Source organism: Bactrocera latifrons, unplaced genomic scaffold (genome assembly GCF_001853355.1).
Source record: "Bactrocera latifrons isolate USDA-ARS-PBARC rearing strain unplaced genomic scaffold, ASM185335v1 scaffold_52, whole genome shotgun sequence".
NCBI lineage: Eukaryota > Metazoa > Arthropoda > Insecta > Diptera > Tephritidae > Bactrocera > Bactrocera latifrons.
The window spans coordinates 1,086,728-1,158,816 of NW_017537179.1; the positions used below are offsets into that span (position 1 = coordinate 1,086,728).

Consider the following 72,089-nt stretch of genomic DNA (forward strand, 5'->3'; position numbering starts at 1 on the left):
TTTTCGGCTTCCGTCATTTTGTGGGCGTGGCAGAGGGCCGATTTTGCCCATCTTCCAACTTAACCTTCTTGTGGAGCCAAGAAATACGTGTACCAAGTTTCATCATGATATCTCAATTTTTACTCAAGTTACAGCTTGCACGGACGGACGGACAGACGGACAGACGGACATTCGGATTTCAACTCCACTCGTCACCCTGATCACTTTGGTATATAACCCTGACTCTTTTAGTTTTAGGACTTACAAACAACCGTTATGTGGACAAAACTATAATACTCTCCTTAGCAACTTTGTTGCGAGAGTATAAAAAAGAAGAAAAAGAGATTCTACGAAAAGATGAATGATGAAAAGAATGAATGAAATGAAATGTTAATATTATAAAATTATACTGTGGAACATATAGGAACTTTCTTGAGGTGCATTTGGTATTTGCTTTATAGTCGTCGTCTGTATTGTGTTTATCAAAGAATTTTTATAAAAATCTGCCAGCCGTTGTCTTAAAGGTAGCTGCGCGGTACTTTACTTCACCACCCGATGGCGGTACGATTGCAAACAAACTATGTGCAGATTTGTTTTGACAACATTTAATAACGGTTTATAGAACTGCCCAAAAACATCAGTCGAAAAGAGGATTTCCACGGTTTTCAAAGATTCACAAGGTGAAATCTTTTTCGACTACCTAAAGAAAGGCAAAAAGTGGGCCGAATTGTCCGTTTGGTAAAGGAAAAAGTGCTGTTCCACAATAAAAACGCATCGACTTGCTAAGCCATCGTCACGACCAAACTTTTTGGATTAAATTATAAAAAAACTGCCCCATCCATCGTATTTTTCAGATTTGGTATCGTGCGACCTTGTTGTGAATTAATTCAAAATTGTCGGTTTTCTTATGTTGGCTAAGTATAAATAAAAGCTAACCAATGTTCTAAAAAATATTTTTCATATTTTTTCTCTATTTTCATACCCCGGGTCAGTTGTGTGAAGTTTGCTACGATGTTTGTAACACCCAGAAGGAAACGTCGAAAACTATACTATATACGAGTATACATATAAGGTGTGTTCCAAAGTAAACAGGACTTTTTGAATCTAACGCCCCCCGGTGCCACCATCTATATGGTTCTTTAGAATTTGCTATCTTTATTGATTGTTCAGTGAGAATTTCATGATATTTCATTGATTGGAAGTGAAGTTATTTCGTTTTAAGTGTCTGTATGTTTGTGTTCTCGGTGCGAAAATGAGCTTCGAACATAGAGCCAACATTAAATTTTGTTTTAAAGTTGGTAAACATTTTACCGAAACGTTTCAATTGATGAAACAAGTTTATGGCGATTATGGCCTATCCCGTAGCAGAGTGCACGTGTTTCAAAGTGGTCATGAGGATAAATCAAAATCCGTGATCACCGGAAATTCCATCGAAACTGTGCGTGAATTCATCAAAAATCAGCCGAAATCATCATTGAAATTCAGGGAAATGGAATTAAACATCTCCAAATAATCGATTTATCGCCGAATATTTGGTCTTACGAAAGGGGTGTGTACGGTTTGATTATTTGACCAAAAGTCACATTTTAAAAATTAACCAATCCAGGTATTCACCTGATATGGCACCGAGAAAATGCATTTGCCCATGAATGCAAAGCGTTATGCAGACGTAGATGCCATTCAAAAGGCTTGTACTGGCATACTGGCGGCCATACCGGCCAACGAACTRAAACACTSGTTCGACATGCTTTTGGACCGTGGAAAAAGCTGTATTGAAGCAGAACGAGACTATTTTGAATAGAATAAATTGATTTTGCCGAAAAAACCATTTGTTTTTTATATACATACGCACCTTGTATGTATATAAATGATCTGCGTGACGTGCTGAGTAGATTTAGCCATATCGTTCTGTCTAAATATAGTACGGATTCACACGAACTTGTCCCTAAGCTTACACCGTTTTTCTCTCCAAGAAACCGCTCATTTGTCTGAACAGCAGCACTATGAGATGTTGCCGCCATGCAAATCTATCACCAAAATGAGGTCTTTGTATTTGAAAGTTTTTTTTTTATAGGGCAACGGTGCACCTCAGATCGGGTCACTATAGCATATATATATGTATGTAGCTGCCATACAAATTAATCGATCAAAGTTCTATTACAGAATTTTATGTATTTGTGAAGGGTGTAATAGCTTCGGTGCAGCAATCCAATTATTATAAGCTGTTAAACTTGAAACTTATGACCGATTGAGCTACTCACCGACCAATCAAACGTAATTAATCACATATTTGAAAAAACCTTGCGAAAAGTTGCACTCAATTTGTCGAGTAATTGCCACTTTCTCTCCCATGGTTCTTTTTTGAGACAACATCTAATTAAGTTCACAAAATCCCGTAAAAATTATCATAAATCACCGCAAACGCCGGTGTCCAGCGGAGAAACCGAGCTGGCAACAAATAGCTCCACGCAGAGCGCACAGTAGCCTCCGACCATATTATGGCTAATTACTAATTAAACATAATAAATTAATTGGGCTGCGTTTAACACCTGACAATGCTGCTGGCATACTGGCACATAAATGAGCGCGAATCAACAAACAAAAAATACGAAAAAATAAAAAATAGCCAGCTATCATACAAACAAATAAAAAAGCGAAGCCGCAAAAATCGGTAAGCATAACAAATTAATATTCAGTTAATTGTTTTCGTTGTTAACACAGCGGCCATAATACTATCAATTGTTGTGGTCACATCGGCTTGTATGTCTACCTTCATAAAATTCATTTGCATGTACATACTTATGTATATGTGTGTGTGTATTTCATTGTCGAAATTCATACGCTTAATTACGACCCATTGATGACCACTTGCCTCAACGCTCGCAAAGTGAAACACACTCGAATGTACATGTACATATATTTATATAAGCTCCCACAATTAGTTGCGCATAAACTCGACAACTGTAAAAAATATCAGATTTGTTTATTTGCTTGTGGCCACTTAACGGCCACTCGTCGTCCACGACGACTTGTCGACGACACGTCGCCCGTCGCCAAATTAATGGCCTCATTATGCTTGTCACTAAACACACACGCCCACCGCTCCGCACAAGCCATTAAACACATCTATCAAATCGGACAATCGGTTGGCTTATATACTCAAATATATATTTATAAAAATATATATGTTTATAATTAAGAAATCAATCACAATAAGTCAGCACTTAAAACTAATCATCTATAGTGTAAAAATAAAATACAACAAATGAGTTATAGTTTTTCTGCAGAGTGTCGCATAAAATAGAAGTGCTCACAGTTTGGCTGCTTTTCTGAACACGCTAATCGCGTAGAATTCCGGTAGCCGATACAATTTGAGACGCTGATGACTAAACTGGCCATTGGTCAGCGCTTTCACATAGAATATATCCTTCATGGTGAGCTCACGTGGGCCGCTGCTCCCATCTTTTACTTCGTTGGGACGCTGCTTCGCTGGGCGGTAGGCTTTGCGCTTCAATAGTTTCACATAAATTATTTCGTTGTCGTCGTCGTCAAGTTCACGTCCCTGGAGCTGCAAATTTCTTGGCATCGGATAGAGTAGCAGCGGCTGGATGGGTAACACTTCATTGGGTTGTTGCGCATAGTCCAATGCCGCTATTGGTCCTAATGTTTCGATTGTGGGTAACGGTGTGCTTAAGGTCACGAGCGTTTGTGCCATGAGATAAATGATAAAACTGATTATTCGGTGATTGTTGTGCTGTTTGAAAGTGGGTGAAAACATAGAGTTTATATAAAGGGTGATCAATTAGTATTGAATATAGGCTCATATGGTAATATGCATGTATCGACTTCGATTTTAATGCATTTTTTTTTTTACTACCTGGACCCTTTTCAGATATATATAAGTCCTTATGCCTTTAACTTTTTTTATCAGTACAATTTAATTATATTACTTTACAAGGTTCTTTCCAAAGTAAGCAGGACTTTTTGAATCTAGCGCCCCCTGGTGGCGCCATCTATATTTCGACTAATGCGTTAGAATCTCCTATTTTTATCGATTGTCCAGTGAGAATTTCATGACATTTCATTGATTTTAAGTGAAGTTATTTCGTTTTAAGTGTCAGTATGTGTGTGTTGTGACCAATTATTTGATCAAAAATCACAATTTCACCATTAACCACTCTCCGATATGGAACCGTGCGACTTCTCCCTTTCGGAAAAATGCATTTGCCCATGAAAGGAAAGCGTTATGCAGACGCAAATGCCAATCCAAAGGATGGCACCGGCATACTGGCGGCCATACTGGCCAACGAACTAAAACACTCGTTCGACATGCTTTTAGAAAATGCAAAAAGCTGTGTTGAAGCGGAAGGAGAGTATCAACCTTGTACTTCATGTACAATCTGTTGGAAGACTGGTTGAAATCTTTATTGAGTGCGTTAAAACATTGAAACACGATAATTTTACATTAAATGAGGGCAATGAAAAAGTAGTGGAAGTAAAATATTTAAGAAGAACTCTACTACTTTCGCAGGAAACTGTTTACGTCTCGCTATACAAATCGATCATTTGCAACGAAATAGAGGTCGTATGGTTCCGACACGCCACCATAGTGGCTCCGAAAAAATTCATTTGTCCAAATCGTCGATGTCTAAATACTAAAACATATAGTTGCTATTCAAACGATACAACTTAAATTTTCAAGGTATTTTTAAAAAATTTAGCAAGGATTATTTTTCACGGCAACTCACACGTAATTATCAAACTTAAGTCTTTGAAAAGATTACACTAGTTTATAGTAATTTTGCGTAAAAAATTTTTCAGTAAAAATTCATTTTTATTGTAGTGTAGGGGTCAAACTACCACCGTTTGTTAAAATGACAAAATTAGCTGCCATACCTCAAATAACCATATAATTTCTCTTTTATATAGAGGGTAATCAATTTCGAGGTTCCCTTCTCAAAACAATATCGTGAAGATTATCTATTTCAAATGCTGGCCGCAGCTACATATTAGGTTGTCAAAAAAGTCTTGCGGTATTCCTTGCGGTGTTTTTATTGGATTTTCAATTGTTCACAACATTTTTTTTTGATGACTCATGCCCAGCTCTTGACCGATGCTACGGCTGCTACTAGTCGGTCTCTTTCGACCAATTCAGTGATTTTATCGCAATTTTCGACGACAGGCCTTGCGGAGCGCGGCGCATCTTCGACCACCTCTACACTAGAACGAAAACTTTGAAACCATCGTTGTGCGGTGGAAATGGAAACTGTGTCGGGTCCATAAACTGCACAAATTTTATTGGCGGCTTGAGATGCAGTTTTGCCTTTATCGTAGTGGTACTGTAAAATATGCCGTATTTTCTCTTTATTTTGCTCCATGTTTGCGACGCTATAACTCACGAACGACTTAAAAGAAACGACAATCAATCAAACACGTTTTAGCGCGTGAAATGAGCTTTCCAAAAAGGTATAGCATGACGCCAACTAGCGAAAATATCGCAAGACTTTTTTGACAACCATATACATCTCAGATGGTACAGCCGCTGGGTTATGTAAATTTATAAGAAAATGTATTGGCAACTCTTGGCAAATATGGTACATAATTTTATTAATTATATATAATTTCATTTTTTTATTATGTGAACAAAAATAATTGAACAAAAGTTAAATATTGAATAAAATTAATAAAAATTGCTCTTTAGTAGTTAATTATTGTTTAGTGCAGTGCTCATCAAAATAAACCCAAATTTTTTCTGTATCGTATATATGTATATGACTCAAAAATGCCTCCTAAAAAAATCACTCAGCCGCAGCTTACTTGTGCCATTCGTAAAATTGTCGCTAATTCAGCAAGTGTGATGTGCGCAAATTGCCGCACATGGACTCATTCCAAATGTGCGAAACTTAATAGAGCGGAATTTACCGAGCTAGCAAATAAAATAAAACATCAAGGTTATCAATGAAAATGTTGAACAAGCCGTTTGGAGGTTACCTTGACACGACTCACGCGTGATCTGTGATGAAAATGCTATTGAAATATACTTGGATCACCCGTTACCTATATAGTACCATTTGTTTAAAAAAAATTGATTTTATCCTCCCTTAGAAATCCAGAAGTAAGTACACGACTGAACTTTTTTAAAAATCATTCATGTAACTTGCACGCCGTTTAAAATATTGAAATACCTGCGCTGAACAATTTCATAACAGTGTTCAATTACTGCAAGCTTAATTGTGTTTAATACATTGTCAACAAATAATTTTACGGGAAAAAAGTTTATTATTTACAATAGTTTGTGCTCTTCACACCTATCATTATAATTACAAGCGGGTAATATTGTGGCATTGGTGAGATTGTGTGCTTAACACGTTCAGTGCCATTTAAAATTAAAGTCATATAGGAATTATATGTTGTTAGGCGAAAAATAATTCATAGAAAAAAATTTTAATGAGATTCAATATTTTAGAAAAAAGTCAATTTTCATAGTAATCATTTCTAGTTCAATTTTCATTAGTATTCATTTCTATTGAGTATTAAAAGAAGAAATCATACATATTTCAAAAAAACATAGATATTTCAAAAATCGAATGTTTTACTTTATATTTTTGATGTACATATATTTAAGAATACACACAGAAAATTTCATATGGTTTCGGTAAATATTTTCGAAGTTACACATAAATTCGAAAAAGCGTTTCAGAGTGTTTGGAAGTACATACAAGTTGATGACCAACAATATACGAAACGGCTAAACCGATTAGTTTCAAATTTTAACAGGATCGTTTCAAACATATTTTTTAGTAATTACACGAAAACTTTTTTCACCAATAAATAGTTTTATTTTTATACCCTGAACAGGGTACATTAATTTTGTCACGAAGTTTGTAACACCCAGAAGAAAGCGTCGGAGACCCTATAAAGTATATATATAAATGATCAGTATGTTGAGCTGATTCGATTTAGCCATGTCCGTCTGTCTGTCTGTCTGTCCGTCTGTCCGTCTGTCCGTCTGTCTGTATATATACGAAGTAGTCCCTCAGTTTTTAAGATACCGTTTTGAAATTTGCAAACACCATTTTCTCTTCAAGAAGCTACTCATTTGTCGGAACTGCCGACATCGGACCACTATAACATATAGCTGCCATATAAACTGAACGATCGGAATCAWGTTCTTGTATGGAAAACTTTCACATTTGACAATGTATCTTCACTAAAGTTGGCACAAGTTATTTTCTATGGCAACAATATAATCTCCGAAGAAATTGTTCAGATCGGTTAACTATAACATATACATAGCTGCCATATAAACTGAACAATCGGAATCAAGTTCATGTATRGAAAACTTTCACATTTGACGTGGTATCTTCACGAAATTTGACTTGGATTACTGCTTAAGGTAATAATATAATCTCCGAAAAAAATTTTCAGATCGGATTACTATAGCATATAGCTTCCATATAAACTGAACACATAATTACTAACAGAAATGCACCTGTGAAGGGTATTTAGCTTCGGTGCAACTGAAGTTAACGTTTTTTCTTGTTTTATAAACAATTTAAGGCCGAAATTTTGGTCAAAAATCGATTTTTTTTTGGAAAACCACCATTTTGTCAAATTTTGCTTTTGCTTATTATTTCTTTGATTAATTACTCGATTTATCATTACTTTAAGAAATTTTGTTTGCCTTTTTAATTTTAGAAGATCCAGTTCTATATCTTGGTCAATGCAAAACGTTTTTCATGGGGAGCTCCCAGAGATCAGCTGTAAGTTCTTTCCAAATAAATATTTTTATATATAATATTTAAAAGTTTTCTCAAAAAAAGAATCCGGAAAATCCAATTTTTTCATCCTTCTAACTGTATATAACCCCTTAAAAGAAAAAACGATCATGATCTGTTTGTCTAATTGTCCTTTAAAATGAGTTATCAGTCAGAAATTTTGCGCACTCCTTTTCATCCCATGAAGTTGCCCATTTGTCGGAACTGTAAGATATAAACTAATCATAAAAACTATTCGAACAAACTGAAGTCCTTGTATGCAATTTTTTTTTGAATTATATAATCTTAGAAGAAATTTTCAGTTAGGACGTTGGGGCTACTATAGCATATAGCGCGATTTAAACTGATCGATCAACCATAGTTAAGGATATTCTTATAAATATGTTCATATACTATAAAATATGCACTTTTGTAGATATTACATAGAAAGTATCGTGTTCACTTATTTTCGATCCTTTCGTCTATGACGTCGCAGTGTATTCTTCTGTCAAGTGCTTTCCAAATAAGTAATGGCACGAAACTCTCGTAATGTGTTTCCCATTATTCTTAATTTTTTTTTTTACAGTTACCTACACTCAATATACAACTTATTCAAATACATTTTCTGGGTTTTCTGTACACGAAGCGGTAATTTTTAGTACTTTTCTCAAATTTGATTTTGTACTTGTTTGCTCTTAAGGATTTCGTCCAGTAATATAACAAAATAACATTCTTAGAAGTTTTATGTGCGCGTACCATTTTGTAGTGTAAACCGGTGGATCTATTTCGTATTTCGTATTTTTTATTTATTTTATTTAAAAAAAATAAAATTATTTTCTATTATCTAAAATCACTTTAAATTAACTGAGCGTCCTTCCTTATTAAATTTATTAACAACTTAACGCCGCCGTTGCGAAAGCTTGCGTGAGCTGCGCGCCAAAGTCAAACGTTAACTGGCACTCCGGCAAGGCCGTTGTAACTTCATTTACTGCAAAGCGCCTGCGCAGCGTCTCGCAGAAGTCAACGCATCGCCAAACAAACAATTTTGCACGCACCTATACATACAGGCACTCACACATTGAAACATACACGTTCTCATGCCGTCAAATATATATGCTTGTATGTAGGTGATAAATATTTGCGACAAAGCAAATGAAAAATCGTTGGAATTATAAAAACAACAACACAACAGCAGAAACCATCGGGCAGATCAAGTGTTTGCAAATCGGTGATGCTAAGCATCATAACTGTTGACTATTTGTAGTTGCATACGGTTGTATACATTGTGTGTATATGACATTTACACATTTCGTACTTTAGTCCATGTGCTTAATTTGGCTCAATAGCAAAGAGTAATAATAGAATATGAACAAAAGAGACTGCCATTAGGAAAAGACGGACCACACACTTCTTATATAATATTTGTGCTGTGATTTCGACCTTTTTCTATTTGTTTATCCAAGCATACACAGGTGTAGACGTTTAATCTCGAATATGAATGACCAAAAGCTATTTGGATTTCGGTAAAAAATGGAAGTGCTTATTAAAGCAAAAAATGTCTATGTAGGTATGTACTGCCAATTCGCGTAACTATGGATGCATAAACAAGGAAATTGCCAATTAAAAGGTTCTATTGCAGAAGAAGAGCTCGAGTGTGATCATCGCACTATCCGAATTGCAATAGGCTGAACTCCTACATAGTTATGCATACATGGCCCCGGTATATCCAACATATGTTTTCTGTTGAGAAAGTTCCCGCTTGACCACCTAAACTGTTTCGAGGCGTTCGACCGTCGGAAAGAGTGTGTGATGAGGAGGTATAAATGATAACAAACTTACATACACAACAAAGGCCAATATATTGCGACTAATATAATTATTTTAAAATGTCCCAGATCTAATAACCCTTTGGAGAAGTATGAAATTCTTACATTGGCTGACCGACAAAAGAAAGTATAATTATAAGTATATTACGAACGTGTGACATTTTTATGGAGAAACAAACTCGATCGGTAACCCTCGTATTTACATATACATGTTTTAGAATAAATCAAGTATGTGTAAATAATAGCCAAACGCTTAGAAAATACGAATATTGGCAAGAACATTACCTACTCACACGCATTATGGTAGTCGTTAGATGATTGCTTATGCAAATTTTCACATCTTTAAATTTTAAAAAGCATAAAATCTGTCATGTTGATATATACATATTGAAAACTGCCTAATTGTCGGCGCGTCTAATGTCCTACCCTCCATGTAGTGCGCAAGTATAAATTTGTCTCTTTCCGCGTACTTCTGATATTAACTGACCATAAAATGTTTATTCTCTAAATTAACAACAAATAATTGGCTTTTAGACAACCAAACTTCATACATAAAATTAAGTCATATATGCATTTGGTTGATGCTTTTAGCGGCTTGATTTATCAATCAAAATTGTTTTGAATATAAACTTTTGAATATTTTATCGTTAAAGTTCCCCTATAGTTGTGTTGAGCCAGACGTGGTATGTTTCGAAGCATAAGAGATGTCGAGGGCTTCTCATATTTTTATAATGCTGGCAAGACTCTTTATTATTTCACGAACTTTTCGAACATTTGCGTATTTTATAATCTGGACATCTCAAAATTATAAATTTTCAATCGAACCTTTTGCTTCGTAAAGAACTGGTAACAAATTCTTTCATCTTTGACAATTCATACTTGATGAAAAAATGACACATATTATCTGATATTTTATAGTATTTACATACCTACAGACTTTTCACATCCTTTTTACTTAAATAACTTTATATTAAATACACGCTAATTCGTTTATGGGAAAATTTTCCGAAAATTCATATTTTAAAATTTATCATCCACATATCATTTAACGGTCTATTATTGATCTTTCTTTCCTTTCTCTGCCCGGTTGAATGGACCGAGAAATTGAGCCTCAATGACTCAATTATTCCAGATTTCGAGGAGGAAGCATAATCCGTAGCCAGAAATGAGTAGTTAAATACAAATTTATAAGCGATATCTGCAGTATAAATGTCTTAGTATCATTCAGAAGAATAAACATCTTCAGCAAAGTGCATTTTGAACGAATTATGTCTAGAAAGATTTTTCCGTGACCGTAATACAATATGTACTCTGCTTAAAAAAATATCTTTTCTCATTTGTAATTATTTATTTAAATTTTTTTTGACAATTCGTTTAGTTTTTTCCATAAGAAACCTTTTGAAGCAGTTTTTCTAATGAAGTATCCTGAAGGCCACAAGTAGACTAATAATGCGCTGCAAAGTATTTAAATACGCGATCTACATTTATGTAGAGGTGGTCTGACCATAATGGAGAAACTTCAAAAGTAGATGGTAGCCACGAAGAGGGAGGAGTCACAGCCTATCTAAAAGTGAGGATAAAGCTATTGTTACAACTGCTCAGTCAAGGGAGGCTGAAAAATTTGAGGCCAAACCACGTAAAGTGGATCCTGAAAATTTTGATCACCGATTTTGAAAATAAGCACTAAATTAGGCGAGGGGTCAGACTCATACCCCGTGAATTAAAAATTTCGTCAAAAATAATTTTTTCTTTCATAATGTTATTGAAGTTTAGAGCACGACAAATTTTTAAATTATTTTCTCATGAACTACTGCAGAGAAATCGATGAAATTTTGTGTACTCAAAGAAAAATGATCATAATATGTTATACAAGTAGATGTCAATTCAGTAGATTGCTTGGGATATATTGAAAGCAAAAATATGAAAACAACTTTTAACGCCAACAAAAGATTTCATTCTACCCCAACATACCAGAAGGTCGCTTCCTGTGAAATAGGCGGCATTTTTTAGTTGTAATGGCAACTTACATATGTCAGGCTAGGATAGATAAGGCGGAAAATTGGAACAAGTATTGAATAAATGTCAGCTATAACAAAAATAAAATTTACTGAATAAACACTACCTATACTTTGGAAAACGAAAACGTAATTTTTTGAACATTCTATGTGAAAATATTATGATTCAGAGGAGTTCGAATTCGCAACATAAGACCGAATAGCACATGGAGTGTACTTTCAACAATTAAAATAGCAGATAATTTTTTTTATAAAAAAAGTGTAACTTAGCGTACACTATTAATGCTAACTATGCCTAGGTTCATGTTTTGAAGAAAAGAGAAATTTATCAATGTAAATGGGAAGCAATCTCACTACTTGTTGTGCCCTCCATCTACTACAGCGATTCGAAAAACAAGTGTGTTTTGTTTTCTTCTTCAACGCTGCTACGTACTTAAAATTCTGCCCAATTCTGCAATATGTTAAATACCCAAAATTTGTTTACATGTATTTATAATGCGCCAATAGCAGACGTCGAGCAATTCACGTTTTTGTAGAGCCAGACTGGCCAGCAGCAATGAGCGAACGTTGCTTTGAATAACAAGCAAACTCAAATTGTCACCAATGCTCCAAAAATAGATAAAATCAGTGTGTAGTGAAAGTGAATTTCTGCGACAAATAGTTAAGAATTGGGAGCTGCTTTCTCTTGCAATGAAAAGGGAAAACACCAAACGATTTCTGAGGGGAGCATCTGGCGACACGAAATGCGAATTGGAAATGAATTAATCGCCTACAATTTGCAGCTTTTGGTAGATTTCTTGCAAAAACAAATAAACTTATCCGCAGATTTTGCATAATTTGAAAATCACTTATCATTGGACGGCTATGCTTGAGCGCTCCAGCAAGTGCCTTAAAGATCGTTTGTACTTCAGAAGCTAAGAGTATCAAGTATATTTAAATTTCGTGGTGTTAGAAAAGTGAAAACGGCGGAGATTGCGCGTGCGCGGTGTAAGACAATCACTTCTTTCAGTTTCCTCTTCTCAACGTTTTCTAAGTCCATTTTTATCTTTCTAATCTTTTCGCTTGGAAATTGATTTGAAGTATTTTTGAGATATGCGCAAAATTAAATAATAAATGCATAAATCGAAAAAAGGTCGTGAGTAGCAGATATTTACCGACTTTTGTTTTTTCTATGCTACGTGATACTTCAACTCAGAAGAGACCAATATTTGCATATGTAATTGATTTCATCAATTGCGTTCGATGGTTGAAGTAAGTGGCCCCACTTGAGTGATAAGTAATGAAAGACGAATGTTTTCTGGAATGGAATGTATGTAGCATAGGAATATGAGGGTACTCAAATGAAATATACAAAGTGCGTTCCAAAGTAAACAGGACTTTTTGAATTTAGCGCCACCTATATGTCGAAGATGAAAGTTGGCGTTTGTTGCACGATAATGCGCCGTCTCATCGATCGACGCTTGTGGCCGCTGTTTTAAATAAAATAAATTGATTTTGCTGAAGAAATCATTTGTTATGTTTTTTTAAGTCCTGTTTACTTTGGATCGCGCCTAGTAGTAAAAAGTTAAAAGTGTGTTAGAAATACATAAGCTGTGTTCGTTAAAGGTTATAGCATTATCTAACCATTTAATCATTATATCAGCTATTTAAAGAGATTGCTAGTACTGAAAAATAATGGCCGAGTACCACATATTTATATTCGGTAGCATTGAATCAATTGTTCGGAAACAGTGAGCAATTTGAAAGTTAAGAAAAATCCTGTTTTATGAAAAAGCAGCAATGGAGAAGAAATACTTCTCAACGCGAGAAATCACATTTTAAAAACCGCTAACGGTTGTATGTATCACTTAAAACTAACCGAAAAAGTTTAACTTTATGAATCAATTCATTATTGATAAGGCCCATTTCTAACTCAATGGGTATGAAAACAAGCGAAATTGCCACATTTGGGATGAAGAGATTCAAGAGCTGCCACTTCATTCAGAGAAAAACCACGGTTCGGTGTGGTTTGTAGGTCGGTGGAATCATCGTTCGGTATTTCTTTAAAAATGATGCTGGTAGGAATGTAACCGTCAATGACGATCGTTAGGGTCTATTTGATGCCTCGGCGACATTTGTTTTTAAGAAAACGGCCCAACTTTCCTAACATCGCGTCAGTCAATGGATTTATTCAGAAAACACTTCGGTGAACAGATAATTTCACGTTTTGGCCCGGTCGATTGGCCACCAAGATCGTGCGACCGTTACACTTTTTCCAGTAGGGAAAGTCTATGCGGGTAATCCAATTTCGATTGAGGGCAGTTACCAGTCGAAATACTTGAATGAGTCATCGAAAATTCGATTTGAAGTTTTTTGAGTTTTTACTTTAAAAATTAAATAAATGTATCACCCTTTACCAATCCTCGGAACTATCTATATAACTAAAAATATTAGTAAAAATCGGAAATTAAACGTTCATTCATTATAGGGTCCTCAGACCTGGACACGATTTGTTTTAGCCAATATATATCTTATTTCTTAGTATTTATTGATATCCTAATTATGAAGTCTCAAATAATTCTATTTTGTTTTGGTCGTACTTATCCCTCAAATGTGACTGTTCTGATTGGCCCAATCTATCCCAATGTAGCGTACGGTTTCGATGAGAGAGTCCTTAACACTTCTGGTGTTAAATTGGTTGCATGTAGAGGATATTTTTAAAGAGGCTTTGGGACATGTGAAGTGGTGCAAACTAGTCAGACGTTGGGAGGCAGTAGTCGATCACATAAGGAGTTTAATCTAATAAATCAGAAGTGGTCTCACTTCTCAAGGATCAGTTCGTTTATTGTCGCCATCTGGCGAACAGATTAGTTGTATTTCAATAAAACTTTCGTGTTGCAGAACAAATGTGAATTAATGTATTTAAAAGTGAGATATATCGCGGGAAAAATATTTTGTTATATAATAAATTTTAAAGCTTTTAAAATCCAGTTTAACTGGGTCTAGCACTTCATGCTTAATACGATTTGGACAAGAAAAGAAAGTAAAATAAATATGTAAAATCTGTGTATTTGTGTGTTGGCATGCATAAATCCGTAAGTTTTTGTGTGTTACACAAACAAATCGAAACAGATTCATTTTGCTTTAGAAAATCAAACACGAAACGATTTTCTTATAAGCTGCTTAAATATCTTTTGATATGAGCGTTTATTCTGTCCTTTTGCTTTTGGGTTCTTAAAAATGCGCCTCGGCTTTATTTCTCTTCTTCCGTTGCTTGCTTTTGTTTCGAACTGCCGTACGACAAAAGAGAGTGACCGGCAAATCGAAAACAAAAATAATAAAAAAATAAATGATGACAAATTGAATGTTCGATTTGCACCAGTTGCATAAAAGACAAAATCATTAAAGTTATATAAGACGCTGTGAGACACTTTGTTAGCATTTATACAAAGAGTTTACTTAGAAAATGTTTAAATCTGCGAAATAAATACGAATGCAAACATATTGGAAGTATTTAACTTTTCTTTCTGTTTACTGAAGTATTGTCCTTGACTTTGCCATAATTTTAATTAACTTTTTTTTTGTGAAAACGGAATTGTTTCTGTTTTGTATTTTTGCTTTTGATGAACAACAGAAAGAAGAGATGAATGAAGATAGAAAATGCCCACGGCGGAAGGAAGTGCCGCCGGTCGATTTGCTTCATAAATCATAGCCGACGCAGTAAATTATACGTCGCCTACAAATAATAAATTAATTCATTTGAATAAATTAATTGTAGTTCAGTTAATGCATGAAGGCTGCCATTATTCCTCATTTATTACTCATAATAAAGCATTTTACTAGCATAACATACAATGAGATAATGACAGACAGCGTCGTGTCTTCGTGTGAATTTCAACGGTGATAAGACATAACGTATTTGTGAAGTGATACTTGTTTGGAATAAAAATGTTTTTCTCAGAATGAGGTTTTTCAACGGTTTCCACTATCAAAGATTTATATATTTATATATATAAGTAAGGAAGTATATTGGAGCTAAGGGAAGGGTTCGATTCAACCCATCCCATTATAAGAGAAGGATTATCTCTTAACTTCAGTCATATATGTATATGAAGTTTAAGTACTCGCTACCTGGTGGCATGAACAATTTTTATTGTATTTAAAAATATTTTGGTTATAAGCTGGCACATACTGATGACATTATTCGTGAAAAGTTTTATCCTGTTATATTAATTGCTTCTTGATTTGTGTACTGCTAATTCTGGTGGAATTTAAAATTGTGCTATATGAGAAGTAGGCGTGGTTATGGTAAGATTTTGATAATTTTCATAACGTGACTTAGGCATATAAACATAATGCCCCGTACGAAAGTTTGTCGAAATCGGTTTGGAAGGATCCTGATATATGGGATTTCATCAAAAAGTGGACGGTCCTACGTCCAACGTCCAATTTTTAAACTAGCTCCCATGAGGCTCTCTTGTACCATCTCGGTGGTAAAATTTAGTGTCTCTAGCGTATTTAGCTATTGATTTATCGCGCTTTTAGTAGTGAGCCACGCCCACTTTTTCAAAAAAAAATTTCACACAAGTGTCTCCTTCTAGCGCGATTATCTGTACCAAATTACATATTTATACCTCATTTTTGTTGCTTAGTGAAAACACTTTATATTTTTCGGTTAATGGCGATTTGTGGGCGTGACAGTGGTCCGATTAAGCCAATCTACGAATTCTAAATAACTCTATATTTATTTCGATTAGTTTTAGGTGCTACGTACGTACGTACTCTGTACTAACTGGTTGCAACATTAAAAAACAAAAATCGCAAAAATCAGTGATTTTGCGGAGGGTCACACTGAGGTGATCACTTAACATCTCTTTAGAAATTTAGACTTTTGATAATATAAAGAAACATTCCAATATAGCATTTTCTAAAGTCGTTGCTTACAGTTTATAATTCAATCTATTAATTGCAGACAAACTAAGGAGATTTCAGACACCTTTGCGATGAAAATAATAATTAGCGTAATTGTTGTCTGTTAAATTTTTTATTAAAAAATGGGCAAAAATTGGTGAGAAATACGTAATGGAAACCACGGAGGCTCAATAGAGTAGAGTTAACTATTAAAAATCATATCAAGTACCTGGCACTGATTTTGAAAGTAAACTGACTTGGAAACTCGATGTTAAGGAAAGGGTGAAAAAGGCCCTCTATACGATTGTAAAAAGATGCTAGGGGCAATTTTGGTGGGTCTTAACAAATAATGTGGACATCAAGTAAAATATAATACATAAAGTAAAACATAACGCATAGAGCGAATGTAACAGTTCGCTGCTCTCTGTATAAAGGAAGCACTAAGAACCATTCCAATGGCTGTACTTGAAAGTTTACTCAATCCCACCAATGGAAATTGAAGTGGAAAGCTCGGCAGCAATATCTGGCAGGAAAGCTGCTGAGTTAGCTAACAACCCCGGAAATCTCACATCGCTTTGGGTTTGTTAGTACATATAATGGCTATTGAAAAGCGCCTGAGTATACATATACTGTGTTCTAGGTCAAAAGAGCGTTCCAGGAAACGAAAACGCTGATGAGATTGTCACCAGTCCAGGAACTACGCCAATCGTTGACTTACACTGCGAAATTTACGAAAAAGATGACAGACTGATCAAGGTGAAATGGAATGAATGTCTTAGCGCAGTACAGATCAAGTGCAAGAGAACGGAAGGAAAACTAGCAAGCTTTCTACTCATTCGGTTTTGAAAAGACCGCAGAACGGTTGTTGGCCTAGTCACAGGTCACAACTTACTGGTTACATAGCCGAGCCGTATGTGGGTCGTTGTTAACGATGAGACATGTGGAAAGTGTCGGGAAGCTGGGACACCTTATCTGCAAATGTCTACTCTTATCTAGAATTAGGCTTAGATATTTAGGAGCTTCACAGTTCAAGCGACTGGATGAAGTATCTGAATAATAGTACATATCAAGTCTCTATTAAACTTCGCAAAAGGTGTTGACGTCCTGCACGACGTAAACCTCAGCTCATATTAGGACTCACATGTACTATTCATATGTACTATTATTCAGATACTTCATCATATACTCCCTTCTGACATGACAAAAGGCCAGTAGATCTATGTGTCAGGCAGCCAGAGTAACCTAAAGAAGTCTTAATTATTTTTCTGTTTGGTTAGCATGACATCTGTCAATCATATTCAATAACCTTACAAACATTCAACAAGCAGCATCATTTTTTTTATTATGATGAAAATATAAAATTTTGTACCGAAAAATTATGATTTTTGGCCAGCATTAATTTTTTGTTTCCATTTGAAAAAAAAGTGCTGCAGAGTCGCATTTAATGCTTTTCGATGTATATTTAAGGGAAATCATTTTGATATTAGAAATGAAGAAGGTGGTAGACCACCAAAAAAGTTTGACGCTGAACTGCAAGCAATATTGGATGCAGATGATATTTTGAGTCAAAAGCAGAATGTTGCACAAGAAATAAATTCAAACCGTTTGAAAGCTTAGGATAGATCCAAAACTGTAGAAAATGGGTGCCACATGAATTGAGTGAAAGACAAATATAAAACCTGTACGGAGAAAATCACGGGTTAATACGTGGACTGCCAAAACAGATCGCTGCGGTAAGAAGGCAATGCTCCGTTTTTGGTGTGGTATATCATAAGCTAAATGAGTTCAGGATACAATCAATTCGGCTGTGAGCTGCTACTCCACCCGTCGTATTTACCAGACTTGGCAAGGAAATAATTTGTGATACAAACAGAATCAAAGGATCTAAATTTAATGTACTTAGTATTCTAACAAAAAATCAACCGAAGGATCGAAAATTATTATAAAGAGTGTCTCAAAATTAACGAAAGATTAGAATTAAATAGAGGGTATCTAAAAATAACGAAACATAAAAATTTTTCGCCAAATTTTAAATAAAGTGCTGACAACCCTAAAAAAAATCAACAGCTAATAGTTCAGGCTTAATAAAAATGGAGCTGTACACGATATAAGAACATGTGTTCATTGAACAATATTTCAAAAATAATGAGTTCTACATGGCCGCAGTTCGAAAATTTCATATAAAATATGGACAAGCAAGGGTTTTAACTTCGTCAACTGTGGAGAATAATTGAAATGGCGGAAAATTTAAATCTTGATTTAATTATGGGACACCCTGCTTTGGGGATATTTGGGTTAGACGAAGGTCTTGACTGATTTCATTCATATTCGGCGCTAAACCACAATATCTGTTATTGGCCGTCAAAATGGAGCTGAAGTGCATAAAATGTTTAACAAGGTTGCCACAAAAAGACATCTCACCAGTATAGATCGATGAGGCATCATTGGAAATGAGCTAGGCAATCACCTGGCGAAAGAAGAGGCTGTAATTGCAACCATTCTTCGGTGTGGGCGCCCACTATTTACGACAGGAGCTATGGAAAGAGGAAAGGGCCAATAGAAGTCGCCTTGTTTTCTGAGTTTTGACAGGCGGGGGAGAGTGCGATACAAAACGGGTTATGAAACGAGTCGTTGTTCTTCAAAAATAGAATGAGGCAGCTTTTGAGATTTTATATAGGTCACTGGTAGCTCAAGTATCATCTGCAAAGATTAGGGTACTGTGTCGCCTCTGTGACCAAAAAATATAGACACAATCGCAAAAACGGTTTCGGGGTATCGAGAAAATGAGTTCAGTGAAAAACGAATATTATCTCTTTTGACCCAAAATCTTCTTCTTTTCATAGATTGAATTAAACGAAGTGTCATTATTACAAGTAACAGGTCGCAGTTTCTCAACTTTAAATTTATTTATATATGGGCTGGAGAGAAACTATATTATAACCATTATTTTACATTCACCTCATTTTGTAAAGATAACTTATATATTGATCGATATACACGGTATAATGCAACCGGAAGTTTTAAATTTCTATATAATTCTTATAAATATTCTGATATAAGGCATATGAGGGCTAGGGGTACATTGAACCAATGCTATCCATTTTTGGCTGTCAGACTTTCAAAAAGTACTCATGTACCAAGTTGCATCGAGATATCTTTCATTTCGCTTTCATGGATAGACAGACGGAGGAACAGTCACCTGGATTTTAGCTTATTGCCTTAATCCGAAACTACATAGATCCATATCGAATAGCTTCAGGTGTTACAAACATATTTCCGAAAGCCTCCTTGAAGAATTTAAGAATTTTCAAGTGCCCGAATAATTTCAAAACGAAAAACTTAGGTGTCATCTGAGTTACTCTAACAATTTTAAATATTTAAAACGTGCGAGAGTTTTCGATGAAAATATGTATTTGTAACTAAGTTCTTTTATGGTTAGGGCTACATTGAAATTTGACAACTTTCTACCCAATTCAGTGGGCGTGAGAGTGGGAAGTTACTTTCTTCTGTGTGTTCTAAGCAATGGATTATGTAGAGGATTTACATTATTACTGAGGTTATTAAATATATCCTTGCAAACTCTTTTCCGTGCCGTTAATTGAGAGCACTGATATTTTATTATGCTTGTGTTAATACGTAAGTTTGAACATTTTTATTTTTAAATGAAATGTGTTGAGAATTTTTAATTATGTACCCCAAACAGCCAGCTAAGCATATTTCAAGGCGTGCAGCAGTTGTTGATTGTGTTTTAACTGCATGCCATTACTTATGTTAATTAAACAGAACAAGAGCTTTTATTATCTTGAAAATAACTAAACACTTGTGCAGTGTGTGCCACGAAACTGGCGAAACTAAAAACAACAGTAATATTTGACCCATGTTGACCCGTAATGACCGCACGCCAGCGCCAAATGCCACAAGGGGGTGGCAAAGTAGGCTGTGTGGGATTGTGGATCATAAAGTTTCACTTTTAAAATTTCTATGTACTGTGTTTCACTGCTGGCCTGGACTTTATTCGTTTGGTGCTTGTTGTTTTTAAATGGACGTGTTTTTTGCTTGTCTGACCCAACGGCTCTGTAGTTGGCTGGCATATTTCTGATAGGAAGCCGTGTAGACAAGAATTGCTACATTTTGCAACAGAGGACGAAGTGGGAGGTGGGTGTAGCAATGAAAGTGAAAAAATGAAAAATTATTTTCACAAGCAGCAATCGCGTGAGTTGGCTTGCGGGATTTTACGGACTGTCGCGCCCATTCACACACCGTCAAACACATACAAACTGACTGCTGTTTGATGGGAATAGTAAGTATTCATAAAAGTAAGTATGTAAATGTAGATTCACACATACACCTCAACAAACATACACAAAACATTAGCATTTTTCCACTTCCATGCTTAATTACAGCTACTTGACTTCCGGGCACTGCCTTCTTTCTTCTCGCTTTTGATGTTCTTCCTCCTGTTTTATAGTTTTTTGTTTTCTTGTTTTGTATCTAGTTTGCTGCCTTCCTGCTTTGCCGCTTCGCTGCCGGCCTACAAACGTCGAGGCCATAATTAATCATAAATGAAGCGCCTGCATGGCAGAAAATAGTGCACATTTAAAAGGAAAGTTTAAGTCCATTGACCAGGTCGTGAACTATGCAAAAGAGAATCCACTTTACAAATATTATAAAGTCGAAACACCAACGAGGCTAAGAGCAGGTGAAATTTTAGAGGAGAGGGGTAATTGTTGACAATGAGCGTTATTGCGGACATTGATGTTGTTGTATGAACGGGCTACTTCAAGTAGGTCAACTAGGTGCAAAACAACGAAGACAGGTGTGTACCATTAAACATATGGTATATGACATGTACATATAGCATAAGACGAGTGAAGAGCAAACAGGTCCAATATTTAATAAGAAGTAATTCAGTATGGAAAAAATAAATTCACAATTTCGAGATTTTCACTGCGAAACACTAAAAGTATAATAAAAAAAATGTTGATAGAGTATAAAAAGCAGAGACCTGCATTAAGTATGATCGATTCGGTTTGATCAGCCTCGCTCAAACTGGTCACAACTCAGCACAGCGGTTCGCTACAAATTTTCCGATCGWGTTTCGTGCTTAAAACGAAGGAGTCCGATCAATCGGTTTGATTGCTCTGCTTACTGATTCAAACTGATTTTTTCGTTCCGGTATGATGATTGGAAGTGATTGTACAGAAACGGTATGATGATTGGAAATGATTGTACAGAAAAAGACGATCGAGTTCAACGATGCACGAAAACTTAGACATCGATCAAGTGTGCGTTTGAATTGAATGTGGTGGAACCAATCAGATCGAAAGTTTCCCTGCATATATGTATATTGTATGTGCATAGTTTGTATGTAGATATTTGTGTTTTAACAGAAACAAGTTGCGATGCATAAAATTAACCACAACATTACTGCATATATTTCTTCATTTTCAACGCTTAGCATTTTATCATAATATAATATATTATAATCTTTTGCGCAAAGGGGTAGGGTAGGTAGGTTCGAGCTGATGAAAAATTGATTTTATCATTTGCGAAATGCCGTAGGGCAGGTAGCTGATGTAGCGTACGCTTTCAGCTCTTGAACTCCTTAAATTATTTATGTTGAAAATAAAAAAGGATAAATATCCTCTTTCTTTTCAAATGTATTTCTTGGAAAAATAAGATAAAAAGAAAAGGAGAAAGATCCTTTTTTTTTTACAAATGTATAATATTTCTGGAAATATTTAAGCGCTGAATTTACTGAAAGCCCAATAGCGATCGTTACAGTTGAAAAAAGTCGACACAACGGACACTCTAAATGTAAAAACCGGTTAACGAGTTGGATATCTTTTAAGAATAGGTATGTGAAATCATTGTGCAGCAGTAAATTAGTGATTGCGGATAAAACATGACAACGAAGTTCAAACGACAGTTAATCGAGAATAAAATTGAAAGAAATTGAAATTGAGAATACTTAGTATTCAGGTGGAAGAGTTTTGAAATGCTTTAGGAATAATTATTATCGACGCTCTTGAAAAGGAGAAGCATCGGTTATTATATAGTTTTAATGAAGAGTTTGAAGAGGGAAGGGGAGGACGGTGTTGTTTCACAAGACAATAAACTGTGTGCTTTCAAGTTAGCTTAGGTAAAGGTGGGTCGTAGAGCTGATCCGCAATCGATAGATCTCACTTTCGTTCACGTGTCGTGATCGGTCACCACATCTTTATATAGTAAATCGGCAAAGCGGCGAAGCTCACCAAAAATGTATTGAGGCGGTTAATGCGAATTCCAGCCACTGCGCTGGGTTCGCCAAAGGTGCGTCGACTGAGCTATTTCAATTTCAGTCTGGCACAAGCCTTCGGTAGAAGAGGAAGTAATGAGTGATGTCCCTTACCTCTTTGATGTGGTTCTATATCGATCGTATTCTGTGGATGTAGTCATAAGCTATATTTTATGCTTTTATACCTCAGGAGACTGCCTTCTGACAAAAATTTAATGACAAAGCGATGTCTTTCGGAAATGGAATCTTATTGTGAAAAGATGTTGAAAGGTTTATTACTGAGGAGCCTGCCACGTGACCTACATGGTATCTTTGAACATAAATTTTAGACGAATAATTAAGACATTAAGAAATATCTGTGCCATCCCTCCTTTACATGCCCCAATATTCCATTATTTATTGCTTATACTCGTATTTCCTTTCAACAACTTTTATCCCAAAGTATAATGAATAAACTTAACTCTGTGAAACAGTTTTTTTAAAGCCAGCTTTCGTTCTATTTATAATCGAGTCTAAAAGAATAATGCAATAGCTGTTGTATATAAGATAAGAATTTGATATAAATGAGTGTAAAAGTGTGAATATTTGGAACTAAGTAGTTATTCACTCATACATTTGTGCATTTTTAGCCGTCCCATACTTAAGCTTAAACAGCTCTTCGGCGCTCGTTTTATTCCTATAATCCTAAGCGAAATTACCAACGTATATTGTTAGCGAATGTTAAATTATCAACAATTCTATTCATTTTAGCGGCTTTCATGTGAGCTACTTAAAGTTCAACTTTTAATGAAAATAGTTTTTTAACTAAAACCCTACGATGTTTAATGCATCACTGTCAATGCCATTTAGTATGCCGACATGTGCATATATGCATGCATATGTACCCAGCAGGAACTCTAAGCGATAAAAGAATCCCATTCTCTTGAGTAGAAAAAAAAAATTTGATTCCCTAATAGTAATTTGAACTAATTAAAACTCCCTTATTTTGACATGATAGAATGTGGCCGATCTTTAATATCAATTCTAATGACTTCAAGTTTTCGGTTTTCCGCTCTCTGTGCGGTTTTCAGAAATTGTGGCAGACTTTTCATTGACGAAAAATGTATGACCTTTTCCAAAGTCTATTCCCTTAAACCTTCAAGCGCCATGACCCAGCCGTTTGCTACTTTCAGGGATTCTTCAGCCAATTAACTCGCTGTAAAATATAACACAAATATATTTACTGGAACCTTTGCGATATTGGAGATATCGTGCTCTCTTAACAGATATTTCTTTAAGTTGATTAATTTTTATACTCTCAACAGGGTGTATAGTATTAAGTTTGCCACGAATTTTGGAACACCTAAAGCCTATTTCGTCATGTCTGTTTGTCCGTCTTTCCATCTTTTTCTCTCCAAGAAGCTGCTATATCGGCCCATAATACAAACTGAAGTCACACAAGTCGAACGATAGGAATCAAATGCTTGTGTGAAAATCATTTTATTTGACGAGATATCTTCACGAAATTTGTCGAGATCTGTTCCGAAATTTGACTTGGGTTATTGTCTAAAGTAAAATCCAAAGAAATTTCTTGTATCGGATCGCTTGTATATAAACTGAACGATCGTAATAAAGTTCTTAACACAAACTTTTTCATTTGAAGATATATCTTCACTAAAATTTGCCATTAATTATTCTATAAGACATCGGTTTAATCTCCGAAGAAATTATTCAGAAAGAGTCAATATAGCAATTAGCTGCCATACAAGCTGACCAATCAAAATCAAGTTCTTGTAAGAAATATTTTATATATATCTGTAAAGGGAAATAAATATTTTATATATTTTTGGAGAATGGAGTCATGTGTAGAAGTTCACACAAGTGAGGAAAGTTCTCTGATCGCCATAGCCTTAGGAGTGGCCAGAAACGATTCTTTCACACTTTGGCACTACGGTCGGTAAATTCAGCCTCCACAAGGAAACATCGCCAAATAGGTTGAGGCTGATCGACTTCGCCGAGACCCGAAATATGGTTATCTGTAGTACTAGATTCCAGCATAAGAAGATACATCAAGCTAAAAGCTGCAATCACACAGGCAGCTGAACAATTTTCTACTCGGCTTGCACTAAGGAAACTGTGGGACGGCATTTCAAACTCCTTACGTACAGCTGCAACCGAAACCATTGGTTTTCGGAAAGTGCAAAAGAACAGTTGGTACTACGAGGAGTGCCGTGTCGCAGCGGAGAGAAAACAGGCTGCCTACCACGCAACGTTACGATCGACAACAGCACGTGCGGGATGGGATAGGTACCGAGAGTTGAAGAGGGAACCGAGACGCATTTGCAGACAGAAAAAGAAAGAGGCCGAAATGCGTGAGTACGAAGAGCTTGATAAGCTGGCCGACAGGGGTAATGCTCGAAAATTCTACGACAAAATTCGGCGGCTTACAGAAGGTTTCAAGACCGGAGCATACTCTTGTGGAACCCTCAAAGGTGATCTAGTCATCGATGCCCAGAGCATACTTAAATTATGGAGGGAACACTTCCCCGATTCCCCAATCGATAACATTGGAGCAGACGTTCCATTGCCCGACCAGGAAGAAGTTCGAATAGCAATTGCCGTCTGAAAAACAAACAAAGCGGCGGGGGCCGATGGATTGCCGATTAAAGAGCGTGCATCAGCTTCTTTGTAAAATATGGTTGGACGAAAGCATGCCCAACGATTGGAATTTAAGTGTGCTATGCCCAATCCTCAAAAAAGGAGACCCCTGCGCCAACTACCGTGGGATCAACAGTGCATATAAGGTTCTATCGAGTGTATTGTGTGAAAGATTAAAGCCCACCGTCAGTAAACTGATTGGACCTTATCAGTGTGGCTTCAGACCTGGACAACCGACCAGATATTCACCATGCGCCAAATCTTGGAAAAGACCCGTGAAAGGAGGATCGCCACTCACCACCTCTTCGTCGATTTCAAGGCTGCTCTCGACAGCACGAAAAGGAGCTGTCTTTATGCCGCGGTGTCTGAATTTGGTATCCCAGGGAATCGGGAAGGACCTCTCCGAGCCGTTCGATACCAAACGAGGTTTCAGACAAGGCGACTCCTTATCGTGYGACTTTTTCAACCTGCTTCTGGAGAAAATATTTCGAGCTGCAGAACTAAATAGAGAAGGTAAAATCTTCTATAAGAGTGTACAGCTGCTGGCGTATGCCGATGATATAGACCGCACCCGCGCCGTTAGTTCTCCTTTCTTCAGACTGGGCAAGGAAGCAACACCAATGGGTCTGGCAGTGAACGAGGGAAAGTCGAAATATCTCCCGTCATCAAACAAACAGTCGTCACACTCGCGACTTGTCACTCACGTCACTGTTGACAGTCATAGCTTTGAAGTTGTAGATAATTTCGTCTACCTTGGATCCAGCGTAAACATCACAAACAATGTCAGCCTAGAAATCCAACGCAGGATAACTTTTGCCAACAGGTGCTACTTCGGACTGAGTAGGTAATTGAGAAGCAAAGTCCTCTCTCGACAAASAAAAATCAAACTCTATAAGTCACTCATAATTCCCGTCCTGCTATATGGTTCAAAGGCTTGGACGATGTACTTATGAGTTGACGTCGCGAGTTTTCGAGAGAAAAGTTCTGCGAAAGATTTACGTTCCTTTGTGCGTTGGCTATGGCGAATATCGCATTCGATGGAACGATGAGCTGTACGAGATATATGACGACATTGACATAGTTCAGCGAATTAAAAGACAGCGGCTACGCTGGCTAGGTCATGTTGTCCGGATGGAGGAAAACGCTCCAGCTCTGAAAGTATTCGACGCAGTACCCGCCGGGGGAAGCAGAGGAAGAGGAAGACCTCCACTCCGGTGGAAGGACCAAGTGGAGAAGGACCTGGCTTCACTTGGAATATCTAATTGGCATCGCGTAGCGAAAAGAAGAAACGACTGGCGCGCTGTTGTTAACTCGGCTATAATCGCGTGAGCGGTGACTACGCCAATCAAGAAAATGAATTTGTGAAGGGTATTATAGCTTCGGTGCATTCAAACGCCCTTTTTGTTACCATATTTGCAGATTTTTAGACAGACAGTTGGCTCCAATCTACTGTTTTCATATGACGAAATTGCTGGATGCTTTTTAATCATCTTTAAATATGAAAGTTCGTGCCTCGTGGTAGTTTCGCCTTACTACATATGTCAATGGTCAACATACCATATGAGTCGAAAGTTTCGTTCTTCCCCTCACTATCGGATCATCGGTATACCATTTTAAGATGCCTCCTACTAGGGGTTTGTTTAGAGTGGAGTCATCTCAGTTTCTTTTGTTATCCAGAGTAATTTTGAATTGCTTGCTTGGGGATAGTTCATATATTGGTAAAGGACACATTCTCAAGAAATTCGTGATTAACAATATTGAGAGATATGTATTGCAGTCCAAATAGACGTCTCAGTTCACGAAGCCTGATTGCGGCAACATCCACGTACAGTGCATTGCAAGGGATATCTCAAAGGCTTATTCCGACTGATCTTATTGCTTACAAGTCAAATGAATGTCACTTTGGTGTCAAACCGCAAATGGCTTAAAGTCACCTACGCAATCACGTACAAGTGAACAGCGAAGCAATGAAAATGAATTTGCCATACGAAGTTACATAAATACACACGTCCATATGAGCATACTCACAGTTATGCTTGCAATCAAAAGTGTTACATAACCGTGCAAAGCATCGGGCTTAATTGTAAGCGGATGTAGACGCACAGCTGATGCCGCTGCTGCGAAGATGTTGACAAACCGCAGAGACTTAACCGCACGGTGACCTCTATCCAACACTTGGCACACTTGTCGGTAGGCTGCACTAATGCTACCTTTTTGCGTGTTCAACAATCCTGACACCTTAGAAGCTGCGTGTGAGCAACAAATGGCAAGTGTGATTGTTGCTTTGCAACAATGGTTCAAGTGGTATTTGTACAGGCTCGTGTAAGGATGTACTATATGTGTATGTGTGCATTTGCAAATTGGTCTTTAGTATGCATGTGACATTTATGTGCAGCATCACAGGTGGTCGATCAGCCCGACAGAACCCCACACATGACATATTAATGAAGGAATTAACACCTTATGCGCGTAGGTGTATGCGTTTGTGTGCATACATGTATATGTTTTGACAGGTAGCCGACGCGCTTTTCTTTGTCCGTGTATACATCCAAATCTATGATGTTCCAAAAAGATTTTGATTTCGACAGTGTTGTCTTTACGTTAACCCCGTTGTTTTGTTTTCTTTGCCAGCTGTCAATTATTAATCAAATTTGGCTTCTTTGGTTCAGTTGCTGCTATCTCTTCTTCCACATCCCCATCTACAAGTGTGATTTCTATGAAACTTCATTTCTATTTGCCGGATTCGCCTAAAACCCATTAGTAAATCAGCTTATGACCTAGCTAATGCGGGCTATATTCACTTCTTTCTTAAAGCATTTAACAATATTCGTCAGCTGAAGAGCAATTTGGATGAATGCATTTACGCTTATGTATATTTAATGTTTGATTTAAAATAAGTTGACCGCGTTGTTTGATATTGGTTCAAGTCTTTACAGTAGATTTGATCCAGAGCATGATGATAATCTGCCGTGTGTTTCGGTCTAGAACAAAGTTCAGCAAATTTAAAATTAATGGTTTGCTGCCCTCATTGATGCCAAAAATTTATTAGAGAGCTGACTGAAGTTTCATATGATACATCAAATATAAATTTCTATATCTATAATTTCCAATTTGCGATGACTAAACAATGGACGAGATAAAGTTTTTTTGATTTAAATTTAAAAAAAACTCATACTTTATGAATAGGGTATATTAACTTTGCCATGAAGCTTATGAGAAATAGGCAAACGTCGGAAATACTATAATATAATAACTAAATGGTCAGTGTTAAATAGATTAAGCTTAGACATGCCCATATCAAAATTTTAAGGTCACTGCGCTTTACTGCTTTCAGCGTATAATATGGAAGATTCTTCATATTTGAAGGTCAAAGGACAGTTTGGAGTATATGTATGTCTTCGGCTAAGTAAAGCACCTGAATATTTTATATAATTACTGTCACTTAAATTATAATAATCTACTAAATGAAACTTTACCAATTTTTTTAGAACTTTTCTCCGAAAAAAATCAAAAACTGCTATTTCAATGACCACATTTACATACTGTGTAAATAGTATTTTTTTCTAAATTAGTATGACTGTCAGTGACATCTGTGCCAATTGACTTTAACAACCGTTTCAAGGATTAGAAAAAACGTTGGCACAAAAGTATTGGAGTCAAGGGGACGACATAGATTGTGAAAAATATATGAAGAATTTTAAAATTATGAACGAAGTTCCAATATTCTTGCTCAAAATATTATATAGTTTGGTAAACAGTTGATTTTTTTAAGGGATCCATTACACAATCATTTGTGACCAGTTTGTTTGTAGTGTTAAATTACTAAGAGGACATACATATCTGTGTATATGGGAAATTGGCCACATATAAATTTAGATAAAGCGTGAAAATCTGAAACCGTAACGCTTTTTGGTGGTAACACATATTTGTCTACAACTACACACACATACTCTTCATGTCATATACACAGGTTTAGGTCTTCTTAACCTGTTTTTAGGATGACCTTAAGGTTGAATTATAACTAATTGTAGTTGCTCAGTAATTGTCACGTGTGTTGTCAATTGACAACATCTGTCGCATGTTTTAAGGATTTGTGTAAGCTTTTTTGGGGTAATAATTTAATGCCGTTATGTTCCTTAGTTGAGGAGACCGCAAATATTCTTGTTGTAACTATGATGTGCTAGTATAAAGCTGGGATAAGAATTTGCCACTTTAATTATAATAATTGATTGGAATGGAATACACTCTTGAGGAGATTTGAATATTACAAAGGTTAATTATGTTAATATGAGACATTATCGTATTTAAAATGTAATATTTGGCTATTATCGGTGAGATTTGCTCCTCCATATTTACTCCGAGCAAACATATGAATTAATAATATTGTGTATAGTTTTCATTTACTCGCCAAAAGCGGTCAAGAAACTGAGTGGACAAAGGCCATATATTCACATATAGAGTGAGAACCGAGTAATTAACCATACCTCCAAAAAATACGTGCATATTTTTTACACAGCTGTCGAATAATTCGGTTGTGAGTTATGTCATTTTGAGGTAAGCAAGGTTTGGTATTTTGAAAATTAATACTGAGAAGGATTTTCATATACAGTCGTTCTGACGCAGAAAAGAACGCAGAAGTTTTATCTGGACTTTACGCGAGGATTGCCGTAAAATGTAATATATTGGGATAGGTCACGCTTTGAAAATGATAAACCGTCTTATTGGAAATAAAATTTTAAAATTTTGCGATTCTTTAAAAGGAGGTTTTAAATTTTACACGTATCAGAACATTTGAAAATCCTTGCACGCTTTGACTTAATACTTGATTTTTTGGATCACATCGTCGCCGAACCAAACTCATGCGACTTCTTCTTTGCGGTTGAAGGTCAGCGGCAGTGATCTTCTTTACGAATGTCAAATTCAGTTTTAGACTTCCTGAATATTGTAGCGTTTTGCAAGCCGAGTTTGCTGCGGTTAAGATAGCCGTAGTGTAGAGAGAAGAGACTTTCAACTCTAATAACAGGGCGGCTGTACTGGCCTTGAGCTCAGTAACCGTGCATTCAGGGCTGGTTAAGGAATACTTAACCACAATATTAATGACATCGAATCATGAAATCGCAGTTAACTTCTTCTTCTTCTTCTTTGCTAAGGCTCCAGTCGATTCTTTTTTTGATATTAGGTGTCAATTGAAGATTCCAAGCGCCTCCCGGCGGGTACTGTCTCGAATACTTATACGGATGACGTGACCTAATCAGCGCCGCTGTCTTTTAATTCGCTGAACTATGTTAAGGTCGTGGTATATCTCGTATAGCTCATCGTTCCATCGACTGCAATAGTCTCCGTTGCTAATGCGCAAAGGACCATAAATCTTCCGCAGAACCTTTCTCTCGAAAATATTTCGTCTTGCCTTCGTTCACTACCATATCCATTTGCTTTGCTTTGCTTTTGCTTTGTCCATTCTTGAGAATGCAGAACTACCGGCGTGGTTGTTGAGGCAAATGATATCGATGTCATCGGCATACGCCTTCAGTTGTACACTCTTCTAGAAGATTGATCCTGATGGGTCTTTTGGTATTGCTCAACGTCAGTTTACACAACCTTATTAGTTATGCGGAGATCGCAAGTAACTGTAAAGCTGACAAAATTGAAAGAAAAAGAACCCTAGCCCCGCTATTAGGAGAATAGGAACGAGTCGGTGCTCTGCTACTAGATACCTGGACTTTGCGAGAGCTTGGCTAGTACTGGGATGCCATTTTTTCAGACGCTGTCGTATGATCCTTTAGGCCCAAGACCGAGACCGGTAAGAGATCCAATGAGCTCTTTGTCCTTTTCCTAGGTGGGGTTTTAACCTATCGACGCCCATACATGTCAACAGTTACATTTTGGTTGTCTAGTGTTTGCGTGATAAATGCTTAAGCACTTGAGGACTCACAATTTTAGATATTCCACTAAGCTTCTCAATGGGCTGAAAATAGTAGTCTAAAACCGATTTCTAGATCAGCCATTGAATTAAATCTAATCCAACTTCTTTTGAACTAAAAGCGATCGTGGGTGGCCTTTGGACAGCATTAGTGGAATATGTGAAAAATGAAATCGCGATCTTATTAGAAAAAGAATTAAGTTTCGTTTCCCTATTCGTTTCGGTAGAACTAAATTTAGAAAGAAAGGTATCCTTACAATTGTTTTAAGATTTTTATCTCGGATACTGACCAAAGCTTGGATTCAATACATCACCGGGAACGCGGAAAAGTAGTTTAGTAGTTTAATTATGCTCCATTCTGTACTTAAGTTAATTTATGGTACATTCGCCAACTCAAATGATAATAAAGGCCACGAAAGTGTAGTATCTCCCTGTCTATACAAATTTAAGTGATCAGAACTGAGTTTCATTTAGTCTTAAGAAATATATTTGAAGTTGGAGAATAAAATCCTTTAGACAAAATCCTTCGATAAATTAATGCTGAAATATTATAAAGATTTTTTTTAGTAATAATGCTCTGTCTACAACTTTCAGCCTTGATCTTAATCGAAGAAAAAATTTTAGAAGACATCTAATGGCAAGCGTACAGTTTTAGGAGTTTTGAATAAAGAGGTCATAAAGTAGTGATATGACTAAGCTACAGAAAAGTCAGACCCATAAGATATGCTTAAAAATACGCGAAAAGGGTATAAGATAGGTAAGATTTAGTTGTTGAAGCAATGGATACAACAGGTGTATTGAGAGCAAAAACTAAATGGCGGGAGAGTAGTATTTAAATTTAAAGAGAACGATATGTGCTCTAATTGCTCAGCAAAATGTGGTGAATAACGTCAATTACTGATTCTGCGCACTTCACAGTTATTTGAGAAGTGTAGCTTTTGAGCATAAGCACTAAGATTGAATGGGAGGACTCTGGTGGTGAAAATTTAGTGTTGCAACAGCTGAGATGTAGCATGGATGGTCTCAATACAGAGGTGATATATATTTGTGTTTTGACCGTTTCCTGGCGATAGAGAGTGAATTTCTCGCCGTTGGTTAAAGGTCGCCTAATCGCGGCATCAACATGTTGTTGCTCGACTTTCATTAATCTCACTTTCAAATTTCCCTTTCACATTTTCCACTTGAATGTTTGCTGTCTGCATGCCAGATGATGCTGTTGGTGTTTGAAATATATTTATGTGCGTACATAAATTTTTGTGTGTGGCAATAAATTTTGTAATCTTTAGCCCTTGAGATTAATTCTACTTTTGTTATCGCATTAAAAGAGCTTTCCCTGGGTTTGAGAGATTTTATTAGTTCTTATTAAGGTTTTTGATTTAAATGAAGAGCATTTGGTTAGACAGTGGATAATCTAAGGTGTGACAGAAAAATTAATGTGTTTTTATTTTTATCACATGCAAACTAAAAGAACAAGTAAGGAAGGGCTAAGTTCAGGTGTAAGCGAACGTTTTATACTCTTGCAACCTGCAAAGGTCAAAGTCGTTAAACAAATTCAGGTGTTGTCAAAGACTTCAACAATTATTATTCGACGTAATCGTGAGTGGATAACTATCAAAATTGTTATATTAGTAACTTATATTGAAGGTCATGTACTCACTTAGTTCAATTACTAGTATTAATTAGTTCGCGTCAACGAAAATTATACTAAAATCAGCCTTAAATGAAAAATGTGTGATATAACCGCAACCGAAGAAGCTAAGTTCGAAAATCCATATATGTATGCATTGGAGTGGTAGTAATTCGTGGACTAAATTCACATATTTACTGCATTAATCTCTTGTATCTAATATCATATGTTTAGTTAATTTTGCCATATCTGGGCAAGTCTTATCCTTGAGATGGTAAACTTAAGGGTCACTACTTGTGCAAAATTGTATTCCGCTATATTCATTGCTGCTTGATTTGTATACTGTAGCGTATAATATTGAGTTTAAAATTGTGAAGTAAGAGTGTTTGCATTCTAATTTCACCCATTTCATGGTTAAGTTTAATGTACATATATCCTTAACCACTAGAGCTACAATAGCCAAATTTGCTTAGAATAATTCTTATAAGAACAAATACCTACAACGTGAAAATGGATGAAATCGGATTATAATTCCGCTCTCTCCCAATATAACGGTTTTGTTAAAAACTTCTAAAAGAACGTTAAATCAAAGACATTAAATTTTAAGCCCAGGTCCCGGGATCACAATCGGAAAATGGGTGTGGTAGCGCCCACTTTTTATTGAATTTACATATTTTCTATTTTTCCAGTTTCATCCAAATTCGGTAGAAAATCTTATCTGATTATTTCCACAGTACAGTGTAAAAATAAACGAATTGGGATAAGAACCAAGCTTACTTTTCCTATAACAAAATTTTAAACTCCATATAATTCTTTCACTTTACTTTTCCTTTTTCTTGTGAGATATATTTTAGCAATTTGGAGAGATTCCTTTCTTGATAACAGTACGTCTGTATGTCAAAAATGGGTTGTATCAGAACAATAATTCCCTTAGCTCCGAAATTCCTGACATAAAGATTTTCGCACTTCCGGTTGACTTAATACCGCGTATTAGCAGCGCTCAATGTGTGAGTTAATAAAATCGAAATAGCGTGTTTATTGAATTGTTTGGCAACATCTTTAAAATATTGTTTTGGCAGCATCTGAAGGCTAGCCTAGCTTTAATGCTCAAAAATGTTCGGATACCTCCGCACTTTTCGTTTGTTTACTTGTTTTAAAACATTAAATTTAAAGTTTGGTTTGGACCCAATTTACAACTCAAATCGCTGCGAGTTTTTTGCTTCTCAGTTTATACTAACTCATCTCATCATATTCCATTTAACTTAACTCCTTGTGGAATTGAACCAAAAAACTTCATTTAAAATTAGTTCATTAGTTCATTTACTCAATTGACTCACTCAATAATCTATTCTTTGTGGAGTTACCCAAACTATTGCATCTGCTGCCATTTAATTTCAGACAAATTTTGATCATCGCTTTTGTGTTTTGCGGTTTTGTACTGCTTTGGTAGATTTCTGCATTAGTAATATGCATTTTTATTATTTCTTCGAACTGTCCAACTTTTCGCTCAAATCTGCGTCAGTCCAAACAAAGCTTTGCAGCAAATAGAAAATCGGGTTTGGCTACCAAAGTTTCTGTTCAAATGCCATTGTGCCTGAAATGAATTTGAAGTTGTAGATGTCGAATTCTAAATTGAGAATTTGTTGAAAAGTTTTGGTTCTTTGTGGTAACACGAATCTGAAGTGCAACGAACGAAGTCGTTTGCTGAAATCTACATATTTGTATCTAAATAAAAATAAACTCACTGAATGCGAAGCGGTTAAAACAATAACAACATGCTAGAAGAAGAGTTAGCCAGTAAGCAGGGGTTGCTATATACATATGTTTATAATACATATTTATGTACATATGCCGAAGATAATGATAATGTTTGAATTTATTATTGATACCATGCCATTGACAAATTAATAACTTTTTTAAACATATCCACTTTAAGTTCTCGAAGCAAACTTTTTACAATTTTCTTATTGACTTAAAAATCCAATAAATGTATAAATAAACAAGTCAGGAAGGGCTAAGTTCGGGTGCAACCGAACGCTTTATAATCTTGCAACTTGCAAGAATCAAAGCCAGCGAAATACTTTTGTAAAACCAATCATATGGAGTAAAGTCAGATTCATTGGCATATTATTATTTTCATTAGGATAACTCAAACAGTTTTAACAGTACCGTTATATGGGGAGTGAGCAGGATTACCAACCATTTTTACACTGTCGGCTGACATTTTCATAAGATTTGCACTCAGAAAATTTGGTTTTTGTATCTTAAGTTGTTTAGGAGATATGTACCACTTTTTCGAAAAAATTTTAATTGAGTGCTTAGTTATGGTATTTTATATGTTTTCGGTTTATGGCGATTTGCGGGCGGGCAGTGGTTCGACTACGCCCATCTACGAACTCGGTTGCAAGAGTATAAAAATTTACCATTCACTCAATAACGAGTGCTAGGTCGCTAGATGGGTGATGTTCTTAATAGTATGCTCAGTAGGCCGATTTTTTTCATCGTTAATTGAGCGAAGTGCGCGAAAAACATTCTTTACAAAACGAGAATTTGAGTGATAAAATTGAATGATTTGTAAACGTTGTTTAGACGTAAAACTTTTTTCGTAAGAAAAACTAAACATTCTTACAGAACGAGAATTTTCGTAATAAACGAAACCATTTTTTCTTTTTTCACCATTTTATCATGAAAAGATATACGACCTAACAAAGAGTCGAAATTATTGAAATTTACTACCAAAATTCGGAGTCAGTGGCCTTAACTTTAAGGACGGGTTATTCAATACATAAGAGCGCTACAAAAGTTTTGTTTTTAATAAAACGATTTGCGATATCAATGAAATTCTGTGTTGCTGTGAAATTACATTCGCTCTTACGTATGAGTGACAATTACATCCCGAAAAAATACGGGGTTTATGGGCCGGCAGTGATGATCAAGACCGGCACGTTACTGTGAATGCGAGTCGCTACCGCTCAAGGAAAACCGAATATTTTTGGCCCCAATTAGATGATATGGACTTGGACAATATGTGGTTCCAACAGGACGGAGCCACACAGCGACACATGTCACAATCAATTTATTGAGAACCAAGTTAGGTGAACCTGTTATCTCACGAAATGGCCCGATAGACTATTTTCCGTGGGGCTACGTTGAGTCTAAGGTCTATGCCAATAACCCAGCGACGATCGATGAACTTCCTATGAATATCGAAAGTGAAATTGCAACAGTATCGGCAGCAGTATTGGGCTCAGCGTCTGGACTTCTGCAAGCGTTCCTGTGGTGGTCATGCAAAAGAAATCCAGTTCCATACATATTAGGGATGGATAGATTGTTTACAGAATCGATTCTCGATTCCGATTATTTTTGTATATTTTTCGATGCCACGAATCGATTAATCGAGAGCGAGAGTTGATTCTTTCGATTTTAATCGATTTTAGATTGAAAGGACAAACATTTATTTTTAAATCACAAGGCATAAATTGAATGAATAATTCAAATCGATTAAATAAAACACAAAAATGGTAAAACCAATTAAATTTTTTTTCTATAAATAATGTACCAAGAACATTACATTTCATATACATATTTTTTTTAAATTCAAGTTGTTTAAACAAGTTTAATAAAATAAGTTTTTAAATAAATTTAAAATAAGTAAAAGTACAAAAAGCTAATTGTCAGTTTAAGAAAACCACACATTTAAATTATACTGTAGCTTAAATGCTAACACAACAGCCTAAGATTTTCTAGAGTTGAGCATGTGTATGCAAACAAAGCAAAGGTTAGTTACTGTATATACTGAGGTACATATGTATAACTTGAAACTAGTCACTTAATTAATAGGAAAGTCGAATGTCAAGAATCGATTCTTAATTGACTTCGACTACTGAAGATCGATTCCGAAAAATCGATTATTTTACGAGAAAACTCGGTTTTCGAGTAGAATCGGAATCGAGTTTACCATCCCTAATACATATGTACTTTCAATATCATTATCATTATTCCACAAATTCGTCCATACAAAAGATTTTCATAGCATAAGACTATCGACGTACCAACATCATAACCGTCATTTCTGATATTCAATTTCCTTCAAAATCCACAAAACGAAATATGTTTTCAAGTTGTTGGAAGCGAGTAGGTATTAGGTTGTCAGGTTTCGCCTTTTTGTTTTTGAATTTGGCGGCTATGTATAAAGCGCTACAGAGCTCGTATCGGGCAATACTATACATCTTTGAAAGGCCGTGATATAATCTACAAAACGACGCTATGCAGAATCAGTTTGGATATTGCGTTCAACAGTTATAGACGTGTAAACAAGGAGTTCACTAACGCCGAAATTCACGCTATTTTGAAGTTTTCCTTCATTAAAAGCAAATCCGCTAGAGAAACGTTCCGTGGGATTAATGTTGTTTTGGGGGATGGTACTCTATCACTTCGAACTGCGAATGAATGGTTTCGACGATTCAGAGCGGGTGAAAACGACACTATCGATAAGCCACCCGGCGGAAGACCTGTGACGACGAATACCGATCAAATTATGGAAAACATCGAGTTGGACCGGCATGTGGCATCGCGTTATATCGCTTAGATGATAGAAGTTTGTCACCAAAGCATTTTAAACCATCTGGAGAAGGCTGGATACACGAAAAAGCATGATTTGTGGGTGTCGCATGATTTTACGCAAAAAACCCTTCTCGTCAGATGCTGCGGGAGCTCGGATGGGAGGTTTTATCGCATCCGCTATCCCTGTTCCTGTCCATGGCAATGGCCCTTGTTGGTGTAAAGTTGAACCCAAAAAAAGAGGTTTGTGAAAAGTATCTGTCCGAGTTCTTCGCAAATAAGGAGGGGGGTTTCTGCGAAGGAGGTTATGAAGTTTCCGACTAGATGGAAACAGATTATCGAACAAAGCGGCGTATATTTGAACTAAATCTGATCACTGTAACACTTTTCATAAAGTATTAAATGAAAAAAAAGCGGACATTAGATATTTGACAACGTAATATTTTCAATCTGATAACAGGAAAAAATATAAAATGGTTAGACGCAGGGCCTTGCCGTTATGGTCAATAGCTAATACTTGAGAGCCTTTATTCGTACTCTGAAAAATTTATTGACATTTTCAGAGTACGAAGCGAAAAAAACCCAAATGGTTAGGACATACGTCAACATAAAACAAATCCAAGGCTGCGACATTTTAAAATTGCTGTAATTTTCTGAATATCCTTTACATCTTATMATCGTACGACCGTAAATAGTACCATAACACCCTGTGGTGCTATCAAACACATTTAGTGGTTCCCAGAATTGTTTCATTACTATTATACCAATTATTGCGCATTGTATTTACATAAAGCTCTTATTTTCAACAACTGAACTCAACACATCCCTGTCGTCTGCGTTTGTAGGTATAATAGTGTTTGTTGAGACAGTGACTGACCAAAAGAATGAAGAAACGAAGATGCAAAGTCCAATTATATACCATTCTTTCCAAGAAGTGGCGAGAAAGTTCTTGAAATCAATTAAAGTGAATTGATAATATTTAAATATATTGAAGGAAATGCCAACATCACCAAACCAAGTAGAGCAACTAAGGAAAGGCTAGGCTCGAGCCCAACTGATTGTTATTTAAGATGGTATTTTCACAGTGCAATAATTAAGTAGCCGTGAAAAGTTTTAAGGTATCTGCAAAATGTATTTGAAGAAATTTTGAGCAATTAACATTCCTTACTTCCTGAGGTATTGAACAGTGCTATAAAAACAAGTTTGGGAATATGCTGGATGAAGAATTGAAAATACTATGCGAAATGATTTCTTTACATTTTATTCAGATAGGCCCACCTCTAAGTAAAATGTGTAAGATAAAGCTGATCATTGTAGAGTTGAAGTGCTTCTAAATTGGCAGTAAAAACCCATCGTCCAATATTTAAACCAGAGCGTGATCATTTTGAATTAAATTCGATTCATCATCTAGATCATTTAATGTTAATGTTATGTAGTTCCATATCTATTCCGATTGGTGTAATGTTTTATAGAACAACGGTAGGTGAACCAGACAATATACTCTGTGAAAGATGTTGCGTGTTATTAAAAACCGAGTTACCACCTTTGAGCATCGTGCAGGATTTGCATAAGAGTGAACGGAAACTTTTAAAACAATAACAGCTTGCTTTTTACATAAGTACGTAGGTTACCTTTTATATTTGGGGATTCAACAAAAAAAACAAATTTTAATCATCGATAATCGATGCTGTGTGTTATTCTAGTGGTGTTGTTGCAACATTTCTAGTTTTTCCAAAAAAAAAAAACCAGACAACCTCTTTCTGGGAAGTCCTTCAAGCGCGAAAAACTTTTGTTGGTTACAGCTCATCTTGAAACACCCATAAAGTCGACTGTTGCTTACTTTCGGACTCTAACGCGCAAACCCACGATTCATCCACCTATCACGATGTTAGAGACGATTTGGTATTACCGCTAACGTGTTTTATTAACATTTCTCTCGACCAAACGACATGAGCCTTCTTTTGAGCGATTGACAAATTGTGTGGGATCCAACGTGTTTTTTTACAGTCAAATGTTCATACAATATTGTATGTATGATAGTCGATAGTCCTATTAATGCCCGTAGTTATCTCAATCTCACGATAGATCACATGATGATCTCGCATCTCAGTTTAAGCACAGCGTCAATGGTTTCCAGATCAACAACTGATTTTGGACGTCTTTTATAAAATTCGTCATGGAGTAATCTACGACTTCAATTGAATTCACCATGCAATCGATAAACACTGGTCCTTGATGGAGCTTCTGCAATACAATTATGTTGCACTTTTGATGAGTAATCAGGCCGAAAGTTATAAGAAACCTTTTTGGTCGAGAAAAAAATTTTAAGTTACTGTAAACAACGCAAATGGCGCTCGTATGTCAAAATGTATAAGTATGTACAACATCAAAACTGTCAAACTTTTCCACTGTCGAGTTTCCAGATAGCAACACTAGTCCCGCCAAATCTCGAAATATGAAAGGCAACCTACGTAAAATATCTCAACGATATTCCACATAACGTTGGAATTATTACGTTTGTGCTGCAGTCTCCCTGCACTATCGTTTTAACACATATACCCGTTTACTATGGAGCACGTTTGTGTGTGACAGCACTCACTTATTCTGCGAACATATAGTTGTAAATAAATTGGTGAATTTTAATTGAATTTTCTTGGGGCTTAACTCCATGTTAATGCGAAAATCCTGTGAGATAAAATGACGTAAATCAATTCTTGGCGCAGTGCTACAAAAATTCACGAGAAGGACTGAGAGAAAATTTCCATGTACTTATTTTTGTAAAAATGTAAAATATTACAAACGCTTAACGCGAAATAAAATACTGTTTAAGCAAATTTCGTCAGCATAACCTCTTTTTCTTTATTGACGTAGACACCGCTAACGTGGTTATACGAGTAGTTTACAACAATGCGCCAGTCGTTCCTCTTTTTCGCTCTTTGGCGCCAATTAGAGATCCAAAGTGTAGCCAGGTGCTTCTCCTCCTGTTTGTTTGATGAAAGGAGATATTTCGTATTGTCCTCGTTCACTCCCAAACCCATTTGCTTAGACTTATCCAGTCTAGAGAAAGCAGAACGAATGGCGCAGCTGTTGAGGCCAATGATGTACATAAATACTATGGGCGCACACCAGCCGCTTTACACTCTTTTAGAAGATGATACCTTCACTATTCAGATCTGCAGCTCGAATTATTTTCTGCAGGAGTAGAGTGAAAAAGTCGCATTATAGGGAGTCGTATTGTCTGAATCCTCATTTGGTTTTGAACGTCTTGGAGGGGTCCTTTTATATCCTGCTGAGCTTTTGGTATTGCTCAACGTCAGTTTACAGTCAATCAGTCTGGGATACCGAATTCAGACATCGCGGCATAAGGCAGCTCCTTTTCGTGCTGCAGCTTTGAAATCGACGAAGAGGTCCTCTTATCATGCGTCTTTTCCAAGATGTTGCACGTGGTGAATATCCCAGGTCAGTTGTTGGCCTAACGCCACACTGATAAAGTCCAATCAGTTTGTTGACAGTGGGCTTTAATCTTTCACATAATACGATCGATAGAACCTTATATGCGATGTTGAGGAGGCTTATCCTATGGTAGTTTGCGGAAATTGTGGGGTCTCCCTTTTTGTGGATTGATCAGAGCACATTTAAGTTCCAATCGTTGGACATGCTTTCGTCTGACCATATTCTACAAAGAAGCTGATGTAGGCTCCTTACCAGTTCTTCTCCGCCGTTTTTGAATAGGTCGGCTGGAAATTCATCACGCCCGCAGCTTTGCTATTCTTGAGATGGGTAATTGGTATGCGAACCTCTTCAATGAAACTCTCGGGCAATGAAACGTTTATCCATAATTGTAGTATGCTCTAGGCATCAGTCGTTAAATCAGGGATTCTACAAGAGTACGCTCCGGTCTTGAAACCTACCATTAGTTGCCGCATATTTTCGAAGAACTTTCAAGCATTACCCCTGTCGGCCAGTTTGTTAGGCTTTTCGCACTCACGCATTTGGTCTCTCTTCATTGTCTGCAAATGGTGTCGCCCTCCTGTCACACTCTAGGTATATATCCCATCCGGCACGTGTTGTGGTTCATTGTAACGTTTTCCCTCCACTGGCATACGGTAGTTCTCATCGTATCAGCTGGTATTTAGCTTTTTCCAAAAACCGGTGCCTTCATTTGCAGTTGAGCGTAAGGAGCTTGAAATGCCGGCCCACAGTTCCCTTATAGCGAGTTTCTGACGAGTGCTCTTAGAGAGCAGGAGTTCAAGTCGAGTAGAAAATCGCTCGGCTATCTGTTGTGATTGCAGCTTTTCGACTTGGAACCATGTGTTTTTTAATGTGGGTATTTCGTTGAACAGTGGTGGATGCGTATCTTCGGTGCAACAAGAAAATGGTCCGAGTAAATGCTAGGCCTTTGGAGCTTACGCACATCTAAATCATTAGATACGATCAGCTTCAACCGAGTTGGGGATGTTTCAGTATTATGGAGGCTGAATTTACCAGCCCTTGTGCCATAAATATATCTCCTTTGCCTACCACTTTAGCGCTTAAGTCGTCAAGCACGATTTTGACATCATGGTGGGGGTAGTTGTCAGAGGTGCGCCCAAATGCTCGTAGAAGACACCTTTGATTACATCATTCTTCTCTTCCATTAGGGCGTGGCGCATATCAGCGAAATGTTGAGGAGCTTCGCTCTGATGCGGATTGTGGCCATACGTTCAATCTTCGGGGTTAAAGCAAGGCCTCGGCGACGGAGTCTCTCTCTCACCACAAATCCCACACTGAATTTGCCCTTCTTTATATGGCCTACTTTATGGTAGTAAATAAAAAAATTCCAGTTCTTGCCCCGGAAATTGTAAATAAAGTCTCCGGGTAAATGATATTTCAAAGTTCCTAAGTTTATAGGACTGTCTTTAATTACTTTGGCAAATATGAGTTCGATCTGTCTATCATTTTGTTTACAGCAGTTGCAGGTGTACCGACTTAACCTCAGTAGTGCGTTGCGCGGCACCGGTGCGAATATTGGAAAAGACTTACAGTTATTCAGATTTATCAAAAACTCAACCTATGAATGATATAAAGCCGTCAGAGACCTGGATGACCTGACCAACTGATAAAATATTAAAAACGCTAAGATTATTGTGCTTGTCAGGCAAGTATTAGAGAGATGGCAAGAGAGCTTGAGATTTTTCGAAAGTCTGTTCGAATTATTTTGGTAGATATTTTTGCTAGGAAACACGTTCTTACTCGACTTGTCCCAATAAATCCCAATCTTTTTTCAAGAAGAGTCGTCCGAAATCCAATTTCACATTCATGGAAAGAGTGATGCTCATTGTTTGGTGCATCACTAACTTGTTCCGGAGGGACAGACGGTCAATAATGAGTTCTATTTGCCTGTATTGAGGTGTTTGCGTGAGAACATCCGTCGAACACGGCCGGAAGTGTGGAAGATCAATTTATTGATTTTACACGATAATAATGCACCATCGCAATGGGGCACGATTGTGACCAAATTTAAAGCCAAATGTGCAATGAATATTCACCAAATTTGGCTCCGTTTGATTTTTGCTTGTCCTCCAAGCTGAAATTGCCGCTCCGTGGAATACGTTTTTAGTCGTTCGAAGAGATAAAACCAAACTTGCTGAAGGCTTATGAAAAATGTTTCGAAGACTGGAAAAATCGTTTACGTAAGTGTATTACATTTGGCGGGGATTACTTTTAAGACGGCAAAATAAATAATGATGAATAACTAAATATTTTGCGTTAGTAACAAAACTAATGGAGTCTATGACCTTCGAAATAAGTTAATAATACAAACAATTAATAGTTACATTAATTTCGTTGAACAATAAAGTTGATCCTTTTCGATATGTTTTTAGTATTGCCAACACCTGACGGTATTTGGCCCACTTTGATGCTTGCAAGTTGCAAGAGTAGAAAATATTCGAAAACACCCGAACGTTCTTTCTTTAAAATTGTACATTCTACTTCTAACATTCACTTGTAGAGTAGACACAAAAGCGGAAAGAGCAGATAAAAACAAGAATAACGCTTACCATCCTTAATTAAGTGAATTTCTTAAGGTTGGGGTCGAAACGGTTAATAGATCATGAAGCAACAAATGTATTCTATTATATTGTTTTTGACATGGAGAAGTGATTCTCCCATCAATTGGAAATTAAAAATAATCTTAACATTTATTAAAGTACACACAGGCGACGGTAATGCAGAATCCAACTCTCTACTCTCATATACTACTCTGAATAGTTCTCTCCACGAAGTAATCAATTCGGTCACAGCTGCAGTGCCACGCGCTATTGCTCACTGAAATAATTCTATTTGGGGTACTTTTAAACTTAATGTCCAATATTACTTACAACATTTGGTACATAAATTGCTTGGATAAATATTTGCAATCAATAAAAACCAAAAGGCAGCCAGTCAAAATCACTGTGTGCATTGAAAATGGTAAAACAAACTTGTGTACAAACAATAAATAAATAATTTTGGCACAAACAAATCCGAAGACAACAAAACAGCAAATATGTGAAAGAACTTGCAGCCAAGTGTATATGATATTAATGTGTTTGTGCGTGCATTTGTATTTGTGTGTGAGTTAATGTCAGTGCTGCATTCGGCCAAGTTCATGGTCAAATGGCGTTGACTAACGGCACTACAAAGATGGCACCGTGTGGCTTACGATATGCACAATCACACTCGCTCACATAAAGTGTATAGAAGTAAATAACGGTACATAGATAAATCAGAGAGTGTTCGAAAGATACTATCGCGGACAAGTGTCTGTGGCCGCCAACTGTCTGGACCACTTCTTAGGCCGGTTGCTAGTCACCTGCCATCTGCCGGCCGTCTGCCGCCACACCGCATTCATAATTATCAATTCAGACTTTTTTCCCCTTTTGACAAGCACTGCGGTGCCGTCTGTCGGCGATAAGAGAACAACGTTGAGAAAGAGAAAGTGTTAGCTTATGTTCACAGCGCCTTAGTTTTACGGCCTGATAATGGAAAGTGCCGTTGTGCATTTTTCATTTCATTGATTGTGTGCGTTGTGGAACGTTTTATTTCGTTTGTGTTTACAAGTTTTCGTATTCCGTATAAACATTTTTTTCTACTTATTTTTAACGAATTGTGTTAGCTTATATTTCATATGTGCTTCGCATTTCAATTATTCCGCCCAAGAGAGAAACACACTCAAAACAGACAAAAATTTTAACAGCAGGAATGAAATTTAACGGTAGCTACAACAAATTTGCAATCTCAGCACAAAGATGTCGGTTTGATTCGGCAGACTGTGCAGCGTTTTTAGGACCGATGACTGTGATATCACCAATATGCAATCAAGTGGAATGTATTGCGTACATTTAAATATATAATAAAACAATATTTGCTTACTCCAGAAATAGATGGCAAAAGTTCTAATGCCGGCCAATTTCTTGTTATATACAGCATTTATTAATTCATTTTCAGAATTTCATTCCTTCCAAAAAATAAAAAAAAATTAAACTCACATCTACATACATATATATATATAGTATATAAAACAAAGTCGTGTTAGTTACACCATTTATAACTCAAGAACGGCTCTACCGATTTGGCTGAAAATTGGTCGAGAGGTAGCTTAGAACCAGGTTAAGGACATAGGATACTTTTTTTTATCGAGATATGATGATGAAACTTGGTACACGTATTTCTTGGCTCCATAAGAAGGTTAAGTTCGAAGATGGGCAAAATCGGCCCACTGCCACGCCCACAAAATGGCGRAAACCGAAAACCTATAACGTGTCATAACTAAGCCATAAATAAAGATWTTRAAATGAAATTTGGCACAARGGATCGCATTAGGGAGGGGCATATTTGTACGTAATTTTTTTTGGAAAAGAGGGCGTGGCCCCGCCCCCTACTAACTTTTTTGTACATACCTCGAAAACTACTATAGCTATGTCAACCAAACTGTATAGAGTCGTTTCTTTTAGGCATTTCCATACACAGTTCAAAAATGGAAGAAATCGGATAATAACCACGCCCACCTCCCATACAAAGGTTATGTTGAAAATCACTGAAAGTGCGTTAACCGACTAACAAAAAACGTCAGAAACACTAAATTTTACGGAAGAAATGTCAGAAGGTAGCTGCATCCAGGCTTTTTTTTTAAATTGRAAATGGGCGTGGCGTCACCCACTTATGGACCAAAAACCATGTCTCAGGAAGTACTCAACCGATTTCAATGAAATTCGGTATATAATATTGTCGTAACACCCTGATGACATGTACCGAATATAGGTGAAATCGGTTCACAACCACGGCTGAAATCTCGATTATCACTTTATCATGCGAGAGTATAAAATGTTCGGTGACACCCGAACTTAGCCCTTCCTTACTTGTTTTTTTTATCTATTTATGTCAAAAATTAATACAACTCATAGATACAAAAATTATATTTCAAATAATAAGCATTTATTGAAAATTCATGTTTGTAGGAATCATTTGAAAATATGCGTACAATTTTAAGTATTTGGAATATTAGAAAAAAACTGCAAGCAAATACGCAGCGAAATAGATTATAGTTGAGTTGAGTATGCATTATACCATGTGTATTAAAAAAGATTGATGTCATAACCTTTCCAGCCGACTTTTTCGTCTTTCCACGCCTGAGAACCGGTGCATCATGTGCAGACCACTAGAATGACTGTCGATTGGATTTCAGTGGGAAATGATGGATCTACTATATGTTTCTATTATTATATACTATACTTGCGAGGCACCCACTTTGCGAAGAGTTTTCGCCTCTTTAAGCTTAGCAAATATCTTTTCATCGGTGGACTTCCCTGAGCCCAAATTAAGCAGTATTTTCGTCCAAAAAGCAATGCTTTATTAATACACGAAATGCTTTATGATCCATTTGTTTGTAAAATAACACAAGTTGCTTCAGCTATATCTCATTAACTAATAGTTATAATCCAACTAATAGAAATAATATAGATGGTAGTTGTAGTATTATCTATGTATCAGCCACAGGGAAGCGTGGACGGGTCCTCTAGCACTTAATAAGGCAAACTAGATTTAATTTTGTGACTGAAGCTGTACTCCAAAGACGTTTGATAATGAACAGACTTATTCCGGAACAACGTTTGCAAATCGTGTCAATTTATTACCGAAATAATGGTTCAGCAGAGCATCACATTTGCTCTAGTGAATAATGCACATCCTTAGAGACGTTGTTCAGTGAGCACCGAAGACGATATTGCTACTGTAGAATTCAAAAAGATAATCATCTACGATTTATACTGTACCAAATTCTGTGAAAGAGCACAGAACAGTCTCGTTCATTAACGGTTAACGGAGTGGACGAATACTTTTTGTTTCGCGTGCCAAGGGGCAGGTCTTGCATATATGAACATAGTGGTTTGATCATATCAGCTTCATTGTATGTCGGTTTGCTTTTTATGAAAAATTCTGAAGGTAGTTGCAGCTTATCGGCATAAATTAGATTGCCTAATGCTGCATTCAAGTCGTTTTTGTATATGGCAACGGATATCAATCAGGCATTTCCATGTACCATCAGGCTTGCGTACCATACGAGTATGTAATGGGATTGCCAAATTACTGCTGTATGGACGACAAATGCCCCGAGTCATCAGAAACTCAAATTCAGCATTTGCGGTGGTTAGCTTTTCTGATGAAAGACGTTGTGGTCGTGTGCAGACGGGTTGACCGATGTAACAATACGATGTTCTACATTTCGTTGGTGATCAAAGCGAGTTATGTCACTGTACTCTGCGCGGATATTTAAATGAGGAGATTTCGATAGAGGAGATAAAAGATTTTATGCTGTACATGCACGTTTCTTCAATTTCGCAAAGAGTTTTTAATTCGGTTTTGTGAGAGAATAGAAATCTTTTTTTTTTTTTTTAAATCGACCAAGAGCTCGAAATGTTATAAAAAGTCAACGCCGATAATTGCTTTCCAAGCATCAGCTATAACGATATTCCATACAAATTTCGCGCCGTAAATTTAGATTAAGTTTGAGAATCGCCTCACCGCACCGGTGTCTATTAAAATTCTTAATTTTGTTGACCTATCGTATATGCGTATACGGTATGGATTGGAGGTTTTAGACCGCCTGTCTTGCTCTAATATCGTGGCAGATGAGTGACTCTATAAAAGTTTCTTCAATAAAACAAAATTTTACGGCTCCCGGCATACAATGGTAGTTGCTTTCGCACCGAAATTACTGTGGTACCATTGCACATTGGACACATTGCTTTGTCCGATTTACTTAATTTCGCATCGACCCTTTGTTCAAGTTTTAAGTGCTTGTGTCGCATCCCAGTATTTTCGATAAGTGAGTCAGCAATCTTAGATATTCCACGATAACAACGTTCGTGTAAAATGCTTTCATTCAAAGTTGTCCCGGGTGAACGTTTTATGTTGTTAAATGACTCGCTAGCGCGTCGAGCGCCTAGAACCATTGCTTTAAGAGCACTTTGCAGCCGCCGCAGTTGACTGTCCGAAAAAAATGCTCAATGATTTTGCCCTGAATATATTTGTATTTAAAACTTGTCGGTGTAGCGTCTATGATGCAGCGAAGCTTTATCAGTTTGTCAGGCGGTAGGCAAGAATGATGACGATGTCGAATTTCCTACTATTAGAAAAAAAAAAATTATTGGTTTCGATGTTGTCCTAGGTCATTGTTGGCAGTCAAATCAGTGTGTCCCAATATGTGGCTTTAACTAAAGATGACGTGTTATGCTTGACGTCCAATAGCAGAAAAGATTTATTTCTGATTCGTTCTAACTTAAGCCCTAGCAAAAATACCATAACATCGTTGCCTTTAGCAGTTAGCCAAAATTGTATTTTGGGAGTGCCGCGCAATTAACTGTATAATGATTCCAAGAGGTTGTCAAATATATCCCTTCCACTTTTTTGCTCTTTATTCAATGCTTTAGAAGAATTGTTATAGTGATCGGATTTTGCTCAAATATGCGCCGTTTCGTTCGATAATCCGTTTCCATCTCGGCGGCAACTACACAATACCCCCGCCGTAGAAGCCCCTCCTTATTTGCGAAGAACTCGGACAGCCACTTTTCACAAGCYTCTTTTGAGTTCAACTTTACACCAACAAGGGCGTTCGCCATGGACAGGAACAGGGGGTAATCACTTGACGCTATGTCCGGGCTATATGGTGGATATGCTAACGCGTCATCAACGAAGTGTGTGGTCTGGCGTTGCCTTGGTGGAACACTACACCCTTCCTGTTGGCCAATTCTAAACGTTTCTGGTCTACCGCCAGCTTCAAGCGATCAAGTTGTTCGCAGTAGATGGTAGAATTAAGCCTCTGGCGGAAAAGGGAGCAGCTCATAGTGGATGATTCCCTTCCAATGACACCAAACACACAGCAAAACCTTCTTGGGCGTTAATCCCGGCTTGGCCGCTGTTTGGGTGATTTACCGGCCTTTGACCACGACCGTTTTCGCTTGATATTATCGTATGTGATCCATTCGCTTCAAAAATGGGTCGAGTTCGTTCCGTTTCAGCAGAATATCGCAGGCGTTGATTCGGTCCAGGAAGTTTTTTTGCGTCAAGTCATGCGGCAGCCAAACATAAAGCCCTTTTTTGTATCTAGCCTTCTGCAGATGGTTTAAAATGGTTTGGTGACTAACACCCATCTTCTGGGCGATGTCACAAGATGCCACATGCCGGTCTAACTCAATGTGTTCCATGATTTGATCGGTATTCATCGTCACAAGTCTTCCGTCAGGTGGCTTATCCATAGTGTCGTTTTCACCCGCTCTGAATCGTCGAAACCATTCATCCGCAGTTCGAAGTGATCGAACGTTTCTCTAGCGGATTTGCCTTTAACGAAGGAAAACTTCAAAATAGCGCGAATTTCGGCGTTAGTGAACTTTATATAACTGTTGAAGGCAATATCCAAACTGATTCTGCATAGCGTCGTTTTGTAGATTATATCAAGGCCTTTCAAAGATGTATAGTATTGCCCGATACGAGCTCTGTAGCGCTTTATACATAGCCGCCAAATTTAAAAGACAAAAGGGCGGAAGAGACATATTTCTCTACCTTATATATAATTGGCGCCTACACCTCTAAATCTCTGCTACATGCCTGACCGATCTTTTGTGTGTGGCCATTTGGGGGTTTTTAGAAAGAAATATAGTTTGAAGTTTGTGGTTTTTGTCTGCAAAGGGCAATCAGTAGTAGAAATTATTGTTCAGATCGGACCACTACAGCATGTAGGTGCTATTTATACTGAACGATTAAAAATACATTTTTTCCTTATAAAAAAAAAATGAAAGAGGTGAAAACAAAAAAACAATTTATCTCATTACTAAAATGTTTTCCCTTATTCATTTAATCGTCTTAAAGACCACTTATATCAATCAACGGGAAACGGTTATCATTGAGGATCAGTGAAATTTGGTTCACTGCCTTGAGAGTGAGATGTAAAACAGTATAAGAATAAGTGATATTTAAGGTGCGAGGTATAATTGTATTACATGAGCACCCAGTTGCAACGAGTTCCTTTAGGAAGCCACTACGGTGTTCATATTAATTAGCCAACTTTGCTTGTTAGCGGTTTCCACACGCCATCCACTTACCTAAGAGCAAGGCGTGGAAAACCCAAAGGACGTATTTGCCATACACAAGTCTGGATTCAATTAGAAAGTTTGCATATTCGCGAACTAAGCTCGTACATACCACAAACTTTGAACAACCTCGCACCGCCACTTTCATTAGTTTAGAAAAAATGTATTATAGAAAGGGTAAACTTCAAACCAAAACTGCGCTTCAAAAGAATACCAAACTATGCTTTGGTGGAGAGGATGTACGCTGAAAAAGTTTCCTCTAAAAAGGTCACTTCAAATATTCAGGTGAATTGGCAACTTTTTGACTGCGCTTTCGCTTATGCAATTTCGCACTCTGTAACAGGCGCACTCTCTCTCCGTTCTTCCCAAATCGGTTTTGTGTAGTGAAAATGTCAACCGAACGAACAATTTTTTTGCAATTCGCCATATTGAAACATGAAATTTTCGTCACATGATGTGCCACCGACTTGTCTTTGATGTGGACATTGTGCTCTTTTGTGTTGTGCCAGCTGCCACTTACTTTGTATCTCTCGTGATAGTATAGCCGACGCCTTCAGGTGTCACACCTGGGTTGAACTTTTTGTGCAATTAATAATGCATTTGTGCGATTTTTTACGGGCAGCACTTGTCGTAAATTCGTTTTGTGATTTTGTCACTTTTTGGAGGATTGTGCTTTTAATTCATAACGAAAATGGAAAATGCTTTTGAGTTAGTGAGAACAGCAATATTCCTGCTGAGTCCGACATAAATTTCCTTAAATTCATATTCATCAGCGTTTATTCGTTTCTATTCGTAAAAAGTGCGTTAGTGTTATTTTAGTAGGACCCAAAGTTTCACTTCGTTGTTTCCCGAGTAGCTGTCACATTTGCTATTAGTTTTGTTGTGCTTTTGGATCTATGTTTTATATATATAAACTAAGGTTTTAAAGATCAAGTTTGTGTATTTGGAAACTGATATCAAGTTGTGGTACTGTGTAAGGGTAGAAGGTATCTGTACTGATCAAAAATTGATCAAACACTCTATACATAAAGGAGGGAACAAACGCCGAGACTGTTTTTTCAATACGTAAAAGAAATGCCGGGCCAAATAAAAAAGTCACATTTGTGTTATACGGAAAGTGAAATGAAAATTCTGTAACTAGCACCATCCGTTCACCTAGGCATAGTAATATTGGCGGAAAATTAATTTGCAGTTCGACAATGATTTGAAAAAAAAACAAAAAAAAAAAAAAAAGTTTATTTCGGTGGAGCAGAAGCTGCACTATCCTTCACAAATACAAACCTTACAGAAACTAATTAAGTAAGGATGGGCTAAGTTCGGGTGTAACCGAATATTTTATACTCTTGCAACTTAAAAAATCTAAGCAAGGGAAATACCTTAAGGTGCAAACCGTCAACATGAGGACAGGAATCTGAGTAATTATATATAAGTTGAACTTTCCTAACTCGAATCACCATAAACCGCAAAAAACTTCGACTTAGAGAGATTTTGAGCTATAGAATGAAATTTATAGGAAACCAGCTGACTCCGCAGGCGTTGCCCCAGATCGATCATGTTGTGATAGACGGAAGACACGTCTCCATTGTTTTAGATGTGCGTGCGCTCCGAGGTCCTAACATCGACTAGGAGCACTATCTTGTTGCAGCCAAGATTCGCACCCGCCTCGGATTTGCCGGCCGAGCTCTTCATACACCGCTGCGAAGAACTAATAAGAAGCATGCATCAGCTACTATGTAAAATATGGTCGGACGGAAGCATGCCCAACGATAAGAATTTAAGTGTGCTATGCCCAATCCTCAACAAAGAAGACCCCACAATCTGCGCCAACTACCGTAGRATAAGCCTCCTCAACATTGCATATAAGGTTCTATCGAGCGTATTGTGTGAAAGATTAAAGCCCACCGTCAAAAAACTGATTGGACTTTATCAGTGTGGCGTTAGGCCAACAACTGACCTGGGATATTCACCATGCGCAACATCTTGGAAAAGACCTATGAAAAGAGGACCTCTTCGTCGATTTCAAAGCTGCTTTCGACAGCACGAAAAAGAGCTGCCTTTATGCCGTGATGTCTGTATTTGGTATCCCTGAAAAACTTATACGGCTGTGTAAGCTGACGTTGACCAGCACCAAAAGCTCCGTCAGAATCGGGAAGGACCTCTCCGAGCCGTTCGATACCAAACGAGGTTTCAGACAAGGCGACTCCCTATCTTGCGACTCCTTCAAGCTGCTTCTGAAGAAAATAATTCGAGCTGCAGAACTAAATAGAGAGGGTACAATCTTCTATAAGAGTGTACAGCTGCTGGCGTATGCCGATGATATTGATATCACCGGCCTCAGACTGGACAAGGAAGCAAAGCAAATGGGTCTTGCAGTGAAGGAGGGCATGACGAAATATCTCCTGTTATTAAACAAACAGTCGTCACACTCGCGACTTGGCACTCACGTCACTGTTGACAGTCACAGCTTTGAAGTTGTAGATAGTTTCGTCTAACTTGGAACCAGCGTAAAATCCAACGCAGGATAACTTTTGCCAACCGGTTCGGACTGAGTAGACAATTGAGGAGTAAAGTCCTCTCTCGGCGAACAAAAACCAAACTCTATAAGTCACTTATAATTCCCGTCCTGCTGTATGGTGCAGAGGCTTGAACGATGACAACTGATGAATCGACGTTACGAGTTTTCAAGAGAAAAGTTTTGCGAAAGATTTATGGTTCTTGGCGCATTGGCCACGGCGAACATCGCATTCGATGGAACGAATTGACATATTTCAGCGAATTAAAATACAGCGACTACGCTGGCTAGGTCATGTTGTGCGAATGGACGAACATACTTCAGCTCTGAAAATATTGGGCGCTGTACCCGGCGGGGGAAGCAGAGGAAGAGGAAGATCTTCACTCCGTTGGAAGGACCAGGTGGAGAAGGACCTAGCTACGCTTGGAATATCCAATTGGCGCCACGTAGCAGAAAGAAGAAACGACTGGCGCGCTGTTGTTAACTCGACTATAATCGCGTAAGCGGTGTGTACGCCAATTAAGAAGAAGAAGATCTTATCTTGTTCAAGGCCAATAATCACCATGTCGCTTTCTTTGGTGACGTATTTGATCGATTTCATCAAACTGCAATACTCAAAATTGATATGAGTTTTGAATGTGAATTAGACAATGGTGTCGAATATGATACGATCCATGTGTTGTCAACTTCGATATTTACTCCTCTAAATTGAATGCTTAATGTTCTGTCATTCACGTCTGGTGAGCGACGCCGATACAGTGGATATCCCTCATTTTCAGTTTGCGTAGACACTGCTTCGTGCATTTATTGTCAGACATACAAACCGAAATGGGATTGTGTGTCCGCAAGGTTTATGAACTATATTAGTTTTCACCACTTCGGATAATACTGGACCTTTCTCTGCATCAGGAATTTCCGCAGAAATGATTTCATCAATTTGATCTGGTGTAACCACCATCTACCATCTAAAGAAGAATGTGTGCGCACGGCAAACCTCTGTTTTGCAACTTAGCAGAGTATATCCATCATTTAACAGCACCTTATATACCATTCGTTGCTTCAAGATAAAGTCCATCAAACATCGTAACTATTGTTTGCACACGTTTCCCACCGCATCCTGGGAGTACTCGTTCATAAGTCTTGGGCTGTCATACGTTGATGGTAAAAAGAACCGATATTTGCGCGACCTCTTCGCAACAAATTTCAATCTGTAATTGATACCTTTGTATGAAATACACATAAAGTTTTCACTGAATAATTGTCAATAATTTTTCCTTATCCGGAATAAAAAGTCAAGCGACCGAAATTGAACGATTCAAATAATTTATAAATCAAAATATTGAAAAAAATGCCAAAAAAAAAAAAAAAATTAAAAAGTAATATATGGAATAAAGTTACTTTTTGATATGTCCAATTTTCCAACTTTTCCTCATAAAAAGTAAACGAAAAGCATCTGAAAGTTTCATCAAGGTTGGTGCAGCCTTTCTCGAGCCTTAGCGTTACTAACAAACATACAATCAAGAAAAGGACTGTATTTAGGGGTTTTCCGGCAATCATTCGAGTTTTTCTCGCGTAAATCCCGCCATCTTCGAACTTTAACGAACATTAAAAGAAATATATTTGGTCAAATTGGTCCCGGCGGTGTTGAGTTATGCGCTTACCAACACATTTTGCGATTCATTTATTGGAATAAGAATGTTAGAAGAATATTATGTACTGAATCTGCTTGAATCGGTCGAGGGTCAGATTTAATGTATCTAACGTATATAATTATTGATTTATCATCTATAGCTATATCGCTATTTAAGTAGGTTTTAACAGTACCGTTATATGGGAATTATCATCCGATTTCATCAATTTTCACACTGCTGGTAATAGTTCTAGTAGGAACTATCCCATGCGAAAATGTTTTGTAACCTCCCTCCTAGTAGTCTAGGAGATATATGCATTAAACCTGTTAGAGAGGGCGGCCATGCCCACTTTTTAAAAATTTTGCTACTGCAATCTTTTGTGCCAAATTACAATTCCATATCTTATTTTGTATTATTCGAGTCACACTATTGATTTTACTTTAATGGGGTTTTGTGGGCGTGGCAGTTGTCCGATTACCCCATCTAACACTCCGCCTTACGTTTTTGCTAAGGAGCAGGTGTACTAAGTTTCATCAAGATATTTACATTTTTACTCAAGTTACAGCTTTCACGGACGGATAGACAGACAGTCACCCAGATTTCAAATTTTCACGTCGTCCTGATAATTTATATATTAACCTATATATATCTAATTTAGTTTTAGGTGATATGTATAACCATTAGGTGAGCAAAACTATTATGCTATGTAGCAACATGTAGTAAGGGTATACAAATCGGAAGGCGGTATACGAATAAAGCGAATACAGTGAATAGATTAAAGCGATGTTACTCTATGACAGCAATGCCAGTTGATCACTTATTTATTAGTATATGCCGCACATACCCACATACCCATTATTTGACATATCTCTAAAGTGAGAGTTACTGCAGTATGTGTGTTCATTTGCGTATGTATTTATTTATCCGATAGGAGTCAAGATGCATACGATGCAGAAATTGCATAGTACGTTCCCTAATTAAATTGTGTACAAGCAGTGATATGTTAACGAAACTGGTTATTAGGACGGAAAAGGAGTTTGCCTTAAAATGCTTAAGAGCTTTCGTCAATATTAGGCTTGTTAATATGAAAAATGTTTAAGTTTAAAGAGTAGGTCGCAACAGATTTGACCTAGATAAATGTAGTCAAAGCAAGATTGTGTGATATTCATTTTATGGTTCAAAATTGTTGGCATTCTTTACTAAACATTAATTAACTTCCCCTTTAATTAGTATATACTCAATGGTAGTATTCAAGCAGTTTTGCTCATGCATTTCCCTATGCCTGTTTTCAGCAAATTAGCTTCAACATGAAGAAATTAGTCTCAGGTTGTGAACTTTATTAGTCGTTTTCACCTCACATCTGCATGAAGCTCCCATATGGTAATTCGCCGTCGGTCAACTAACCAGTTCATCTTATGTGGCCATTTACTCTTTAAACAAAAATAATTTTTCTCCATTCATATACAAGTCCATAAGATTTAAGAATTCTAAATTGGCAGGCTTTTGCCATTTTTTTATTTTATAAATGCTAGTTTTGTAAAAATTCACGATATCCTAGCGGAGTTCGATAATTCTTAAGCAAACGACTTTGGACTAACAGTTTAAGAAATGTATATAGATTGGATTCGTAGGATGATTTATATCGCCCCTTTTGCTGCTCTAACTTTGGTGGTGTGGATCCACAAGTTCCACCGAATCACAACGTTAACCTTGGCTCGGAACAAATTGGTTATCAAGACTCCATAATGTTTAGTAAAAAAGTACGAGCCACTTCTACTCTCTTCATTCCTGAAAGCCTGCCATTATGAATTATGTGTGCACAAATATGAGGGCAGACATGTTTCCTACGCCTGCTGTGCATGCAAGCATATAATTAGCCATGCATATTGGCAGGCATTTCATTATTCCTTCGGCATGGGTACTTTTAACTATTGACTTGCTTTTAATAACAATACAGCAACATTTGAGTAATGGCAGCATCAGTAGCAAATACCGAGATTTATGATGGTATAATTGAATGAAAATTGCATGATCTCTTGCTTATATGGTTTGTGCACATATACATACATATGTATGTGTGCCATGATTTGTATTGGCATCCATACTCCTATAAATGAGTTGAAAGTGGCTCTTTGACGCAGCAGATTGTTATGCAAAAGGCTAAGTGCTTTCTTGGCCTCCAATGTTGTTAGCAATAATTGTATGTTTAATTGCATGTGTTGTCATGTGCCTAATATAACATTAGCTGAGAGTATCCTTGACAATGAAATATGTAAATGTTATTTGTCGTTAATCGTGTTATTATTGTCAACTCAGCAAAATCTTCAGTGGAGCTCAGCTTATGATGCGATTCAAAACACTTTCACTAAATCAAATGTATTAGACAGTTTGAAAGGATAGGACAGAGCCTTGACGACGTTGCCTGTTAGACTCTTGAAGATAATGAAAAGATATGAAGACATAAATAAACTTGGATTATTAATACTCTTCAGTAATATATAATATAGTACAGATAGACTTCATTTCTGTAGACAACCAGTGTATAATAACCAAACTCATAATACAATTAATACTCATCATCAAACGGTTTTGAAACATTTAAAAAGACTTGCTACAAAAAGAAGCTCGATGTTTGGGTACCACCTTAATAGTCTGTGCAAAATTTAATGGATCGAATAAACATCTGCGATTCTTTGCTGAAACGAAATGAAATCGAACCACTTCTGAAGCGAATGGGAACCGGAGTGGATCAAATACGACAATAATGTGCGAAAAAGATCATGGTCCAAACGTGGTGTAGCTTTTCAAATGGCCGCAAGGTCAGGATTGACGCATTGAAATGTTATGCTGAGTATTTGATGGGATTGGAAAGGAATCATCCACTAAGAGCTGCTCCAGCCTGGTCAAACAATTGATTCTATATTTTACTGTCATAAACTGATGAGATTGAAGCAAGCAAGCGAAAAAAAATGGCCAGAACTGATCCACAGAAAAAGCTTCGTCTTCCATCAGGAGAACGCTAGACCGCAGACATCTTTGATGACTCGACAAAAACTGGGAGAGCTTGGCTGGGAAGTTTTGATGCGTCCGCCATATAAGCCTGACCTTGCACCATAGAACTACCATTTGTTTCGGTCAACGCTCCCTTTACGAGAAGCCTGTGAAAATTACTTGCCGCAGTTTTTCACCGAGAAACCAGAAAAGTTTTACACTGATGGAATAATGTCTCTAGCGTAAAAATGGCAAAAAGTGGTCGCCCAAAATGGTATATACTTAGTTCATTAAAGTTCATTATAAATATAAAAGCAAATAAGTTGAAGTTTGATTAGAAATACGAAAAGACTTTTCCGACTACCCAATATATATGTATATATGTATACCAAAAGTGGGAAAAAGCTTATACATTTTTTCTATGAAAAACTTTGGACGGACTAATAGAATTATACATAAGAGCAGCCCAAACCCTGAAAAAATGGCATGAAAAATTTCTGGAGATAAAAGGATACAGGATAAAGGATTCTCAAAGTCGGACATGTGCAAAATTTCAGGTCGATATCTCGTAAACTGAAGGATTGGTTGACGCTGATCAGGTTAGGCTAGGTTAGATGGCTGATCTAGAGATGTCGCACGTGGACTGTTGTATATAATCCTTTGCGAAACTACAGAAAAAACGAACTCCTGTGTTCGAACTTATAAATTAGCAAAACGTTTAGTAGTTAATACAAATATGCACAAGGGATAATTCCTACTCCAGCCAATTCGGTGGGATGTCTGAAGGTATGCGCTCCTAAGTGTTTAAGACTTGACCTTCCAAACGCGGGACGCCATTAGGGCAATGACCTGTTAAAACCCCCCCAAAAGAGCTTCTCTATAAACTAAGTAGGTAAAATTGGGAGCTGAAAACGACATCAACCAAGCACAGCGCTCTATTGACTAGAAACCCAATTAAAAGCAAATCATAAATGCAAAACGAACTAACATACAATTAATCTTCATTAGAAAAAACAACAGTAAAATACTAATATTACTAGCCTTAATGAAGGCAAAGGCGCTGGAGGCGCGGCGCTGGCCAAGCTTCTGTGAAGTCCAGCTCTCTAGTAGTAGAACGCACGAGATAGCGATTCCAGGGTGCCCTCATAATTTCCTGTGATTCCGCTGTGGCCTGGCACCCATATCAGTCTAACAACAAAGAAAATGACGCTATTGAGGTTAGGCATTTCTTGACGAACACTGAACGCACTGTTAATGAGTTCACTGCTAGTAACGCCACTCTGCTAAATGAGTGGATGGCCACTCCTCTGAAGGAGACAGCACACCGAAGCAGTAAATCTACTGCTGGCTTAATGGTTGTAATCTGGGCTGCAAAGTCAGAAAGTCTGAAGCTGATAGAGAGCTCCTGTCGGAAACCTCTCCACCAACCTTCCCGTTGATCATTTGTATATATTTTATACGGTCTCTTTATGTGTGTTACAAACTTCGTGGCAAACTTAATAAGTCCAATAAAAAAATGTCGAATCAAAACCTCACAGCGGCCATAACTCCGTAGAACACTGCTTGGTGAACAAGCTGTGATAATGCCAGTTGTTAAATTTACTAATTCGCCCACTTCTTATATGCCAAATTTAATTTCAAATATAATATCATAATTCAAATTAATTTCAAATATTGGTTAACTGAATTCAACAAAGTTATTTGCGCACTTGTTACGATAATTGGTTAAACAAAGACTTAGCAGCATAACAAGTGTCAAATTAGTATTGTTTCACTATCAATGATTTTATTTAGTAAATAACAGCAAACACTTGTGCAAATGTTTAATTGGACACACGCACTTACATATAGCATATATAATTATAGAAAATTTTATCGTTAATGATCAATTCTGGGGCATTGCAAGCTCTAATTAAATCCCTTTTGAGTTCAATTATTTTGAAGCGATTAGATTTTGTTCACTGCTGGAATGTATTTGTGAGCAGGAGATTTTTAAAATTTCATTTCAATAATTAATGCGGCACAAATAATATTAGTATTTTACTGTTGTAATTTGTAATGAAGATGCAATGCATGTTAATTCGTTTCGCATTTATGAGTTTCTCTTAATTTGGTTTCTAGTCAATCGAGCGCTGTGCTCGGTAGATGTCGTTTTCATTTCCCAATTGTACATATTTTCTGGCTACACGCGAGGGAAATTTATTAAAAACAAATTTATATTGTTTATTATAGTATCTTAATTATGGCTTTACTCATTATAAATTTTAACTCTTTATCTTTCATCGCAACCATTATAAGCTTGGCTTACCAGGAGTGTTCTTGCTAAAAAATGTACCGTAATTAACTCATCAAATTCGTTTTTGTTGCAATTCATGCTGCTACTTCATTTCCTTTCGTTATTGGCCATTTCTGATCACGGACTAATTAGTAGGTTTTTCCTAATACCCGCAATTCTTTCCAATTTGCTATTGTGTTGAGTTCAAACATTATTGTCATGTCTGCCCACTTCGGATGAACATCGAAACAACTCAATATTGGAAACAATTACAAGACAGACACTGCCAGCACTACTCCCCCCACATCCTGCTAATACTATTTATGCGTCGACGCCCAATTCATTGGCCATCAATACTAAGCTCCTCATCGGCTCTATTATCCTCATTATGCTTATCAAATTTCCATAGAACTTCGCTATATCGAGTGGCCATTATTTTATTTTACGTGCATACATATATACAAGCAGAGGCACATACATTTTATTGGCGCTGTTCTGTTGCTTAGTTGCTTTTGTAGTAAATTTTTGCTTTTGCATCTTTGGCGTCATTACTTTCTTCGCTTTTCTTTTCCGCTCACAAATAATGCTACAGTTTAAAATGTTGTTGCTTGTGGAAATTCAACACACTTACTTATATGTATGTATAAAATTTTTGCTTTGCGAACTATACGCAGTGGGGAAGCTGTGAAACAATAGCTGCCAGGCGGAAGGGATTTTATCATCGCTCATCTCCACTTAATTACTCTGAAGTGCCCATCAGTGAGTATACGCAATCTCTCTTTTGGTATGACAATTCATCATCCGTCATTTTAATTACAAAAAAATGGAGTAATTGAATGACGTTAAAGTTTAAAATGAAATGTTTTAATCAGTGTTGCCAACTTTATTTTTATCAAATCATCAAATAAGGCCGTATTAAGCACCAGAAAACCACTAAACTTTGTCGGGCTCTTAAACCACCAGAATTCCACTAGAAAGTACATTCGAGTGCTTAAGCGTAGTTTTATATAGCTGCAAACTCGCTATAGTAAAATCACTAGGTTCTTTAATTCGCCCGTTGGAACGCAGTAGGGCATTCGACTCGCGGTGTGGTAAAGGAAAGCGAGAAAATATTAGATTTAAAATTTAAAACAGAGTAGAAATAATTAAAAATAATAAAATAGAGTACTTACTCATTATTAATAAGTTCGACTAAATCATTATTTGAATAATATAGAACATGTACGACTTTTAATTCTTTCATGACTACTAATCATAGTATAGTAAATATTTATGTATTGCAGTTCTAGCCCTCTCTCACTCTCTATGTCTAAATAAAATTTCAATTAAGTGAACACCACTCTAGGTTTCTATTGAATTAATTCTATGGTTGAAATCTTAGACGAATAAAATGTTAACTAGGACTAATGTTATAAATTGTATCGGTGAATTCTGCAAAGTTTCATATCAAATGATAAAAAAAAACACAGGAAATATATATATAGAATATATATGTGATAGTATACATAGGGTACTTAGGTAAATTAATCTTTATTGTGCACCACAGGGTCTTAACGTAAACATATATAAGGAAAACAATATAGGTAACAGGCAGTCTTAACCAGGCTCTCAGGCTAACCTAGAGTAGCAGACACTTAATAAAATATTTATAGGAAATATTTGTATATAAGTAGTTAATAATTGTTATCAACTATGTATTTAACATCATTCTAATTGTCAAGATGTCAAATAATAGCATGTAAGATGTATTGGTTATTCTAAATAAAGAAAATTAAAAAAATTAAAGGTTTTCATTGGAATGATGGTGCCACGCTCATTTAATACAAATAATTAAACAACAGGTTATTATCATGACATTAAATATTTAGCTTAAACTAAAAATGATCATCATCAGAAGAGTCTGCTTCATCTGCTTGTTCGGTTTGGGAAGAACAGATTTCTTTAGTTTAAATTTTTTGTATTACAGTATTTTGTAATGCGTAGTTATTGCAACGTTTGCCTTCACGTGCTAAGCCTGCGCGAACAGTGACAATTGAAGAAAAGAGATCAAACTTCATTCGATTTCTCTGTTTAGTCTTGACAACGTTCATCATGCTAAACAATTGTTCTAAACTCATAAAGATATCGCAAATGTCGCCAAACCCTGAAATATATTTTCTCTTGCTATATCTTCGAATTTCAATACCTCGTACCAAAATCTCTTTGTATTTTTTCAACTGAGTAGATGTACGTTCGGTGAATAAGACCAAAATGGGTGAGCCACCGATCCCGATTTTCACAAGAAAAATGTGGTCAGTGGTTCTGCCATGTTGGACATTATTTAAAAATTCCAAATCAAGTAGCCAGGACCTTCTCCTCCTGGTGTTTCCAACGGAGTGGAGGTATTCCTCTTCCTCTGTTTCCCCCAGCGGGTACTGCGTTGAACACTTTCGGAAGTGTTTTCATCGATTCGAACTATGTCAATGTATGTATGTTTCGTACAGCTCATCGTTCCATCGACTGCGGTATTCGCCGTAGCCATTCGGCAGAACCTCTCTGGGAAACTTGTAAAGTGGACTCAACAGATGTTACCATCGTCCATGCCTCTGCATCATATAGCAGAAGGGAATAATGATCGGCTTCGTCGAGAGAAGACTTTACTTCTCAATTGCCTATTCAGTCTGAAGTAGCACCTGTTGGCAAGAGTTTTTCTGCGTGGGATTTCGTGGCTGACGTTGTTGTTGTTGATGTTAATGCTGGTTCCACGATAGACGAAATTATCTACGACTTCGAAGATATGACGGTCAACAGTGACGTGGGAGCTAAGTTGCAAGTGCGACTGATGACAGGAGATATTTCGTCTTGTTCTCCAAAACCATACGCTTCGCTTATCCTTATCCAGTCTGGAGAAAGTACAGAAAACGGTGCGGACATAGCACTCCTCATCGTTCCCGGTGTTCTTTTGCCTTTTCCGAAAACCAATGATTTGGTTTGCAGCTGTACGTAAGGCGCTTCAAATGGCGTCCCAGGGAGCAGAAGTGCATGTCGAATAGAAAATCGTTAGTGACGTCCTCTTTTTAAATGGAATATTTATAAAAGAAGAGATAAAACGGCTAATATGTCTTATTTTCTAAAGTAACTTTCACATGTTAATTCGGATGGTAGTTCTGAAATCGTCATTAGAGTTTAATGCTTCGCTATATAGAATATCATACTCGCATCAGAAGTCAATCATCAAAATGCTTTTGTCTAGTTTATACATGAATACTACAGTACATTCGTAATACCGTTAAATCGATAACGTGCAACAGCCATTCAGGCAATTCAGAAGTTTAAATTAACCTCTTCAATAACCCAAATTTTCAAAAAAAGAATTAAAAATTATTATATCTTACAAATGTATGTAAATATATATGTACAATTAGCTTTTTTCGCCAATGTTTTGAAACGAATTACACAAACTTTCAAGCTTAATAATTCCCAGCCATAACAATAGCAATATGCTGCAATCAACTTAATATATTTAACTGTTGCCATTTGATTTGACAATAACAAGTAACAATGTGGCGTAGGCCTTAACTTTTGCCTATGTGTAGCAAGCGGAAACTTTTGTTCTCGTTCTCCAGCACTAAAGTTTTAATAGTTGCGATCAATTCACACAACCTTATGTCATTTTATTGACGAAAAATCACATTCAAAACAAAGCCGCGCCAATTTCAATACAATCGCGAGTGAATAGAAAGTGCCCCCCACCGTTTGACCTCGTCGCTTAGCCGACTTCAGGCAGTATAATTATGTTGTTGTAGGCACTGCCAAATTTTAATGTTGTACAGTTATAACTTTGACTGCCTTGAAAATCTTACGGTGGTGATTTTTCAGGTGAAATGAGTACCATCCGTCGGGCTTTGAATGCGACGCGGCCATTCTAATGGACTCGCCTCATTTGACCTGACTACAACGATGTCAGCGTCGAAAGAAGAGTTGTGCGGGGGCAGACAACCGAATTACCGAATGACTTGGCGAACTGAAATTTACAAAAACAAAAGTTGAAAGTGGCTTAACGAGGAAAGCAGCGCCAAATAAACGAACCGCAATGCGGCGAAATCTGGGAAAAGCAACATTAATGGCAGCTTAGGAGGGCTTTTACGGCGGAGCCTACTTTTAGGCTGGGTGTGGCAGCAGTTGCAAAATATTTCAAGGGTCTGTTTATATGTACATATATATTTATGTATTTATGTATTTATAATATGTGTATGTCTATAAGACGCTTATAAGTAGGCGGTGTGCCATCGGGTTGTGCTTGCAGGTAGGCAGTAGGTGTGGCCACGCATTTATAAATGATTTCGGCTATTTTCAACCAATTTATAAGCTGACTTTCACGTCTTCATTAATTGCAGACAATAAATTATATTGGGCTGATTTATAAAAAAAATGAAAAGTAAAAGTAAATAAATTGCACAAACCTCAAAAAGCGCAAAGCTAGATTATACTTCGGGGAATTATGCACATAATTGTGACGAATACGAATAAAAAGAAACATTGAGATTGAAGCGCTTTTAACAAAAAATAAGACAAGAAACTAACGTTTTAAATTTGAATAGGGACTATTATGCTTGCCACGAAGTCTCCCCATGGAGGTGACCGGGAGATGTAACCGACTCGAAGACAAGTCCAACTTGAAACAAGAAGAGGAGGAGCGGTTGGCTTAGTTCAGAGGCTGATGACTAGACACATAAACGCGGAAGAATATCGCTGAAAAAGGCAACGTTAGACAGAGAGCGAACCGAAAGCACTCTTGAAAAAGTGAGAATGCAAAGACGTGGACGAGGAGCTAAACGTCAGGCACGCGAAGAATGAGATTGCGAAACCACATTTGGGTGGCGCAAAAGAGTGGAGATGAAGTTATAGGAATCTTTCTGTTCGAAGATGCGCTCGTATGCCATCATTTGATGAAGCAATACAATTTAAAGAAGGCGAAATCCTGAATTGTAAGAAGTCATGACTAATATGGATGAGGAAAGCTCCCAGAACGCTTCCGAATCTGCGGGAAAATGCGGAATTTGAGGTGGTGGACTTCAATAATATTCCATCGGTGCCGAAGCGAAGGAATTACAACTCGTGTGGTAGAGCACCGAACATGCTCTACGGCTACTACAACGACAGATCCTGAAGGAGTCGACTAGCGAGTAAAGATGCTGACCAATCTTTAATACCAATAAGGAGACAGATAACATTTTGGAGCAAGCTTCTGTAATATAGCATGATCGGCACCTCAACGAGTGCCATAACGACGACAACAAAAACTTAATGCTTTGCAATATCAATTAAAGCAGCATACGGAACTTGATCTCTAAGCTTTTGGTTGATTATTAAGAGATAAGATAAGATTTTAGACACATCAAACATTGAGAACGAAACCGTCACTTATAAGTTAGTAGACACTATTGTAGAAATCGACGGGAACTTCAGTTATATAAAAGAATTTTAAACTATATACTTTATAAGGAGCTCACCAATACTTTGAAATTGGTGTGCCGTTTTTACATTGTGCCAAGATAGCTCAAATTTGAAGACATCCTTCGCCCTTGCAATTTAAACGCGTAATTCTTATCCTATATGAACAATGTCAAAGAGTGACAGCAAATTAAAGCAGGTGACAGCTATTTTCTTCAGGTATTTCCATCACTTGAGTAAGGTTAGCTCTGCAAGTATGTAGCCATATTACCATCCGGCAGTGCGAATTTCATATAGAAAGCTTTGCCGAAAATAAATGTCCACAACTTTTAAAGGTTCTTCGGGTGTAAATAGTTGCATGGCTATTTAACAAAGTAAACTGCCAAGAAATTAGAACAAAATCGTGTTAACTTGATGTCTAGTTGAACATCTATGTCTACGGAAATACTTAATATATATGACATATATATATATATATATATATGATACTATCACATAATATACTTAACTAATTTACAAATCAGACAGACCGAAAACTTGAGTTTTATCCGTATTTTAAGCATATTATATATACATATTTATTACCATTAATAGCTAAAGTACTGTTCAATGCAGAAAATTTGGATTCAAAGCGCACCCACTAAAAACTAAAAACAGGCGTTCCATTTGAAATTGGGGCCAAACATTTATGTGTGGTCAGAGACCAGCTCACGCTTCACTTTAAAGGAGCTAAACTTAGCACTTAACGCCCCGCCTGTTTGTTCTTCGTTTTTTTGCAGCCCAACCCAAAATCTACTATAAATATACTATAAGTACGTATAAATATATATGGGGCGTGCGGATGGAAAAAGGTCGAGTGTGGCATATACTAAAGAGTAGCGGCACGCCAAGCAATTTGTATGATTTATGCAAATTTCATTATTAATTCAAAAGTGAAAATCACTTTCAGCGCGTTCAATTTGGTGGCGTAATTTAAATTTATACGAGTTTGCTTGAACACTCTTCGCACACATACTAAAATACATTGACAAACATACAAAGCTACAATTAGTTTATATACAGGAGCGAGTGCTTGCTCACTTAAGCCACTCTGCCGCCGTATTCCTGCAGCTAAACTACTTCGTATTTAAAGTAACAAGAAGGAGAGTTTTCGTGGAAACTAAACGATTAGCTGAAATAATTTTAATATTTGTCTAATGTTACTGCAAAAATATAAAATTTCCAATTCCGCTTTAATGCTTTCTCCAACAAATAAAGAAGGCGTGAATTTAATTTGTCAGAGGCATCTTCGGGTCAAATTGGAAGCTAATAGGGATAACTAATTAATGACACACAGACGGTTTTATAACTACATAACGGAATTCTGTGCAGATAGTGATGAATGTCTTAAGCTAAAATTTTCCTTAATGTAAATCTCCTTCTTTATTAAGTTAACAACTGGGAGGTAGTCGTTTCTTTTTTCGCAATTTCGAGCCAATTCTAGATCCTCCACCTCGCTTTTCAAACGGAGACCCCCTGCTCCACTTCTCCCAGCGGGTACTGACCTGGCTTTTAGTTCGCTATATGTGGTCGTGTAACTCGTACAGGTCATTGTTTCACTTTTTATATTTATAGAGCTTGGTCTTTCTTCGTCGAGAGAGGAGTTTACTCCTCAACTTTCTACTCAGTTCGAAGTAGCACCTGCTGTTGTTCTGCCTGAATTTGGAGGCTGACGCGTTGTTGCTAAAATTTGGTTACAATATAGACGAAATTATCTACTACTTCGGAGTTATGACAGTGATGTGTGAGTCTAGTCACAAGAGCGATGACTGTTTGTTTGATGACATGAGATATTTCGTCTTGTCCAAGGTTTACTACCAGATCCATTTGCTTCGCTTCATTATCCATAGAAAGGAGAAAGCAGAACTAACGGGGCGATATAAATATCATAGGACAACATACACCAGCAGCTGTATACTTTTATAGAATATTGTACATGCAGCTCGAATGAAGAAGTCACACGATATCACAATGGAACGTCTGCTCCATCGTCATCGAGTGGGGAATCGTGGTTGCTATCTCCTACTGCTATGCTTTCACTGCCATTCAGTAGGCTGAAGAAGTGTTTCCTCCTTAATTTCGGTATGCTCTGGGCATCAGTCACAAGATCACCTTTAAGGGTTCTACAAGAGAATGCTCCGTGCTGAAACCTATTGATAGTCGCCCCATCTTTTGGTCGATTTTTCGAGCATGTCGAAATTTGGGTGGGAGTTATTTAATTATGGCACCTTAAAATAGATTATCATTTTGAATTTGAGTCTTAAGTGCCCAATTTTTGTACATCACATTTGTTGCTACAGAGTTTATATCATCTAAAACCAATGGATATTGATAAACAATTAGGTACATATAAACGGTTAGGATGAAAAGACAAGTTGAATTTCGATCACTATCTGCCTGTGAGTCTATCCGTGCAAGCAGTAACTTGAATACAATTTGAGATATCTTGATTAAATATGGTACATATGCTATTTGGCACCTAGTGGAAGATGATAATGCATATATACCATCTATATGTGGACTATTGTCACACCCATGCATTTTTTTCGAACATCTGAAAGCATTTCCTTGCATTTTGCGAGAGTTAAAATTTTACACCTGAATTTAGCGTTTTCCTAATTGTCAAGGACTATTAACTTTCGTTTTGTTACTATCGTTCGAATGGGACCAGTGGAAGTTATCAGACTCATAAAAAGTATACTGTTTCAATTGTTCCGTCTGACCTGGAGAGGTCGGCAGCGACTATATTTTTAACTGTTACTGATTTGGTGGTATGTTTGGGATCTCCTTCATGTTGAAGCGTAAATACATCCGAAAGACCTGTATCGATCGTACTCGAGACGAGATTTCTTTTAAAAATATCCGCGCACTTCTCATCGTTCATGATACCATCTATTAACTCAATCTTTCCTATTTTCATGTGAACGCTTTTATGTCTCAGTGACTGTTTATATCCTTAAGGGATAACTCTTGGTCTAGACTTCGAACTATGACTTCCGTCTTCGGCTTACAGCCCTGTTTGCATAGATATATTGTTGAAACCTTTCACCTGAAGTGATTGCACGCTATATCTCTCATTACTATCGGTCTTGTACTAGTATATGGTGCCGAAGTTCTCTGTTTGTTGGCAACACCACGGAGAGAACAACTTCTCGTTGCAACGAGATTCAAGTGTCGCATCTAAACCAATACCTTATTATATTCGTATAAACATATGCCTCAGCGTAGATACGTATGTATATACACAAACAGATGTACGCAAGCTGATAGCTTATTAAAGTGAGCACAAAAAATGGAATGTCAAAAACGTGTCAAATACGAAAATTGTCGCAGTTTATTGAACTCAAGTGCATGTGTGTGTATGTGTGAAGCATTAATTCTGCATATGTTAGTAGGTGATAAAGCCGCCAAAATTACAGATTGAGCAGACGACGCATGGAAACGCCTCCTGAAATGAGGGGTGCCGTAAACGTAAATATTCGCCAATAACGGTAATATTCGCCATAACAGAGGCGGCACAGACGAGACCTTCAAAATTGGCAAACACATGTGATTTGCGACTGCGTGTGTATGTGTTTGAAATCGAAGTTGTTAATTTTATGTAATGAAAATGACGAGGAATATGCAAATCATGTTGTGGCTGGAGCAGTGACGAGCTGTTTCACACATTTCCCAGCGGTTAGGCAATAAACACAACCATTAAGAATAATTTTTGCTTCTTCTTAGTTCAATAGAATGCTGTGCTCTCCTCTTCCCTCATGTATTTCTCATCATTTTATTCCTAATGGCCTTCAAGTGAAATCAAATATTTGTATTTAGTATGCAGACTTGTAAACGCTCCGACACACAGCCTCACAAACATACCTCCAACCGCCACTTCGGTGTGTAGTCTGCTTGCCGCCTGATGATACCTCGACTTTTACATTTTTCCATCCGTCCATATCATTGCTGAACTTCTGCTCCATCGATTGCGATTACGAGTTTCCCTGCCATCTGTTTGCTGCTTGTACTTTCCTGTTCGGTAACCGTCTACCGCTGTTGTTAATATTCAACAATTCGGCGCATAGTGGGTTAATTGACGGAGAAATGAAGTGTAAATTATTTACGCAAAATTTACATGAAGAATACCTGCTTTACCTTCTGATTTTATGTTGATGGTGGTTATAACAGCCGATGAGTACCCACCCTCATTGCCATATGTTGCCGCTATCGCAAGAAAAATTTGTTATTCATTTTCGCAGATAATGTAAAAGTTCAATATTTGGTTTGCCCATGTCACTTCCGGGGATTTCCAAAAAAAAAAAAAAAAAAAAAAAATGGACAACGAGCACAGTAGCCACAACTTCGGGCGTCCGGGACCAAGGATGTTCTGCCGCCCCCCTTTATCTACCTACCTACAAGTTTCATGAGGTGGTTCGGATCACCTCTTTCTGAAACTGCTTCAACTTTAAATCACATGATATATGATTTTGCAGCGATCAAAGCTAGAAAAGTGCATCTTTAAGATCTATCACTATTTTCAAAAAAGATATAAGCCAAATGGTATAAGACAAATTCAAAGACTGAAGTGTATTCGAGTAAAAATTGATATTTTTCATGGTTATTCAGATTATTACATTGTGACTGTACAACTCTTTATCTTTTATAATAAATTTTATAAAAAAATTGTTGAAGTATTTTTCTGAAAATTAAAAAACAGCGAAGATCGTTTTGCCGCCCCCAAGACGTTGCGCCCTAGGCGATGGCTCCCTTCGGCATACATAATATATGTGATCTGAATCGATTACACGGAAAAACTGTCATATATGTATACTGTCAAAAAAATTCGTCTGCCATTGCCTCGGCCACATATAGCGTATAGTAAGAGGGATGCTGTGATTTTGACGTAGCGCGAATCAGTCAGTTCAAGTGCACTTCTGCGGTTGGATTTGGCTCTGCGTATGTATAAGATTGTGTTGGCACATGAACTGAACTCGATAGACCATTTCAAGCACTGGCGCTTTGTCGATTGAGCACTGGAAATGATAGAAGCTAACGGTGATCTCCATCGAAAGAGCATTTTCTCAGGTTAAACCAATTTTTGGCATAATGCCTTTGCAAAAAAACAAACTTTTCGCTTTTAGGGTAAGTCAAGCCCCCATGTGGAGGTTAAAAGTTTGGTGCGGATTATGATATGGCGGCATTATCAGGCCTTGTTTCTTTCGAGGAGGATACAATGCGTTACAACACGATGTTGACTGTCTTCTTCCCGAAATTTGCTGAAATCGACGTGGACAATCATGAACACATTGGGTGAAAAATTTGGCGACTCGTGCATTTTGAGAAGTGGCTCAGTCAAATGGCCGTCAATATTATGCGATTTAACGCATCTAGATTATTTCCTCTGGGGTATGTCAAATCAACGGTTAGTGTCAATCAATAAGCAGCCTCGAGGTGCTCGAAAACAACATACAGCGCACTAGAGCCGAAAGAGGTCATCGAAAATTGGTGTAAAAGGATGGAGATATGCAAACAGAGCCGACGTGGCCTTTAGCCGATATTTTGTTGTAATTATAAATGGTATAAAATTATTTTAATTTTGAACGAATTGCTGCCCCTCCAAATTTTCCTCGTGCGGTTAGATCTAACAGAAGGGAAAACAGAGGTATACCTACTCATAACGTGTTTCAGAACTGTAGCAAATATTAAAGCAAACTTTCCATTAAGAATTGGCCCAGTGTGCGACACATATAGTTGCAGATCTTTGGCATCCTTATATTTCTTGCATTTAATTGTGCTTTCGATGTAATCTTATGGCTTTTGCGAATCACTGCGCTTTGTGGGTATTACAACTGTCGATTCACCCTTGAGTTCTCGTCCCTTGCACCATATGCTTTAAAGCTACTACTGTCGCACTCAAAGTATTTACATTTGCATTTCCAATCGTTTGATTTGTTTGACTTTGCACCTTGCTGTGCGGGCAGCAACCTGCGCTACTTAGCTGCTGTTGTTGTTGTTGCCATTGTTTCTACTCTCCACTCTTATCATTTTTCTGCTCTGTTTCACTTCTGTTTCATCAGTGTTTGTTTTTCATTCTTTACTTTTGCAAGAAGAAAAAAATTAGGAGTTCGTTGTTGTAGCTTCGAGTGCTCTTCCCATAAATCTATTTATGTTTTATTGTTTCTCCATTGTTTACCTGCAGTAACATTTTACGCTTCAGCGTACTTTTAGAGGATTATCAGATCGATTTATTTGCTAACAAACAGTAGGTAGAAGTTATTGTTCATAAAAATAGGAACGTACTAAAGGGAAATACATATATTCAATTTAATATGGGGTGAAATGAAGACCTGAAATGTCAAGTATGTTCCAATATTTTTTAAATTTGCACAATCCGTACAATAGTCCCGTTCCTGTAGAAGAAGAATGATGAGAAAATCGAAAAGTGTTCAGTGTGTCACAAAGAGAATGAAGATCAGTTTTTGTGAACACCGGTGGCGTATCAATGAAAGAGGATGGGTCAAAAACTCAAAAGATCGGAGAATGATGGTTCGGTAATGTCATTGACGAGAAATCCGGATGATTGTCTGTCCGTGAGTCCACGCAAGCTGTAACTTGAGTAGAAATTATGATACGGTAATGAAACTGGATACACTTCTTCCTTGACAAAAAAGAGAGGACGAGTTTGTAGATGGTCGCGATCAGAACAAACCTTTTAAACACTCTTAACGACAGTGTAAAAATGGGACTATTGAAACAATATACTTGTGTGCCAAAAATAGGTTCAATCGGATCAATAAGTTTCAAAGTTTCAACCGAGATAACGAATTTTGTAATTCTGTAATTTTTACCGAGGAGTCAAAATTTATTTATTATATGGCAGTGAGAGCAAATGGCGTCGATGACGTTATTTTCATCGAATAAATTAGGTAATAATAAACAACAGCCAAACTAAATTCAATTTAAAATGTGGCTTCTGTTTTATTCAGGGTAATGATACGATGTATTTTGCTTTAATTCTTAAGGAATGGTTGTTGCACAACTTGAAAACAGTACTGACATATCGTCGCCAGTGTCCAAACCTCAATCCTATTGTACACGTATTGGTAGTCAATATGTAGATGAAGTTACAAAAT

At 37.1% G+C, this 72,089-nt stretch overlaps 1 protein-coding gene across 1 annotated transcript; it reads right to left on the reverse strand.

Annotated features, from left to right (window-relative positions):
* Positions 1 to 3,135: 3,135 nt before the first annotated feature.
* LOC108974016 lies at positions 3,136 to 8,675 on the reverse strand. Its single transcript, XM_018941587.1, has 2 exons — positions 8,493 to 8,675; positions 3,136 to 3,733 (listed from the first exon to the last, which is right to left on the reverse strand). The coding sequence occupies exons 1-2, from the start codon at positions 8,493 to 8,495 to the stop codon at positions 3,290 to 3,292; spliced, it is 447 nt and encodes a 148-aa protein (XP_018797132.1). The 5' UTR covers positions 8,496 to 8,675; the 3' UTR covers positions 3,136 to 3,289.
* Positions 8,676 to 72,089: the final 63,414 nt, after the last annotated feature.